At 35.8% G+C, this 65,222-nt stretch overlaps 1 protein-coding gene across 3 annotated transcripts; it reads left to right on the forward strand.

Moving 5' to 3' along the window:
* Positions 1 to 27,591: 27,591 nt before the first annotated feature.
* Positions 27,592 to 56,597, forward strand: LOC149803693 (growth hormone-inducible transmembrane protein-like). 3 transcript variants are annotated; one of them, XM_089953480.1, is made up of 8 exons: positions 27,592 to 27,729; positions 32,667 to 32,890; positions 34,015 to 34,126; positions 34,579 to 34,720; positions 37,774 to 37,972; positions 46,865 to 46,963; positions 51,121 to 51,292; positions 56,102 to 56,597. In XM_089953480.1, the coding sequence occupies exons 2-8, from the start codon at positions 32,683 to 32,685 to the stop codon at positions 56,178 to 56,180; spliced, it is 1,011 nt and encodes a 336-aa protein (XP_089809606.1). In that variant the 5' UTR covers positions 27,592 to 27,729; positions 32,667 to 32,682; the 3' UTR covers positions 56,181 to 56,597. The 3 variants fall into 3 exon arrangements, with proteins under 3 accessions (XP_089809606.1, XP_089809607.1, XP_089809608.1); XM_089953481.1 differs by having other exon boundaries at positions 27,647 to 27,768; XM_089953482.1 differs by having other exon boundaries at positions 27,656 to 27,752.
* The last annotated feature ends 8,625 nt before the right edge of the window (positions 56,598 to 65,222 follow it).

The raw sequence follows: 65,222 nt of genomic DNA on the forward strand, positions 1-65,222 counted from the left end.
AGATTGCGATGTCGGTTTCGGTTACAGTTTCTCATATACAGTATGACTTTTAAACTAAAATTTACCGAACGAGTCTGCTAGATTAAGGATGTCGTGAAACATACTGGCCTTCTTCCAGTGAGTTCATATCCGTGTCTGCACGGATATTAAATTAATTCGTATGCGGTGAATATCGAAATATATTGCAACATTAATGCAGTGAGTGGTAAATAAGTTGATATGTGGCAGATAGGTTGTTATTTTGTATGCTGTCATTAGTTCTCAAGTATCTCAGTCGATTCAATAGCTGCTTAGAGGACGATTTGGTAAACTAGTCATTTAGTCCCGTCCATATATTTTTAGAAGTTAGATGGGTACTTACCAAGGAAAACGGGTCTTTAGGTACATACATTATAGGTTGCAATCTATTTGATTGGTTATAATGATCGTTCGGATCAACCATAAAGTGAATTCGATCCACCATTCTATGTATCTAATCATTTATTTATTTGTTCATTCAGCCAGTCGGTTTGTCCACGTTTCTAGTATGTCATCTCGGTAGACTCACTGGCATGTAGTCAGTTAGAGTTATCCAGCAGACATACTGGCAGATAGTCAGTCAGTCAGTCCATGCACCCAGTCAGTAAATCGGTTGGCAAATCCATGCATCCATTCCGTTAATCACTTACTTAGTCCATGCGTCCAGTTAGTAATTTAGTAAGTTTTTTTAATGGTTAGTTAGGTATCTGAATCAGAATCATATTGTCTGCATAAAATTGCACCGAAAGAGAGGGCCACTAGAAAGTTAGTAAAATTGTCAAATAACTGTCTTGAAGCTCTCCACTGCTTATGTACACACAACACTGTCACTCAGATGATTCCAGCCCACAATTGTTTTTACGAAGAAAGAGTTTCTAAATTGTTCGGTTCTACATTGCTACCTTAATAATATTAGCAATAAATACAACTTTCCTTCTTTATGTTAGACATATCGTTACTTGGATAATGATATTTATTGTGTTAGCTTAAGCTATTAAGATTACAACAGAGAAAATGAGTCATGCATCTCTTTTGTTCAGAGACGTTGCATTCTGGTTGTCTGTGATGCAGTTTTGTACCCAGATGGAAAGAGAGTTGTCAGAAAAGGCGGAGAAATAGTGTAAGAACATGTCTGATAAACTTAATATCCTGAAACAAAACAACGTTGATGGTAATTTTCCTATATGTCCCCATGTTTGCTGTTTTCTTCTTTAATAATACTTATCTCCTTGACGATATTCACTAACAAAAGAAGGTTGGCTGGGATTATGCGCATTGCATTTGTTTTTTTAGTAAGAGATAATCCTTTGACCATATTCACTCACAGAAAGGAGTAAGGCGCTAGATGGTACGCTGTTTATAAGCCTCTTTGCGTTTATTTAATGAAACACCAAGTACTTTATCTTTTAAGTTTTAAAAATAATCCTTTAGTTATCGATCCATCATCCCATCAGCTTCCAAGAAATTATAAAATGAATAAACATTGTTTCAACTAAACATGCGAACAAATAATCAGTTTATCACTCAAACGTTCTCACTCTTACTTCGAAAACAGTAATTCAGTTTGCCGATCTTTCCGTCGACACTTCCTCACTGCATTCACAAGCTCGCCTCACAAAACGTAAAACCACAGCCTACTACAGTGCGATATGTAAATTCACAAGGTCTTTAATAATTGATTTGTTGGTTTAATTCAGATAGAATCTGTTTTGCAAATGGAAGTGGCATTGATAGAAGAGAGGACCCGTCTTGCTTGCGAATCATTATGTTCATATGAGGAAGCTACCGATCTGCTTCTCATGAGTAAAATTTTTAAGTAGTGTACATTTGTAGATTCTTAACCAGAAGCACCAGTTCAAATAAGATTCAGCCAGTCATTTTTGCAATTTAAAATCTCGTATCCGCATATGAGAAAATTTCTAGACCACCCATTCTTTACACAAACAGTAATACCCTCAAAGACAATGAACCGAAGGATACACTACTGCTGTCTTCGATATTGATAACACGAACCATTTACAGAACTTGCTTTTAAAATAATTTCCCAGGTTTAGGGACTATAGTATACACTGGTGCTGTCTTACACACTACTATATAGGTTTTCAAACAACTTAGAAAAGCACACTTAAAAAAGAAAATACCAAAATAAATTTCTTAAATGTATCTCCTTTGTTTAAAAGAAAAAATATTTTCAAAAAGATTTAATGCTTTTAAGGATATTTGAACTAAAACGTTGAGAGGAACCACACAGCGACGAAAAATTGAAGGTGACAAGAGAAGTTTAAAGGAAAATGAACATCATTCGTTCAATTTAGTTGTTTGGTCAGATTCAAGGTAAATGTGCATCGGTAAGTGTACATCAGATTGGTTGAATAGAATGACAGGTTTGGAAAATGATATGGCTACCTTCAGACAACGAAGTTCTGTCCCTCTGTAAACAAATCTAATATATCTGAAACAATTACCTGTGTGTTCAGGATGTCACGAATAATCTTAGTTTTTTCATGTGACCTCCATGAGTATTATATCCTGAAGGATGTTTTCATAATACTTGACATGTTTCGGAGTTTAGGCATGCATGCATTCATAACAACTATCTTAACCCAGGAGTATAACCGGTTTAACTAGAAACGCAAGGTTGCGGATATCGAGTTTTGATTGACTTCTTCATGTTTCCAATGATTGCCGTAGAATAAAAGGTGGAAAATGATGACATCACACAATAGATAACAATCAAAAAACGAATAGTGCTTGGTCAATCCGTAGAAATTAATGTTTTGATGAAAATGATTTATCAGAGTTGTAGAAAAAGTTAATAAATTGATACAAAGGTCCAAACCCAACACTATCCAAATCCTTGTGTATGTTGAAATGAAAAGAATATTATACCGTCGTAAAGAATTCTAAAGCTTCAGATATAACTGGATTTATAACTTCAAAGATACATAGCGTTGTCTACTGTTCATCAATAATCGTAGTTGAAAGCATCCATCAAACTTACTATGAGTTTGAGAAATAAAGTTCTCAACGACGTTGGGAAAGACTTCTCTAAAACTGATCGTAAACGGTGTGTTCATTAAACTGATTTACAGTCGCAGGAACTGCAGATCCTTAAAATAATGTTTAGATACAAACACATTTGTCAAATGTCTCTACCTTGTAAGGAGGATACTTATTACAATGAATTCACGCTAGCCTGCCTCAGAAACAAGACAAGCAAACTAACTTCAAATTCACCGTGCCACTAAATTGTTAAAGTATATCCATAAGTCTCATGTTTGAATATTGCTACATAATAACTGTTAATGACTGATGCGCATTCTGTATACAATCATGTTGATTCAGAAAACTTTACAGTGACATGAATGATAGCATCAAGTTTTATGACACTAATAACTGTCTAAAAGATAAGACACCTTCATGTCCAATAAATACATAAATGAAAGGTTTCTTGACTTTGTAAGGATGAATTTAACTTTGTGCCTTTAAGACGGAAACATTTGAAAATAAAGCTTGTAAAGGAATAAAAATGCATGATCAACAAAATTACTTCAAATTCCAGTTCCTAACGTTGATTAATCAGTACAACAAGAAAAATCACCAGAAAATAAACTAACATGGTTTATGAAAAATAATTAGAAATATAGCATCAAAAAACATAATAGTCTTCTATAGGGATGACTACGTTTTATGGTTGACAATGTAAACACGTGATCTTACGGTCATTTCAGTATCGTGTGTTACAAAGAGCACTCACCTCTAAGCAAAGCTTTCTTTCCTTCTTTACTGAAAGTTATTCTTTAATTTTATCCTAAATAACACGGTGTTTTGCAAATACATTCTTCCTGTAAAACGTTTCCCTTATTAACTCATTGTGGTTTATATTGTCGTAATTTTTTTTGTTAGTTTCTGGTGATAGTTTCGATTTACTTTCATTGTACATATATTTGCACCATTTAAGTATCGCAATCTCTAAATCTTGTGGGAGTGTTTTTTCTTTGACATATCCAACATTCTACATACTCATTTTTCTCTTAAACTTCCAAATATGTTCGTACTCTTTTACGCTCCTGTCTGTGTTTTCGGATTCATTCGTCACTTGTGTGAATATCATAATGTTTTCATTAGGTTCCAAACTGATTTATCATATCCATTTAATAGCATGCTTTTGATCGTTTATTTATTGAATTTTTCAAAATCTGCTTAACCTTTTCATGTCAAATCGTTAAAGCCTGTCTTCTCCATTCAAGCTTTAAGTCTTCCAAGTGGTAAACGACTGGATTACCTAACATTACATGCCTGGTCTTTAAAAAAAAGTTTCGTAAATATTCGAAGGTAACTCTTAATCACCTATTTTGATTATACGACTTCCAGTTTATTTTCTGGTTTCATTTTGGGTAAAATAACTTGATTCACATACAGTGCAGGTTTTAACGTTTTAGCTATTTTCTTTTGTTTTCGTCTACAGTTTTCACGTTCTAAAAACTCAATATTTTCGAAAATAAACTTTAGTGATCTTTAAAGTTTGTATTTTAGTATTGTGCTTATACCTCACTTACATTAATGTCATAATTTTTTATCTGGTTAATAACTGGTAAACATTTTATCTTGTCCTTTCTATTTTACGAGTACATACTTTTACCGTTCTGTCTTTACGTCTTCAATATCTGTTCAAATTTATCTATGTGGTATTGCTTAATCGTATTAAAATAAATTCTTGTTCATAAAACACTTTTTACCCTCTCCCTTCAAATCCTTATTTTTGTAAATGACTGCGTCACCCATGATTACATTCCTAAGTTTGATTCTATCTCTTGTAAGGTTAGAAATGATACAATTTTCATAACTTGTTTTGTTTATCGAAATTCATAATCCTTAACGTATTTTGAATGTAGGGTTTACAGGTCTATTACTTGTCAGGTAACCAAAAATAATTTTCTGAATGCTATCGATCTTCTTACTTGTTTGTATGATTCAAAGGGAGTCATGTGTATTGATCCGTGATGAGTGTTTTCAACTCTGCCTCACCCCATTAACATCGGTAAAATATTAGCTTATTTTCTGATTCCATTTTGAGCGAAACACGTCAGCGTTGTGGTCTTCATAGTTCTGCTAATCTTTTCTACCACACGCATCTTTGTGTCCGTGCAAGCTGAAACGTCTTTCTCTCATCAAGCTGAATGTCATCAGGTTCTCGTTCTAAAGCGATTTCTTTAAAAACGTATTATTATCATCTCTCTTTCTCTTTTTTCTTTCCTTTCTTAGTACAGGAGTATTTTGAACAGACTTCTATCGTTGATAAAATATATCCAAATCTATTTTGATATTTTTCATACGTTTGCATATCACTAAAGTCGAGTCTTTGGTATGAACATATTTTTCTTGCTTCTTTGTATAGTGTTTAAGTAATTTTTTTTTGTTTTCTTTTACCATTCTATAAATATAATGGATTTTATTTTATTTTTATTGCAATAATTTGTTTCCACAACAGAATGATATTTGTCCATGCACTTTTGCTTTCTTGATCGTAATAAAAACGACTTATATACAAAGTCCTCGTTATTATTATTATATGCTGGTCTTTATCAGTCGTCTCTGACAGAGGTGTACTATTGGTACATTTGTTTTAAAACAATTAAAAACGTAAAGAGGTCTGCAAGTTGAAATGATGAGATCTTTGAATATATTATGTAAATATGTATCACTTTTAGAGAAACGAAAGACTTTATTTTCAACCATTCTTGGCCTCACATATGAAATTAAATGCCCTTTTATCACATCCACAACATATGAACATAATCCTCTGTTGCTTTCATCTGAAACATATTTAGTATATTTTACGTTACTTACAACAGTGGAATTAAATACAGGGTAGGTTTTTGCTAATATTTATGTTTGGTCAACCAAAAAATTTTAAATACAATTTTCAAGTTGGTGTCTTCCATATGAACCTCAATGTCAGCACTATGATGCTATTGGGTCCATGGGTTTGTGGGTTATTGTGCTTTAATAAAATACGAGTGGTCCAGAATGGCTCTCTGGTTTAATCTTTAAATGTTCAAGTCTTCTAACTTGCATAGTGTTCATTATAATACGCAGGTTGATAGATAAGTTTCAGGTCTTCACTAATCTACATGTGGTTCTTAAAAACCAGCTGCGGAAATCAAATTTTTATTTGGAGTTAGAGAATGCGTTTCTGCTCTTGTTCGATCAAGAAAGGACTCTTTACAATTAAACTCTTGTGTAAATGGTTGAAAGAAGACCTAAGGTTCACGCTCCATTTGAAACTTTTCGTGATCTCTAATTCCGTTCTTGCGCATGTTTTCAATGTGGCATGTGACTCAGATTACATGACACCACTTTATGCGGAACACATCGTCTATGTCCACTGCTAGCCAATTAAATGTGATGGTAAAGGTCAAGGGTGTTCCAGATGAACACAACCCCAACCATTCACCCTATACCCGCTTGGAAATGCACGCCAGAGCATTCGAGGTTGAGTATGAAACTCAATAGCCCATGACGATGACCATGTTGGGAATCCACAAAAATTACATTAAGTAAAAAACAAGAAATAAAATTATGGTGGGTTGTATCGGAATGGTGATCTTCATGCTTTAGATTCCTTATATTAGGGATAAGTGTTGGTAAAAAAAACAGCTAAAAGCTATATATTTCCTCGGTTATTTCCGTATTTACTTTCTCGCATGTAACGAATGTCGCGATGATAATGATAAAGACGATGATATTTATTATTATTATTATTATTATTATTGATTCTACTCTATGGCTATAATGCATGGTATATAATTAGTTTCCACAGAATAATTTCTTATGTATCTATTTAACTGTACACCTTGTTAAGTACACGTATGGCTGTGAACAAACGTACCAAGCTATATGCTTTTTTGCTGAATGGGTAAAAATTGGCGAATTGTGTGATTTTATCTTGGTACACTATCTGAAGTGTTTCGAGACATTTCAACATCTGTTCGGAGAGATTGGGTATTTGGTAAAGCATTGTCGGTGTCTTAGTCTTTAGTCGGTGTAGAGTAAATATATTTTCCGCGACAATATACCTTTATATCTTGTTAATTTACAGTGAGAGAGAAGCTGATGATGAAAAATTCATCTTAAAAAAGTACGAAACGTCCTTCCTGGAGTTGCTGAACCCATTCAAACGTTTCTGTAGTAGAGTCGAAAACGGACAGAAGGTACAATAACTTTAGTCCGCAGAGATTTTTTATTACTATATTCATTTAGCACAGACTGAAAATGTCATTTATTCCTGTCGTTTGTACAATAGAAATAAATGACTTTGTACAATTCAGTAGGAAACGTTATAAACGAGGAAGCGTTATCCCGACGCATTCGGGTTGATCAATGTTAAAGTATTACTGGTTCATGAAACTTTATTAATCGATACAGAGGTCTGAAATTGTTCTATTTCCTGATTTAGAGTAAAAATACGACGTAGATCTATTGCCCTAAGTAACAAACTAGAAGTATGATAAATAGATTTATCACATAGTTTGGTTTAATTTATTTACAGTACGAGCTGTTTCGTATATACGATATGTCAGCATGTTAGCGTATCTCTGAATTTGATTGGTCCAAGAAAGCCCATCAAATCCTCCCTCAGTCTTCACGTTATTGATTGGATACGACCGTAGTAATTTTCATTGCCCCGACACTTTTAATTTACTATCACTATTAACAATGTATTGCGTCCGTTTTACCAATTGGTAGTCAAACGCTCATTGGAAAGAAAGGGTAACTATCACAGAAACGCACATTAGTGGCTACATCTGTCGAAATATGACCTGCTTATCTCCTACATAGACTTCTCCAAATACCAACCTAGGAAACGAGTAAAATTGCTGGATGTTCATCTAGTTCAACCGAAAATATGCAGAAACCAAAACAATGCGTCACACTGTCCAAAACCTACAAACAACCTATTGTAATACAAACAGTCCCCTTTATATTGATGGTACCACGTGGTATGGGATCTTGCTCTTCACCCCAGGACAAGCACTGTTTGAATGCCCTCCTTTAGGAGTAAATAAACTCACCCGTACCATGCAAAGATGACGACAAATGCTGGTCTCCCAATTACCAGAAAGTTATCTAACCAAGCATTCCTTCAAATCAAACAATGCAAATATCCGGCGGTCACAATAATACAAAAAAAAAATCATTGCATCTGGGAATCACTAGAGCCATGTCACAGGCACATTCTCCACTCTAGCAACTCCTCTAGATTTAGTACAATTTCTGCATCCACTAATCATCCCTTATTCTTTCTATTTAGACTCTTTCCACTCAAAAAAAAATCTGTACGATAAACCAAATCTCTAATGGGAATTGATTTAATATTCAATGTATGAAACACACTGAATAATTTCAAACATTTGCTCGCCTTAAATTCAATATTATGCCATTACTCTATAGAGATTCTCTAATTATTACACGATTCCTGTAACATATGGTTTTTCGTCTGATGGCAGAGCGTCACTTGATATTTTTTCACGTCGCATTGTCATTTTTCATATCGCATTGTCATGGCGTCGTTGGTTTGTAGGTGACGTCATAACGTTAAATTCTTAGCGTCATCAAGTTTAAATTATTTTCGTACACTTCCTAATCAAAATTGAACTGTATATCTTTCCCTCTTTTCTTTAAGTCATGTGATAAAATAAGTATAGACTTGTTTCGATAAATGTTTATTTTTATGAACAAATAAATATATCATATTGGCAAACGTTGAAACACGAATAAAAACAATTTAAAATCTTACAATCTGTGTACATTAATTCACGAAGAAAAAAGCAAGTTCTGAGGCTTGCCGTGTACAAATCTGACCCACGTCACTCGTATTCTATTTTTTCTAAATATCTGTCTAATTTGAAGTGGATATGACAACCCCATATTTCATGTTGCAGTTCTGTTTTCATTTTTTTTCTTCTTCTCATTACTTGGAACTAGTGTCCTTATGTGCAGATAAATGATTTTTGTCCAGCTATCGATAATATGATGGTAATGTTTTATTTTTCTCGTTTCTAGGTCTACAAAAGATCAATGGTCAGACTGGAAAAGATGGTTTTGGAAACGAATAAGTCTTGGTTTAGCAATAGGAAAGTAAAGAAAGCGAGGAAGACGGCAAAGAGGAACTCTGACGGATGCATTAAACTTTTAAAAGAGGAGACAAATCAACCGGTTAACATTTCCTCAGTAAGCAAATATGTATTACCAACATATCCTTGTGTGACCTTTTACAGATAAATGCATTCCCATTCACCTTGAACCTTTTCTTTCTTAGGAAATACCATTAGGCACCAGAATTTATTGTTGCATACTTTTAATGATGAGAGTAAGATACGATTTATTTAACGTGGATCTGATTTAAAACAGGAATTCAGCATAAACTCTAATGAGCTTTATAAAGACATTACATACACCTAATGAAGCGTGACAACAAGCATTATTATCAAGACATCCAAAACAAAATCATATTACATAAATACGAACTGGACAAAACACACAACGGATGACTTGAGACCCGAGGAAACAAAGCATTTTAAAATTCAGTGAATAAAAAGTAAATATGCATCTGGATAATTAAAAAGTACACTTTAGGATTTAAAAAAATAAAATTATTGTCAAAAGTTAAGTTTAAAATAAATTCAGAAGCACCAAATTAAGGCTAACAAATTTGCAACTCACGCCTTACTTAAAAAGAAAGGCGCTAACAGTAGGGCACTTGATTAATACAGATCAATCCAATGGCTTAGTGGTTAGAGCGTCCTCCTCGATGCAGTAGGTCACATGTTCGAACCCAGGCAGAGTCATGCAAAAGACTTAATAAAATGGTACTAACATCTGCCTCGCTTGGCGTTCAACATTAAGAGGTTAGTGTTAAGAATGGTTGGCCTGGTGTCAGGATAATGTGACTGGGTGGGACATGATGCCACATGTCTGCGGCATGATGCCCCAGTGCTAGACATCACTATAAACTGTCACACTGCAGACTTCGTAGCGATATGACTGAAAGATTGTTAAAGTTACCTAAACAATCAAAATCACTCAGACACACGCTTGATTGGTACATAAGACACGGACAGGTAAATAAAAAACGCTAACACAAACATTAGCTATCATCGTGGCGGAAGGGGTTATTATTTTCAGGTATTACATTTACTGTTGTTACCTTTCCAGGATAGAATTAAATATTCAAATGAATTAAAGTTCGATTGCTGTCTAAAGTGATTTGGTAGCTCATTCCATAGAATGGCAGCTGCATTTCTAACGATGTTTTGCCAAATGTTCAAGTTTTAATTCTTTAGAGATCAAAAATATTTGAATATGAAAAAGTATATTTTTGTGTTTAAAACATATTAAATCTTCCAAACATTTTTGAGCATGCTTATGCAGTTTTTTGAAAAGTCTCATGAGTCATATCCCGAAGTCCGTGCACCTTTAGGGTTGCCATTTTTTGCTTTACGTAATTGTTTATAATATGCTTGTGAAATCATCATACATAAATCCCAGAGCACGCTCTTGTATGTTTTCAAGTTTAGTAGTGTTCATGTCGCTGCAGAAATGACAAGCTTAAGGGACAGAAATTGAAATTGGAGAGGATCAGGCCCGGTCCTAGGACAAGGCGAACGAGGCAACCGCCTTGCGCCCCGCGCTTTCAGGCAGTGCATTTGTTTGCTTGGGGCCCCGCGCTCATCGCTTGATGCCTTGGGCCCCGCACATCCTAGGGCCGATCATGGAGATAAATGTATATATGATTATTAGTTTGTTGAGTCTAGTTAGCTTATAACCAATACATTTCAAGACAGTTGGCTTGAGGCTTTCTTACAGATAATTTTTACATGTGAATCGAATTGCAGTTGATTGTTATTATTAATTCCATGCAGTTTCAGAAATTCTTCGCAAATTATGACAGCACTTCATATGTTTAGTATTGGCTTTATACTGAATATATTTTGACCCACAGCAAGTGCTTGAAAGTTTTCAGGGTTCTTGTATTTTGTTAGCAGTGAAACAGTCAAATTTAAATACCAGTAGACGCCAGACAGGTCATAAAATTGCTGGGTCCCTACAAATAACATACAAGTGACAAGGCATAAACTGTCTTCTTTAGCTGGTAATAAGAATGACAAAAAATACTTAGAGTTTTACATCCTGGATTTCCTCAAGATGAACTTTCTTAGTTTTGCAAATCAGAATTACATGAGCCATGTCATGGGTTCTTAAGCCTAATTACACATTTCGAAACTGTACTGTAATTTCGACTATATTCCAAGTGCAATTACATCCTCCTTACTGCACTCAAAATAAAATAAACATTATATTCCATAACGTATTTTTTTTATATTTGCAATTGAAAGACTTCATATTTTTCCCACATTATGATTTCAAACATTCAATGACAGAACAGAAACACAGTGGGAGATGTTGAAATCAGATGTACTTCATTTAGAATTGACACAGATAAATATCCAGTCAATTTCACGAAATTTAGCAGACTCGACAAAAATACCAAAATATATTCATTCCAGACTAAATGAAAAAGTTGTTTCACTGCGCATTCATTCACCACAATTTAAATCTAAATTTCGATTTTAAGAAGATCAAAACGCCATTTTCTTTTGAAAGTGATGTCTAGCGCCCGACTAGGTTCAAATTTATCTGGGCGGAATTATGTACGCATTAAAAATGTTGTTGTCGTGTACTGATGAATCTGCGCTTTTGTATTTCGACCACACATTGTTTGAACTAGTCCAAAGCACACTCACACTGGAGCAAAGGTTAGTCCATTTTTTCTGCCTATACCGCCCTCCTCCTAGTAGAAAAAATAAGCTGGCTGACTCTCTGTTTAAGGAGCAGTTTCCGAATCTCCTGGACTATGCAAATTCGATAGGTGGCAATTGGATTATTCTTGGAGATTTCAACTTTCACTTTGATTGTCCCGGAAACTCAAATACATCAAAACTCATAGATTCCGTTAATGTTTTAACCTCAAACAGTCAGTTAACCAACTCACCCATAAACATGGTCACATTTTCGACTAGATTCTTCATAGACCTGATGATAACATTCTATGGTCCTCCCTGGTATCCCATGACCTTGCATCAGATCACCTCTGCATTATATGCCATATTGAGGTTAGTCCTAACCCTCCACATTTATCTGCTACTAAGAGAAACCTCCGTATGTTAAATAGAACCAAACTAATGCACAACATCCAAACTAACTTAACAACTTGCTTACCTCCTACCGCAGAACAACTCGATAACTGCCTGCATTCATTGCTTGACAAACATGCCCCAGCTACCAAGTGCAGAGTATCAATTCAAAAGTCTTCTCCGTCGTATAGCAGTGTTAGGGACCAGCTTCGCACTGCTAAAAGAGACCGCCGTAAAGCTGAGAGGCTCTGGCTTTCAACCAGACTCACTGTTCTTAAGCAAATCTATGAAGCCGCTATAAAGAAGAATGTCATAAATATAGTCCATGCAGCGAAATCAGCCCACTACACTACTAAGATGATGGAAAGTTCCAGCTGTAAAGAGCTCTTCGAGATTAATAGCAAGCTAATGTCAAGGAACAAATCTACACTACTTCCAACTACCTTCTCTCCAGTCGACCTTCCGGACATGTTTGCAAATTTCTTCCGTGACAAAGTACAAACCATTAGAGATAAGCTTGACACCACAATTTCAATTGACTCGTCGTCACCATACAGTTGGGATACAGAATTTGAGCGGCAACCATTAGCAGCATTTGAACCTGTCTCTATGGATTTCGTAGGTACAATCCTGATGAAGAAAGCACCAAAGTCATGTGAACTTGATCCAGTTCCAACATCACTGCTGCTTGAGTGCTTAGATCCAGTATTGCCTTCACTAACTGATGTCATTAATACCTCTCTCTCTCATCCGGGGAATTCTCATCATTTTTCAAAACTGCCATTGTAAAACCTCTGCTGAAGAAACCAACACTAGATCCTAACGATTTAAAGAACTACCGCCCAGTTTCTTATCTCCCATTCATATCAAAAATCTTAGAAAAGGTTGTTGTTTCCCAGACTGTATCTCATCTAAATTCAAACAGTCTTTTTAGCAATGTACAATCTGCATATCGCCCTTGCCACAGTACTGAAACTACTCTTCTAAAAGTAGTTAATGACATTCTCTCTGCGTTGGATAGCGGAAAGATTATAGTCCTCACCCTCCTTGATTTGTCTGCAACATTTGACACAATAGACCATGATATATTACTTCACCGTCTCCAGCATGTATTTGGCATTCATGATACAACCTTACTGTGGTTTAAGTCCTACTTGGTCAACAGGACACAAATTGTGTCTAAAAATGGAATACACTCCAGTCCAGTTGATCTATGTTGTGGTGTTCCACACGTGTCTGTTCTTGGACCTGTTGTTTTTCATTCTGTACATTCAGTCGTTCTCAAGTGTCATAGATCATCATCCAGTGTGTCACCAACTGTACGCTGATGACACCCAAATATACAAATCTAGCCACCCAACTGAAGTTGACGATACCATCCAAGGTGTGGAGAGATGCATTTCTGATGTGAAATCATGGATAACATGTAACAAGCTGCAGATGAATGATGACAAAACTGAGGCCATTCTGATCACAACACAAAGACTTTCACATTCACATCCTTTACCTCAAACTATAAATATCAGCAACACCAACATTAGATTCACACAATCAGTACGTAACCTAGGTGTTACTCTGGACAGTACTCTCACATTGCACCAACATGTCATGAACATATGCAAGGCTGCATATCTTGAGCTGAAACGCATCAGCTCAATTCACAAATATCTTTCAGTTAATGCCACTAAAACACTTGTGTGTTCATTAGTACTTTCAAGACTGGACTATTGTAACTCAATTCTGTCTGGTTCATCTCAATATCTACTCCAGAAACATCAAAAAGTTCAAAACACAGCTGCTCGGATCATACTTAGAGTACCACGATCAGAGCACACCTCCCCGCTGCTCTGTACCCTACACTGGCTATCCATTTGTTCTCTGTGCTATGTTTCACTGTCGGACTCTAGTCCAACATACCTCTCCGACCTCACCCACGTGTACACATCAGCAAGATACTTACGCTCCTCATCTGACAATCGTATACTCACTATTCCCACTACGAAAACAAAGTCATATGGACAGCGTTCTTTTGCAAACCAGGGCACAGCAACGTGGAATGAATTGCCTACTGAACTTAGACACAAAGACACAGTGATCACATTCAAGAGTGCTCTCAAAACTAACTTATTTCGACTGCAAGAACAAACTTAAAGACCTTAAATTTTTCCTACCTCAAATATTCTCAGCATATTTTTTCATTTTTTAATGTTTTTCTAATTTCATGGTGTTTGTTTTTGTAATCATATCATTATATGTTTTTTATCGTATAGGTGTTGTCTAATGTTATACAGCCCTTAGAGCTTCTAAAGATTAGGCGCTATACAAAGCCCTCATTATTATTATTATTATTATTTAGTTTGGAAATACGGCATAAATTCAGTTACTTTGTTTCTTGTAGTGTATTTTTGTTTATATAATTAAGCCTTAGGTAGAATAAGAAAATGAGCATATAATAAAAAGTTACTGCATTTGTATGGGAAAATATGAACTCGTTTTATCGGATGGATATACTGCACTCCAAAGGTCGTGCAGTATATCCATCCGAAAACCTCGTTCATATTTTCCCATACAAATGCAGTAACCTATAATTACTAGGAGCAAACGTCACGGAATGAAGTGTTAGTGAGTTTCCATGATGCAATGGTTTACATTTGGTGAGTTCAGGTCTGAGTCGCATGAGTGTCCCTGTCGTTCCATAGTCCCAATAAAAATCTAGTGGTGTACATTGCTTGTGTGACTGCAGGTGCGGGGTTTTCCAGGGTTCTTCCTCCACCAGTTATACTGGCCGCCATGTATAGCCTGTCTTGTGCTGAAAATTGGCGTTGAACCCTACAACAACAACTACTTGTCCTGGAAGAAATAGTCAGAAACCAAGATCGCTTAAAATAGAATATGCAGTACTTATTATAAAGGTCAGTTATCTTAAGGTATGATCCGTAATTGTCGTTGATATTATATTATCGAATTATCATTTATCATTGTACATTCTCCAGCAACAAATCCATCAGCTTGAAATCATAATATTTTAGCTAGCAAAAGCTTTAAAGAATTTCGCCGAAACTATATTCTCTAAAAATCTTTTCGCCAGTGGGAAATAGTAAGTATCTCAATTATTTGGCATATATTTATATCGCTGTTATCATGGGTTCACTGTTTTTAAGAAAAATTTTAAAAATTGTTTATAAAGTTAATATGTATGAATTACAGTCTCCATCTATCTATCTATCGATCGATCGATCGATCTGTCTTTCTCTAGGCGACTTGGTGGAACAGCTGACACCTCCCAATTCCATGGGAATGGTGTAAGGACGGAGGGTGTCAAGGATCACGAGAAAGAAAATGGGTGGATTTATTCTGTCCAATTGTATTTTACCTACTTAATAAAGAATTGCTCTAATGTACAGACTGTTGGAGATGAAGACATTATGACTGCTTGTCAAATCACGATTTCACCTTTCCTCCTTCAGTCATCAATCGTTTTTGCTTTTGTGTGGATAATTGAATTAAATTTCATTATGTCTTACTGCATTACTAACGAAATATGAACACATTGGAAACCGATCCCCCCCCCCTTTGTATGTTTATCTCTATCTCTTTATATTTTATCTCTCTCGTTTTTGTCTTTGTGTGGATATTTGAATTAGATTTTATTATTCGTTACTAGCAAAATATGAACATATTTGAAAAACGATTAATCCATCTCTCTCTCTTTTACATATGTCTCTCTCTCTCTCTCTTTATCTCTCTCTCTCTCGCACACACACACACACACATACACACACACACACACACACACACGCACGCGCGCGCGCGCAATTGATCGATTGAACATAAGTGATTATATTCTTCAGTTTGTATGTACATCATTGTTATATGCAGGAAACCGTGAAATAAATAACTGAAATTGAACTTGAAATGTTTCTTTTATCGTTACATTTCGTGACGACATACTGCGTTCTTTAACAAAATGAGCTACCGGGCAATATGTCCATCGTTTTGTCCGTTATTCCTGTGTCATTTTTTCTTCTGTGACTTGAATCTTTCAAGTCAGATTATACTTTTATTACGCTAAAATACTTTGACCCGATGGAACTGGTACTGCGATTGGAAATATATAAATCTTTGGAAAAAATATACTGAAACCTAACATCATTACTGTGAAGATAATGTTACGACTATATGGTATTAAATTAAGTAACAGAAAAGAGTGAAAACCAGCAAGTGTTGTAAAATTCAACAAATAACGTATTTCTTTGAATACAACGTGAAAATTTAAAAAGAACTTACCGTATTGTGAATTAAATCTCAAATAGTCCTAAACGTTTTATCACAAGTCTAAATGTATAAAGTTTCAATAGAATTTAAGTGGTATTCCAAATAACATTGAATGTGTTGATGTTCATGTAGTCTCGAATATGATAATGTTCCAGTGTCATGTAGTTTGGTGATGTACTACCAGTCTTTTGATGTATCACACTAATATAATCCAAATATATCCTTGTCTGAATTCACAACAATTCCAAAGAAATGTTTGTCATCAGGGATAGTATTGACCATTGTAGTTCCAGTAAATAATAACTTGTTCGAATAAATCCAAATCAGAAACTAAACACAACAATAAAAGTGATTTTGCTTCAGATGTTAGCAGGATTGAATAATTTCTCTAGTAAACATGATTATACACATATATTAAAAAAACTGACACTAAAGTAGAACCAGCCTCCATTAATTAGCGCTTCTGGCACGCAGAAGAACTCATCGGGCATATTCGTTTTTCTTATTTCTTTTACTGCAACGAACAGTCAGTGCCCCATATAACTTTTGGACCTAGTGTGTACTTCACTCATAAAATTTGAATTAATTGAGTGAAATTAGATTTTTTAAATGAAACTAATTTTTTATCAGTTGCAAACGATAATCATTTAAAAATGAAAAATACCCCATGTTTTTTGTTTATGTTCCCAAGCAAAATCAATATCTCTGCACTCATATTATCCATGGAGACAAATACTCTCCCCCTCTACCGAGCATCTCTCTGGATTCGATGTACCCTCGCCACAACAAACATCTTTCACTGTGTATTTAGTAAATGAGCCTCGTAAAAATCTGGACTCTGTTTATCCGGAAACCTCTCTCTATCCAGACAGGGGCCCCGAGTGGCCGAGTGGTCTAAAGCACTCTCCGTTACGGATCACTGCCATCTCACCTCTGTCTGCGTGGCTTCGAGTCTCGGATTCGGCTAATGTGGTTATGTGAGAAAGCTTGCCAGTAGCTTCTCGTGGGTCGGTGGTTCTTTCCGGGGTTTTCCGGGTTCTTCCTCCACCATTAATACTGGCCACCATGTATAGCCTGTCGTGTGCTGAAAAATGGCGTTAAACCCTACAACAACAACAACAACTATCCAGACATATTTCAAGAGGAACGGAATTCCAAAATGGTAATTTTCTTGCGAATGCAGACATCTCTATTCCGGATGTGGGAATGAAAATCGGGGACCAAAACTTAAACATGCTATTAAATTTTCCTCGATAATCTGGAAATAATTTGTCCAAAATGAAGAAAATTCAAAGAATCGTACATGAAAATACAGTCAGTCGGATAACAGAGATTCAGCTGCACAAATTTGGACCTCTGCTGAGTTAACAATCTTAGGTAAATTTCTAGTGGCAAGTTATTAATTGATAAACGTAATCATCTGTGTGGAAAAACTTCAAGTTGCGTGACCGTACAATAAGCAGTGATTCAATAAATAATATCTGATTTTTCAACTCGCTGATGGGATGTTAATAATTAAATCAACACACTGGAATCAAATTGTTCACACTTTTGACACAATATACGGTTAATAAATTATGTGTATCATTTGGTCTCTTTGTTGTTTACCAATTGTATTTAACAATCACAGTTTGTTGATGGATGTACAAAAAAAGTTGACTGATTTAAGCTTTGAATAGTAGAGGGCTTCGTTTCAGAATAAAAAACGACGTCAAGTATTGTCTCATTTGCAGTCTTAACAGTTGTAAAATACGACTTATAAAAATGACTGCATTTTATTCGTTTACCCTAACGCATTTAACTTCAAGATATCAGTTTGTATTTATTTTACATTTTATATCACGTGTATTATGGCGACACCATCAAGCAAGCATAGATGAGTAGATATAACGGACAGCATAAAATAGATTTGCCAGTAATTGTTTAATCTTGTATTTATGTACAAGTGTATGTTATAACAAAGTGAAATGAAAACAAGTCAAAAATGTGCGTGATTCAGTTATCTGGAAAATTCGCAAGCTAAAATTTTAAAAGAACAAGTTCAATTTTCCAGTCAACTTGCCCCAGGGAATTTTACAAAATGTTTAAATCCCTGTACTGTATGTTTACGCAAATATATGCAGAGACATCGATCTTTTGAGTGAACAAAATGCCTAATATGTGATACGTATACTGGAAGAATAATTCAATTGTCAGGAATTAGATGATGGTGTTAATGGGTCTATTTAACCCATTTGTGTGCTCACTTTATTGAATAGAGAGTTCTTTCATCATTTCCCAATTTATTGATGGGGCACTCAGATCGAAAGAGGGAGATAAAGATATCTGGCCTCCTTTAGCGGCGGTGTCATTCAGAAAATGTAGTATTACATTGCGAATATGTGCGAAGAAGTACAGGGATCGAACTGGAAAAATGGAAGTCAGAGCCCAAGTCTGCGGCACAAAATTATTCTAATTAAACACACTCGGTAAAGAAGAAAAAATTACACACAAATCATTTAAATTGTTATAACAAATGTTCTATTTAATTAAAGCTAAACAACTTCACACAGTTCTAAAATCTATGTTTTAGCATTAAATGCCGAATAAATTAACAATAATGCAAAAAATGCTTAAGAATAAAATATTACAGACTAATACCAAAGTTAATTTCAGTCAAAGTACTTTATTAAATATGTATTCTAAAAACGAACATATTACTTCATGTAATTTCAAAGGTATTAATTAAATCTTTATTTTAAAAACTAAAATATTACTTTATGTAATTTCAAAGGTATTTTGTTTATAAATAAATTATTTTGTAGCATGAAGTTAGTATCAATCATTTCGACAATAAACCAAACTTAATATTATAAATTAACACGAATTCTAAATAAATTAAAAACATCCGAGAACATTATATCTCTAAATTCATTTTATATAATAATACATGTACTAATAACAACACGTTACAAGTTCTTTAGACGTACGTTAGAAATAATCTCTTAATATGTTACTTCTCAATGCGTTAGAGTTATACAATTAAGAAAAATCTCCAAACAAAACTAATTACATTCCTCTTACCTAGAAATAAAGTCAGTCAAAGCCTAGGTCTACAGCACAGCATTTTCTTTTTACCAAGCCGTGTGAGCGGGCGGTCAAATAGTTGTCCCTATTCTGGGATACGTTTGCTTTGCCCATAATAGGGCATGACTTTATAACACTCAGCGTCATTTATATGTCTTTTGAACTCGCACGGCCCCCGCGATTCGAAAAACCACGAAGCCTGTAATATGTTTTCACTGATATTTGGCTTCATCCAAAACTGCTTAGTGTGGAACTTAGACCCTGGCTTACTTTTAGTCAGTGTCTAAAGATGCCAGTGTGAAATCATCTCTACTGTAGATTTGTTTTACAAGATACAGTGAATGATAGCCTCTACTGAAGATTCGTTTAACAAGATACAGCTGTTGTTATGCGATGCTGCTGGCTAAAAATCCTCTGCTGAAGATTCGTTTAACAAGATACAGCTGTTGTTATGCGATGATGCTGGCTTAAAATCCTCTGCTGAAGATTCGTTTAACAAGATACAGCTGTTGTTATGCGATGATGCTGGCTTAAAATCCTCTGCTGAAAATTTGTTTTACAAGATACAGCTGTTGGTATGCGATGATGCTGGTTTAAAATCCTCTGCTGAAGATTCGTTTAACAAGATACAGCTGTTGTTTTACAATGATGCTTGCGTAAAAGCCTATGCTGAAAATTTGTTTTACAAGATAAACTGTTGTTTTACGATGATACGTGCGTGAAAGTCTCTGCTGAAGATTTGTTTTACAGGTAACAGCTGTTGTTTTACGATGATACGTGCGTGAAATCCTCTGCTGAAGATTTGTTTTACAAGATACAGCTGTTGTTTTACAATGATGCTTGCGTGAAAGCCTATGCTGAAGATTTGTTTTACAAGATACAACTGTTGTTTTACAATGATGCTTGCGTAAAATCCTCTGCTGAAGATTTGTTTTACAAGATACAGCTGTTGTTTTACAATGACGCTTGCGTGAAAGCCTATGCTGAAGATTTGTTTTACAAGACACAGCTGTTGTTTTACTATGATACGTGCGTGAAAGCCTATGCTGAAGATTTGTTTTTCAAGATAAGCTGTTGTTTTACGATGATACGTGCGTGAAAGCCTATGCTGAAGATTTGTTTTACAAGATACAGCTGTTGTTTTACAATGATGCTTGCGTAAAATCCTCTGCTGAAGATTTGTTTTACAAGATACAGTTGTTGTTTTACGATGATGCTTGCGTGAAAGCCTATGCTAAAGATTTGTTTTACAAGATTCAGCTGTATTTTTACAATGATGCTTGCGTGAAAGCCTCTGCTGAAGATTTGTTTTACAAGATACAGCTGTTGTTTTACAATGATGCTTGCGTGAAAGCCTCTGCTTAAGATTTGTTTAACAAGATACAGCTGTTAACACATAGACTTTGTTAAGGCGCCCTAGTAGAATCACAATGCAAAACTTCTAATAATTATTTTCTTCCTAACAATTATTTTCTTTATTCGAATCACATATTCTAACAATGACCTTCTTTGTTAAAAATATATGAATTTAAATTACAATTCCGAAAATCACTTTCTAAAACTTCCTCAAAAAACTCCCAACACTTTAACAACCTCAAGAAATTACATCGTAATAATACACTCCAGGATATGTGAGGTTCGAAAAATGTAAAATACACGGAGATAGAAAAAGCAATTTAAAAAATGCAATATGAATAATGTGTTCGATAGAAATATAAACCAAAATCGATAGAAATATAAACCAAAATCGATAGAAATATAAACCAAAATCGATAGAAATATAAACCAAAATCGATAGAAATATAAACCAAAATCGATAGAAATATAAACCAAAATCGATAGAAATATAAACCAAAATAGAAATACATATATACAAGCTTTCTTGACGATGATAACAAAATACTATCAGCATGCAGTTCTTATATTCATTAATTTTCTTGTTGCATGTTATTTTTACTATTTTTTAAAATTAGTTTTCTTTTTATAACATCAGCGGAACATATTTAAGGGCGGACCGCTCCAGTGGCCTTGTGGTTAGAGCGTCCGTCTCTGATGCGTGAGGTAGTGGGTTCTATCCCCGGCCGAGTCATACCAAAGACTTACAACAATGGTACTAACAGCTGCCTCGCATGGCGCTCAGCATTAAGAGGTTAGTGTTAGGACTGGTCGGCCTGGTGTCAGGATAATGTGACTGGGTTGGACATCATGCTACATGTCTGCGGCATGATGCCCCATTGCTAGATATCACTATAAACTGTCACACTGCCTGACTGAACAATTGTTAAAGCTACGTTACAAATCCAAAGCACACACATATTTAAGGGCGACTACGGTTATTGTTTTGATTCAACGCATAGTGGGGAAAAAGAACTCTCATTCATTTGGATACTAGTAGTAAGCCGATATTGTGTATCTTCTAATGCACACATACTATCAATAAACAAATAATTGCACAATAAGGGGGAAAAAAAAGTTTTTCAAAGAAAGTGGCGTTAGATATTAATCAAGGGAAGAAAAGTATGAATTTTAGTTTTGTGTTAGTGCTACCTTAATAACCATGATGTCAGTCAATTTGCAATCAAACTTGAAATGCGAATGTTTGAGATAGAAATCGCGTTTAAACTAACACAAGAGCAGTACAGTGAAAATGTCATTATACTCGGAAAACTTGATCGGTGAAGTTTAGTGGAACCGTAACATGGACAAGTATTACAGAAGCTACCTTTGACGTGGAAATGAATGTATCGCCTTTGTCGTTTCAAACAAATTTGACTCAGAAGTTTGCTGTATGTTGGCCGATAGTTCCTCGTGTTTTATGAGAGTTCAAACAAATTTGACTCAGAAGTTTGCTGTATGTTGGCCTATAGTTCCTCGTGTTTTATGAGAGTTCAAACAAATTTGACTCAGAAGTTTGCTGTATGTTGACCGATAGTTCCTCGTGTTTTATGAGAGTTCAAACAAATTTGACTAAGAAGTTTGCTGTATGTTCGCCGATAGTTCCTCATGTTTTATGAGAGCTATATCGAGACTTAGAACACTCCCTGTCGAGCATTGCTCCGACACGTGACTATTTAATCATTTAAGTATACATAATTAACAAATAACACGACAACATAAAGTAATGTTGCCAAACCAGAGAAGGAAACACCTCTTCTTACTGGTTTGAAGACTTAATAGCCTCTTCTATATATCGTCGGGTCATAAGGTACATATATATAAAATTAATATAAAGTCGTGAGAAAAAAATCTCATCGACTTTATCGAACGTGGGGCTGATAAATAACATAAGCATCAATCAGTTCGACACGGTCAGGCGGACATTACACATCTTCTTACGATGGGTAAATACGGTAACACTTTGTTATGTTTGTTAGAATCAATGCATGCATACTGTGGTTTCATATTTCAACACGAACTGTTCTCATGTACAGCGCAGTCTAAGGAATGCAAATCAAAGTATGTTTGTAACAAGATAAACCGGGTTGGGTTTAGATCACAATGAAGACAGTGTGTGTGTGTGTGTGAGAGAGAGAGAGAGAGAGAGAGATTATAATGACGAATGTATCTTGGTACTGATAACACTGGTCAACAGTGAAATCATTACTGACTTGAAAAGGCCCTAATCTGTAGTATTTTGGTGTGCCGAACACGAATATAACCGTGAAAAATTTGTATTGGCTCTCGTTTTGAAGATATTCATATACCTCATTTTCTATGTTTCACTGTGTAAATTTCTCCAGTAGGACTGCAGCAACATCCGGAATAATGATGTAACATTGCATAATACCATCATGCTCACATCATCCACAGTTGATTGCATCATTTTCTGATGCAATGCAATACTAATGCCATGCGGCTGCTGAAGTAAGTTGACGTCAGCAGTGTACTATACATGTGTAGGCCTATTATACTAATGCCAGGCGGCTGCTGAAGCTGACGTAAGCAGTGTACTATATAAAGCCCAATCAGATAGGTTCAGCATTTAAAATATTTTAGACGTTGTGCGAGACAGTTCAAGCTACTGTTACATAAAACTTATTATTTTATCCATTTACGTACAATAAAGAACAGTAATGCCTCGAAAGTGTGTTAATACCGCGGACAATTTTTGCTATATTTGTGGGGAAGTGACATTTGCCAACCAGAAGAAAAGTATCAATTCCCAAGTGAAGAAGGCATATCATCTTTACTTCGGATGCAAGGTTGGTGACCAAGACAAGCCTTGGGCTCCGCATATATGCTGTGCTACATGTACAACACAGCTTTCACAGTGGTTGAATTGCAAAAGGTCATCAATGCCGTTTGCAGTCCCAATGGTGTGGAGAGAGCCAAGCAACCACCTAAATGACTGTTACTTCTGCTTGGTTCCTCCTCTTTCCGGCGGAATAACGAAGCGAAAGAAGTCGAGAATAGTCTACCCAAACATTCCGTCTGCATTGAGACCAGTTCCACATGGTGAGGGACTTCCTATTCCAGAACCTCCAGCAGAATATTCTCTTGATTCATCTGACGAAGACAAAGGTGAGTCGACCTGTTCTTCTCCTGGTCCATCAGCATGCAGTGATCCAGATTTTCACTGTGGTGCATCATCAACCCCACACAGAATAACACAGGAAGAACTAAATGACCTGATTCGTGATTTGGACTTATCAAAGAACAAGGCAGAATTGCTAGGATCAAGACTCCAACAATGGAATCTTCTAGAAGAAGATGTCACAATTACTGCATATCGAAAGCGCCACCAGCAATTGGAGCCTTTCTTCAGAAAGGAAAGTAATCTGATATTCTGTTCCGATATTGAGGGCCTCATGAATGCTTTAAAAATCACTCATGACCCACAAGAATGGAGACTATTTGTGGACTCTTCGAAACTGAGTCTCAAGGCTGTGCTTTTGCACAATGGAAACATTCTTCCATCTATTCCAGTAGCGTATGCTGTCCACATGAAAGAGACATACGATAACTTAAGGCAGCTACTGAATTCCATTGAGTATAACAAGTACAGCTGGCACCTCTGTGGTGATTTGAAGGTAGTTGCCCTTTTAATGGGACTGCAGCAAGGATATACAAAATACATGTGTTTCTTATGCGAGTGGGATAGCCGAGCAAGGGAAATGCACTACATGAGGAAGGAATGGACTCACAGGCAGAATGTAGCCATTGGAGAGAAGAATATCCAACACCCAGCTCTGGTTGAGGCTCAGAAAATCTTGCTACCACCCCTTCACATCAAACTAGGTTTGATGAAGAACTTCGTGAAAGCCATTGACCGGACTTTGCCAGCATTCCGATACCTGCATGAAAAATTCCCTCGACTCAGCGAAGCAAAGATTAAAGAGGGAGTTTTTGTGGGTCCTCAGATTCGAGAGCTTTTCAAAGATGACCGGTTCAACAACTTGCTGGAAGGTGACGCGAAACAAGCATGGAATGCTTTTCGCCTAGTTTCTACAAACTTCCTCGGAAATGTTAGGGCAGAAAACTATAAGGAACTAGTAGAAGACATGTTGATGAAGTATAAGAAACTTGGCTGCAATATGTCTCTAAAGATTCACTTCCTTCATTCCCATTTGGATTTCTTTCCTAGCAACTGTGGTATTGTTAGTGATGAACACGGCGAACGTTTTCATCAAGATATCGCAACAAATGGAACAAAGATACCAGGGAAAATGGTCCACTACAATGCTGGCTGACTACTGCTGGACACTCCTCAGAGATGCTCCCGAACAGCTGTACAAGAGACAGGCGAAGAAATCTAAGATGTAGTCAATGACTTGATTTTTTATAGGTAGGCTATTACAGTTGACCTTTTACTATTGGAATGCATTTCGTTATGTAAACATTAATTTCTTGCAGATTACAAAAAAACTAGAGCCAATTTTGCAATTTGACTGTCATATTCGTGTTCAGCACATAAAAATTGATAAGAATTGACTAATTTTATTTCAGTAACATGACTTTTGTAAAAATTTGTTGTCCAGTGTAATATGTATCGCAAATTTTATTCTCAGTGAGGCCGTCCATTTAGTACGTACGCATGGGGGGGGGGGGGGGGGGGGGCGGGGTTAATCCAAATCGGCGTTTGAATTTTAGCGGACACTAGACAAACTTTTTAAAGTTACGCGGCGTCGGTGGACTATCTGTTTTATTAAACACGTTAATATTATTAATCCTTGATCGTTTCTGCATGGATCAAAAATAGGTCGTTGTATAAAAAAAATTTGGGGGTGGGGGCGTCAAGCGTACGTATGCGGGGGGTTGGGTTAAAAAAGTACGCATGTGTACAAGGAGGGGGAGGGGTAAAGATTCGCCAGATTTTGACGCGACCCATTTAAGAATCAACGCTGTTATTTCAAGCTACATTTCGTGTAGCGTAATAAATTTGGTACCGATGTTTAACTCGGACATTCGACTTTGTATGTGTATCCAAAGTTGGGCTTATTATCATACCTTTAAGGAATGCCAGACCATTTTCCCCACTCTACTGCTCGACATGGCCGTGATCGCGCTCGCTTAATATGCAAGAACAACCCGCTGAATGGAATACTACCTTCTCATTGACTAACTGAAAATAAGTTATAAATAAATGTAGGACGTGATTTTCTTTTAACCAGGGAGAGGATAGTATTCCATTCAGCGGGATCTCACTTGCATATTAAGCGAGCGCGATCACGGTCATGTCGAGCAGTAGCGTGGGAAAATGGTCTGGCATTCCTTAAATGTAAAATCATAAGCCAAATTTTGGATATGCATACAAAGTCGAATGCCTGAGCTAAACATCGGTACCAAATTTATTACGCTACGTGAAATGTAGCTTGAAATAACAGCGTTTATTCTTAAATGGGTCGCTCGAGAAAGGAGAGAATGTCCTCCCTTGTAGTTATTATATAATACATGTATGACAGGTCAATTGTAAGCAACGATACAAGCCACTGTGATTTCTTTAGAAGATTTATCCGTGCCTTGTCCATTATTTGTTATTAATACACATTAATTTTATACTTCTTTACAATCTAAGAACCTGTCAATTCATCGTCGAATCATGTGACTGGTAGATCTCTGGCAAGTTTATCAAATAAGGAAAAAAAACAACAACTGATTTCCATGAGCTGCCTCATGGTAAAGCTCAACAAGTTTGTCCCTGAAAACATCACCGCATTGTTCTCGTGCTATATTTTCCACGTCAATGTTGTCAGATGCGTTAAACAGTATAAAACAACCCGTATTTCCACTTAAAATTCTTAATCAACTTCGAGCTTATCTCAGAGGCGAAAAGTTTATAATGTTAGACCTGATACAGGAACTGCAAGTCAAAGACAATTTGCTTGTAAATATGATACCGAACAAAGTTGCGAAATACGAAAATCTATACTCAGTAAATTTTTCGTAAAATCGCTCGCAAAAATAAGGATAGTAAAATTTTGTGTGACTCTTAGGTATAGTAAAATTTTGTGAAATATAAATAGCAAAGCTGCAAAATGCATTGCGCCATGGGCGCCCGAATATAGCGGCAAAGGGGGAGTGCCCCCCCCCCCCCCCATTTCGCCTCTAAATATTTTGGCCTACATCCGTTAAAACTTAATAGCTGACCACTACATCATGTTTACCCCTCCCGACCCCATTAATTCAGCGGGCGCAACTGCATTACGCTCCCATGTGGACAGACTTCAGTGAATGTTTGAAAAGAAAGCTAGTTATTGGTTATACTAATAGTCTACCTTATCTATTGAGCATTTCAAGATGGAACAGTGCCTCTAACATGTTTGTACACTTTAAAGTATTCAGTTTGGAACAAGTTGCGAGAAAGTGTTTCCTCAGCGATGACAAGGATATCTAATAGCAAGAATTGTACATTGAAATCTCTTTTATGTTTAAAATCCATTTATTTTATATTTATATTTTAATTTATATGTATGGGCTCGGCCCTATGCAGTCTGTAATAATGAATTCTTAGCTTTTTGTAGTTTTTATGAGGTAATATCAACTATGAGCCTGATGGTATATCACAATTATTATTTATTTTTTGTTGTTGTTCTAGAATGGGATGGAAAAGGTCACGAATATTACTACTGCGAGAACATTCGAGAAAAGACGAAGTATTCCAAATGGAATTAGACTTCCGGTAGACTTGGTTGTTCGAAGACGCATTAACACAACTGTTGATAGCGGAGAAGAGGTTAAAAAATAACTTTTAATTTTGTAAGAACAGTATTGGGTAAGAGTTGAAGCAGTAATTTAATGTAAAAGTAGTTGTAAATATCTCAGTGAATTAAATACAAGTCCAGAAATCTAAGGAAACTAGATGTTATTTATGTTGCCGATATATGGGGTTATGTAATGTTTCATTTAAAGATATTACTCTCCAGTATAAATAACAATGTAAATTGAAGTAGGCCTAAGTGCAGTTTTGAAAACAGCAACTACAACAAAAACCCAAAGTCATTTCAGAAGATTCAGGTTTCACGTCTATATACAGTAATAATTAAACTTGAAGCAGTGTTGCATCATGTTTTTTTCTCTTCATGTTTCCAAAAGCTTATAATAAGCTCAAGTTCGTTTCATATAGTAATATAGTTTATTTTTTAAGAATATTTCCAGTATGCTGTATATAATATTAATTATTTACAAGATGTAATAAATAATAATGTAGACTTATTACAGCACCTGTAGTATTCTCACACCCTCCCTTTGTAATTCGTACCGATCTTACAGACAGAAGCCATCAAGGATATAAAAATTGCTCAGAACTTAGTCATTTAATTCATTGATTTACAAGTTCTAACCTGATTGTTACCATGGGGTCCAAAACACTGTCAGGTTGGTGTTTCAGATCAAAAAAGAGTTTCAGAAGCAACACAATTACCTTATTTGCTTGGACTTCTTTTTTCAAGCAGCAGTTATGATGTAATTCACCGTCTGTGAAAATCTCAATAATTCAGTAAATTTTGGACTTGCATCTCTTTGTTTTTGGAAATGTTAAAACTAGACGTTGCAAATATTGGATGCAGATGACAGATTTTATAGAAATAGACTATTCTATAAATCAGAAGTGGAGAGTGAGCAGTCTGTTTGCTTGTGCTCATCAGGAGCTTTTGTTTGCATTGGAATGACAATCATTTCACACTGTGAGGGGCCGCATGGTGACTCGGGTTAGAAATTAAAAATCAGTGGAAGAAATTACTGTATTGCACATTTTTAAAAATATCCTTTATGCTTTTCATTTATAAATTCTGTTGTAAGGTACAAACATGTGGGAGTTTATGTGAATCCCATAATCTTTAGAAGCTCTAAGTGTTTTGCAATATTAGATAAACTATTAAGTTCTCAAGTCTGTTCATGTAGTTGAAATAGGTGAGTTTAAAGAGCACATGAATTAAATCGTTGTTGTGTCTAAGATCTATGGGAAATTTGTTCCATGTAGCTGGGTCTTGGTACATAAAAGACTGTCCGTATGACTTCATTTTATCAGTGCGAACAAGAGAAGAGGAGTGTAAGTTTCTAGATGGAGTGTACACATGCATGAGGTCAGAATGGTATATTGGACTGGAGTCGGTCAGCAAAATTTAGCATAGTGAACAGATTTTTTTCGATTCTGGATTGAATGAGTAGCCAGTGGGAGATGTGCTCAGTTCTTCATACTCAAAGGTGTTAAGCTGTGTTTTGAACTTTTTAAAGTTTCTGTAGTTGATTATGAGATGAACCAGAAGTGAGTTACAATAGCCAAGTCTTGAAAGTACTACGGGTTACACACAAATATTTTAGTGGCATCAGCTGAAAGAAAGTTGTGAATGGAGCTGTTGTGTTTCAGCTCTAGGAATGTAGCATTGCATATGTTCATTACATGTTGGATGCCTACTGTCTGAATTTAATGACGGTATTGTAGATATTTATTGTTTGAGGCAAAGGATGTGAATGGGAAAGTTTTAGTGCAGTTATCAGTATGTCTTCCCTTTTAATAGTTTTATCATCATTCATCTTCAGCTTGTTACATGACATCCATGACTTGACATGGTACATGCACCTCTCTGTGCTTTGGATGGTAGCCACATAATCAGATGGGCAGCAAGATTTTAATGTCATCATTATACAAATTACAATTGGTGAGACATGTTATGTCAGTCTATGACAATTGAGAGCAGCTGAGGGTGTAGAATGAAGAAAATGGGTTTAAGAACTGGGCCTTGTGGAATACCACAACATTGATGAACTGGGCTGGATTATTTAACATTTACGGACACAGTATGTGTCCTGTTGACTAAGTAGGACTTGAGCCATAGTAAGACTGTGTCATGATATCAGATACATGCTGGAGATGGTGAAGTAATATGTCATTGTCTACTATTATCAGATGCCACAGACAAGTCAAGGTGGGTGGGGATTGTTTATCTTTCCACTACCAAAAGCAGAGAAGTCATTAACTACTCTCAGAAGGACAGTTGCATTTCTTTGGTGATTGCGATATGCAGCCTGCATGTTGCTAAAAAGACTATTTGAATTCAGATAAGATATAAATTGGGATAGAAAAACTTTTTCAAAGATTTTTTAAATGAATGAGGGGTTGGAAACAGTGCAGTAGTTCTTTAAATATCTTTGGTCAAGTGTTGATTTCATCAACATGGGCTTTACAATTGCAGTTTGAAAGATGATGACAATTATGTGGATGAGAGAGAAGTACTGATATCATCGGTTAGTGAAGGCAATATTGAATCTAAGCCCTCAAGTAATGGTGTTGTCGGAATCAGATCGAGTTCACATCACTCTTCGTCACAAATGTATGTACCAAATCCATAGGGACAGATTTTCAAATGCTGTAAAAGGTTGCCATGTATATTCTGTATCACAAATGCTTGGTGACAATGAGTTGGTTAAAATTGTGTTGTCAAGCTTATCTCTAATAAACTGAACTTTGTCACAGAAATTTGCAAATGTGTCTAGTAGGTTGACCATAGAGGTTGGTGGAAGTGATGTACATTTATATCTTGACATTAAGAGCTCTTTGCTGCTGGAACTTTCAGTGATCTTACTACTGTAGTAATTTGATTTTGCTGCAGGAATTATGTGACATTCTTTTTAGTGGCTTCATGGATCTGCTTATAAATAGTGAGGCTTGTGGAAAGCCAGATCCTGTCAGCCTCATGGCATTTGTTAAAGCGTCCGCCTCGGAGTCATACCAAAGATTTATAAAAAAATTACTAACAGCTGCCTCATTAGGCACTCAGTATTAAGAGGTTAGTATTAGGACTGGTCAGCCTGGTGTCAGGATAATGTGACTGGGTGGGACATCATGCTACATGTCTGGCATGATATCCCGTTGCTAGACATCACTGTAAACTGCCACACAGCAGACATTGTAGTGATATAACTGAATTTTTTTAAAAGCTAAGTAAAAAATCCAAATGACACGCATGCTCATGGCATTCTCGTTTAGCTATATGAAGCTGGTCCCGAACACTGCTGTACCATGGAGAACACTGTTGAATTGCTGCTCAACACATGGCTGTTGAGCCATCTTTGTCAGGCAGTAAAAGCAAGCACTTGTCAAGTTGTATTGCTGTAGGACATAATGAAGTTGTTAGGTTTGCTTGAATGTCATGCATTATTTGGGTTATATTTATCATATGGAGGTTTCTCTTAGTAGCAGAGAAAAAGGGTTGGGGACTGATGTGATGAAATGGCATAAAACACAGAGGTGATCTGATTCAAGTTATGGAACACCACTGAAGACTATAGAATATTATCATCAGGTCGATGACGAACTCAGTCTAAAATATAACCATATTGGGAGGGGGTAGGGTTGGCTGCTCACTATTTGAAGCTGAAAATGTGAATAGAATGTAAACGTTTTTGTGTATGGGATTCCAGGACAGTCAGAGTGAAAGTTAAATTCTCCAATAATAATCAGGTTGCCACCTAAATAATTTTTGTTCTCCATGAGGTTAGGAAACTAATGTACTCCAAAAAAGAAATTTGGTCAGCTTGTTCTTTTGACTTGGAGGAGGGCAGTAGAGGCAGAAAAGTATGGACTGATCTTTGTTCTATTTTGAGTAAGGTCTGAACCAGTTCAAACATTGTGTATTTGACATTGAAAGTTGTAGTGTTGTTAACATGGTGAATTATGGAGTTCTTTGCAATGATAGCAAATCCACTCCCAACAGTGTTCCCAGTACACCCATATATATATACCGGAGACCCACAAAAGTTTTAATTTGACCCTTAAGCCTTAAGGTTGGTTTTTTTTTTTAAATACTCAATCTGACCCAGAGTTCTTACAACAAGATTTTGACTCTCAGTCTTATACCCCTGGTGGTACCACTGTTAATGTCATATGAGCAACGGGTTTTTGCAAGATAGTTGGTCCTGACTGAGAATCATGCCATTTATCCATCTTGAATTTTTATTACTGTGTTTCAAGAATTTATTGTTACATTGACACAGCATTTTCACTGACAGCCTTCTCATATCTAGTTGGACCTAAATGACACTGCTGCCTTGAAGATATTCAGTATGGCTAGCACAATGAACAGAATACAAATCTTTTTGCTCAGTTTCCTGAATTAATGGTCATATTGACATGTAATTTTCACCAAACATCATTTGATGGTGTTTAGTTTGTCCCAAATGAAAATTGTGCTAATCTTACATCCAGTATGGCAGCCTCAGTGGTTAGTTTAAAAATCTTTCCTTCCAAGAATAACAAAGATGGTTTTAGCACTACATAGTTTAAAGGAAGTTGTCTTGAATTTGTGTAGATTATTTTTGGACAGTTGAGTGTCAGTCCATTCAAGAGACACTTGTAAAGACTGTTTAGACAGTTGTCCATTGTCTGTCCAAGAAACAAAGGTTACTCTAGAATTGCTAATGTTCAGCTTCTAGCTCACTTGGCCAAGGTATTTTCCTCCTGCTCTGGTGCATAACATTAATTATCAGTATTATGTTATGCTTCTGTTTAGCAGTATTTCTATTCAGGCATGCCCATCATAAGCAATTTTTTCTTCTTCTTGCCAGGTGTTAAAAAAATCCTTAGTAATCCCTCCCCACACCTTTTGTAATATATTTATTTACTGTATTGGATGTTTATAGTTACGATGACTTTGTTGTTATTTTTCTCCATAGGGATTGAGGAATCAAAATGTCCACCATGCTTGCAGTGCGACTAAGCCAGTTACCTGCACTAGTGTCATCCATAGGTAAATCTGGCCTTTGCCATGGCTCAAAGCTTAAACTGTTTATACGAGTACAGGCTTATGCCAATGAAGCCCGCTCAGCTCGTTTCCTTAGAAGAAAAACTGAGACGAGGACCCTAAAGGAAACTCTTACAGCCCCAGGAGGGGAAACTGGTAAGGATAACCTGTCTCTGACTTGTACAGTACTGAGGGGTTGAGGGTTTTGTTATTAACTTGATTACTTAAGAAGTAGAAAGCTATGTCATGGTCATATGGAAAAAAGAAACTGATGAAATTTTAATTTGTTAAAAAGATCATTTTTAATTTGCTTATCCAGTCTGCACAGATTTGGATCCAATTTAGTCAATAGTTTTTATGACAAAAGATTACTGGAAAGATTAAACTGCTGAAAAACACTAAATTCACAACCAATCTTGAGAATTTACATATGTACTATCTTGTTTGCATGTTTGCAAATTTACTGATGTACTGCTGTGTTGTTTGCATATTTGTAAAGTTTATTTGGATCCTCTTTTTGAATCAGTGAGGACACTGGCAACTTTTCCCTTATATGCCTTTACCAAGCAAAAATATAGCCAGGTATTCACCAGTAAGTGTTGATCATTGTGTCTAGAGAAAAAGCCACCAGGCTGAGAATCTTAGGAAGAATATATGATTGCTGAGCAGTTTGTTGGGCAGGTTTGGACAAGACTTGATAAATTACTTTTTTAAGAATAGCTTCAGTTTTGCATAGATTTGCTTATTACATCAAACAAGTTCATACAAATTTGATTTGGTTAAGCAACATGTGTGTTTTGGTAACTATCATCCTGTTGTCATTACATGTTGTTGAGTTATGTTCTCTTATAATAAAATTGCCAATGCCTTTAGTGTCATCAAGTATGGGACATTATTTTAAATCTTGAGTTTGCCTTTTCAGCAAAGAAAACATCTTACTGTACCTTTACTCTGTTTTGACTTTGCAGAGGATCAGGTTACTGCCTTTTGCTTTTCAGTTTCTTAAGAAATGAAAAATAAAGTTGACATGCAGTTTCTCTTATGTTAGTGCAGTTTGTTTTGTGTTATGCAAACATTTACGTGAATTGATTTTAGATTTACGGTTGATTAATGTCTCTGTGAGATTCACTCAAATTCACCTTTGTATTTGTTATATTGATCTGCACATAGCCAGTTGGCTAATATGTAAAAATTACCTGTTTCTGATTCTAGTCATTTCCATGGGTTGTAGATTAGTAGCAGTTGGCTAATATGTAAAAATTACTCGTTTCTGATTCCAGCCATTTCCATGGGGCGTGGGTTAGTAGCAGGAGCATCAGTGTTAGGACTTGGAGCTCTGTGTTACTATGGGCTTGGAATGTCCAAGGAAGTTGGTGCTCTTGAAAAATCTGTGTAAGTACTCGTAATTAGCCAGTCTTATCTTTTGTATTTTTAATTAGTCTGTTTACATTGTTCAGATATTGTTGTGAGAATTTTTGGGTCATTACTCATCAGCGCACATATAGCTTTTCACATAACCACTCCCAAGAATTCAGCAAAAGGCCTTCCAGTTTGTGGTACACTTCTATATCAGAGTAAAACTTTTAACAGAAGTATGTTCTGACTTGTTTTTTATAGCATGATGATCTGGATAGTTCGCCAGGTGGTCATGCAGTTATTCATTAAATTTTGCAGTTTATCAAATGTAATCATAAGATTTAATGCATGGATAGTTTATTTTGAAAATTGCCAAGATTTTTTCATATCTTGCAAAAAAAATGCAAATATTCCTGCACACAAATACATGGACATGAACATAGCCAGAAACACTACATCAGATTTGTTTCCATTTTGTTTTATTAAAGGCTTTGGTCGCCAGAAGTAAGACGACGTATGCGAGACACATATATGTATTTTGCTGCCAGTATTGGTGTGACAGCTGCAGCAGCTGTGGCAGCCAGTAGAAGCCCCCGTTTAATGTCTCTAATGACCAGAAGGCCATTGCTGGTAAGAACCTTATTTTTCTTGTGTACTTATTCATGGGCATCTAAATAGCCTTTATGCTCTACCTATTAACTTAAGGTCCTACATTTTTTGTCATTTTCCTGAAGCCAATATCGGCATCCATAGCAATCCTTTAAAACCTTGAATTCCATGGCATCCCTAAAAAAAGCCATAAAATAGGCTTAAATTTTCATATAATCCTTGAATTCTATCAGGAACCCTTGAAAATGAAAACTCGTGCAATGAAAATGATCTTGCAATGTCAAATGAGACTTCTGTAATATTTGGTAACTGTTGTTTTTGCCTTGATGCAGTTTTTCACCCATACACATGCCTGGATGCAAAGATAGTGAGTAATACAAAATTTCATGCACCATGGGTTAAAAATTGAGAATTAAAAGAATTGCAGTAGAAAAAGTAGACATTTGTCTGTTGCAAATTACGTCTTAAGGCATTTAATGTGATGTCTATGGGTGAAGATGCTTTGAAATCTTATGCAAAAGGTGCAAAACATCCAAGTCGGGCATGCAACTGGAAGTAGTGGATGTTGCATAATTTTTTTAGGTGGGAGGGGGCACCCATATTCTAGAGTCAACATTGATTCTCAAAAGCCTATTAACATAATAAACTCTGTGAACTTGACAACTCCTAAACAGTCTTCCTGTCAGTTGATGACATTGTTTCTGTCAAAAGAAGATGCTTTATGGGCTGAAGTTATTTGGTCTCTGCACACGGTTTCAGAGCACATGTTATTTGTCTAACACTGGAATAAGCAAAGTTGTTTGCCAGCATGTTCTGATGGCAACATCGCTAAAAATGTTTATGTGGAGATAAGAAAACTTTGTATCTTGCCAGTTATGGGCTGTCCCCATACAATTTTAGTATTTTAAAGAACAAATTGGATGAAAGTATGAACAAGTGCTTACAAAACAAGCAAGTGTATTTCCATGTCAGGCTTTGGGATGGTCAGGAAGTTGTAATAAGGTACTTCATGCTTGGCTAACCATGAAAAATCCTAGAAAAGGCTTGAATTTTGTGAAATGATTCTGCAGGCTGAAAGAAATGTATGCAGTTGCCAACTCACTGCAGAGAAAGGTATGTTGATAGGAAGACATTCGGTTCCATTTTTCATTTTAGACTTTCTGGTGACACACTTTTACATAACCTTATATGTTTAGAGTGCTGAGATGTCCTTTGGAAACAGCTTTCTACAAATAAACATGGAAATGGTCTGGGGAAACCATCAGGAAGAATCTATCAGTTAATAAATTTGTATAACCAATGGGAAAAATTGTCATCTCTTAGGATGGTGTGGCAGTTCCTCGATGAGTCTCTAGTCAACTGCAAAACAAACAGATTGTAGCTCTACTTGTTACAAATCAGCAGTACTTAAAGATTAGCATGTTACCCATCATCCTTTCAGTATCACAAGTTTGCTGTTGCAACTTCTAAACTACTTGGAGGATCACCATGAAAGTTAACACACACTCATCAAGCTGTAGTTGGTTACATATGAAAATGGTGGCACTCAAAACATCAAATATGGAAGCCGTCTTAAAACATCTTGTTGTCACTACACTGTCTGATTGGATGGTCATATTGGCATTGGGCTTCCACGTTATGAGCTGTAGTTAGTCATAAATGATTATTTTGCTGAATTTGCATTCAGTGTGGCCGCTTTGGCTGCCATCTGGAAAATGTTATCATTACTCTTCCAGAACAGAAAGTTGTATTGACGCGGGGTTTTCACCAAACGTCTTATGCAATCTTGTTGGCCCCCAAGAAATTGGTGCCAACCTGACATCCATTATGGTCATCATTTTGAAAATATTGTTATCACTACTTCTAAACAGAAAGTCATCAATGTGGTGTTTTCACCAGAAGAGTTTGTGGATGTATTTTATTCTTAAATGCTCATGATGAAAAAAGAGGAATAAATGATGACAATGCAAGGTTAGTTTCTTTCATTTATATAACATCAAATAAGTGTTTTGTTTATTTTATTGCAACATGCAGTGGAGGGTGCAAATTCAACACAAATTTATTTTGTTTCTTAAGTCTTGGGACATATGACCTAGGTTATAAAAAGTTTTACCATAAATTCTGGGACAAGACCAGTTTTTTATTTTATTATGTACCAATATATATACGTGTGTTGTTCTGATTATCGATTTTAATCGATCATCAGATGGTTGAGCAAACCAGTAAGATAATCAACTGTGAAACTCCATAATTGATTGTGTTTAAAGGGAGACTACGTCTTTTGAGTTGCATGCAAAACACAATGTTAGTAAAACTCTTGTGTAAATGGTAAGCTAAATAGGGCTTCCAATCCACTAAAGTTGATATGAATTATTTATTCCCATCACAATTTACAAATATAAAACCATACCATATCCTGTAGGTGGAAACTTTCATAAGTAGGAACATATAGTCATGATTGCATGTTTAAGCTGTTAAATTGTTGAGTTAATAAAAAAAAATTAAACATATTTCGATGATTTGTTTCAGTTTAAATGTAAAATCCTTTGTAGTATTTATAAATAATGACAAACAAGAAAACCATGTCCTTCTATACTTTAAATTATAGACACATCACATATGAATGAAAGAATTTTGGCAGATTGCAGCGGTATTTCACTTACATAAGACTGATCAGACATAAAAAGTTGCTTTTATTTAACAGAGTTGAAGAACAAAAATAACACAGTAGAACCAAAATGTGATATTTTTAAAGTATACATTTCATTAAAAGAAATTACTCCTGTAAGTTTTTAACATTTTGAACTCTTAAGCAAAGATATAAGTTTATAACAAGCAAAAATTGAAGTTTGCTCCTAGCAACCGATTATAATAGATTATCAGTTGGTTAAGTGCAACAGATTATTGATTATGAAATTCTGACTGATTCCATCACTAATATATACGATAAATATGGTAGTTTGAAAAAGTAGCCTGCATTTGAATTTTGTTAGGATACAAGAATTACAATTTTAATTAAGCCGTCTATTATGGATAAAATTATTGAAAGCTAAGAAACAAATTTCTTCTTGCAGTTCCTTTTTGGATCCTATGTTGCAATGATTGGCAGTGGTTCAGTGTGCCACTCAATTCCCTACAAATCAGGGTTTGGGGCCAAGCAGTTGGCCTGGCTGGCTCATGCAGGGATTTTAGGGGCAGTAGTGGCCCCAATCACTTTCTTAGGAGGACCCATTCTGGTGAGGGCAGCTTGGTACACAGTTGGAGTTATTGGAGGTAAGAGTCAATTTTGTACATGTATTTGATTTTCTTGAGGCCGTCCATTTGTTTAAGAGTAAGATTATATCAGGTGTCTTGGTAAAATATGATGAAAAAATAATCATAAAAATTGTGTTTACAGTAAAATTATGTAATGAAGCAGCAACATTCATCTTGCAAAATAAAAATGACAACAAAAGATATAAGAGAAATAGAATATTACTGTTAAAATTTGTCATACAGAACCTAACCATTCATTCTGGACACTTTGGGTATTCAGGGGTGTTAAAATTATGTCATGATTGGGACTGGTTAATTTTTCTGTTGGATAAGTGCCAGACAGTTTACTCTTAGACAATGCAATTAAAAAATTAAGCCCCTGGTTGGTTATCATTTGGTTTGTTTTGCAGAAACCACAATCATAAAAATCTCAGTGTATAGTCATCAGTGTTCTAAATGTTGTTTCCACTTTGCAACATGTCAGGATTATTATTCCTCTATCTGCACAGTATGTGTGAGACCACTTCAGTGGCCTAAGTGGTTAGAGCTTCTGCCTCAGCGGTCACGAGCAGTATTTTTACCCCTACTTGGGTGTGTCAGACAATTAAGGGTCACTGTGTGATGGTCTCCTCCAGCAAATCATTGGTAGTAGTGTACCTCTGGTGACAAGGAGACACGCATGCTCCTTCACTTTGTGTCAAGGTTTTGAACCATCACTCTTGGTCAATCTCATCCCCGACAGGAAAAGCATAATACATCGAAACAGTCAATCTGCTAAGCATCCATGATTTTAATTCAGCCATTACAACAATTTCATGCTTCTCCTTCTGAGCAGATGCAGAATACCTTGGTCACCATGCCATACATTTTAGTTCTTTCATTGGTCCTGTACTTAAACTGCTGTACGAGTCCCAGTTATATGGAGATAAAGTTGTCTCTTGCTTTAATCATTTTGAGAAGAAGAAAAGAAATTTCTTGCAAAGCTATTACCAATTTTATGACTTTGATTAAATTTAGAAGGCATTCTGGTCTTGTATTAAAAAGACAAAACAAATAACAAACTTACCACATGCACTGGATCTCCATGAAATCATTTTGGTGATGGAAAATTTATACTGGAAACATGGCAGACCATAGCACAGCAATTTAGAAAAACTGGCCAAATGCTATTTGAGTTCAGTGGAAGTCTTTTCAAGGCAGATGACACAAAAATTAAAGACACAGTGGTATAAACCAGATAGTATTTATGTTTGTTTTGTTACATAGTGAAACCAAGTCACATAATCTAGTACACGTATATCTGCATAAAAGGGTAGAAAGCTGTATACTTCATACAATTTGCATTGCGGATAAATCAGATAATGAAGTAGTATGTTAATGCCTATTTTAATATCAGTACAGTAGTCCCCCTCTTGAACGGCCCCCCTGACCAGCGGCCACCCGCTCCTTACGGCCAGAATCCGTTGGCACCGATGAGTTTGTGTTCAAAAGTACCCCTCGCCAAAGGCCACCCGGCTAATGCGACCAGTGGCCAGCATATTAGTGCAAAATTATAAAATTTACCCCTCACAAGCGGCCACATTTTATACGAATATGTATCCAGAACCAGTATTTTATTCATAACGTGTGTTAAGTAATCCGATTTCTGTTTCCCGATGTCAGGTTTTCGTTACTGAAAGAAGTGTTGAATAAAGTACATTTGCCACCAAGGTTAATATTATATCATTTACGCCTCACAAGAAGCCAAATTTATTCCATAAAAACCGAGAAAGACTCAAATTTTAATCCATACAAAAGGGTACGTACATGTAATCCAATTAGTCTTACTGCTGTGTTATCATAAGATGTCCGGTTTAGTCACTCAGATAATTGTTAAGATTACAATTATCGAACAGTAGTAACAGCTGAGAATTGGCAGTATCGATGTACAATACCCAAGACAGCAGGAGAATGGTTTAATAGCCTTTATGGCTTCCCTTAGTAAGATGTTGAGCTTGTTCACTTTGGTAATCAGTGGCTATTATTACTGACAATAATTGTCAAAATTACGAATCCTAGCGGCCGTGAGGCCAAATCTGCATGATGTTAATGGTACATATCGAAGCCGTTTTGTCTTCTCTCACTTAGTTTCAAGAAATGTATAAAAACAATAGGGTACCAGACTGCGACTAATGAATCACATGACAAGATCACTTCCTTTAAAAACACACGGCAATTTGTTTAGATGCGTACAAAATTGTTTCATCAGTATTGTAGTTGGCAACATGAATAACTTGCTGCAAAAAGATCAACATGTCATCGAGGAAAATAAAAATTCTCAGTTTAGAGAACGTGAAAGTATTTCAACTGACGGGGGGTGGGGTCGTCGAGGATCCTTGCACAAAACTAACGTTGGGAAGACTAAGATAAACAATATCGCGAAAGATAATGAAATAATTCTGCAGAAGTGGAAATTTGAAATGGACGGAGAAAGGAAGATTGTTTGAGCCAGGAGACGTTTGTATCCTGATTTGAAAGACAAGAAAAAGCAAAAAGTTTGTCAGTTGAATTGGGATATGACGACTTTACCGCAAGTAACAGATGGTTGCACAGATTTCAAGTGCGACACAATATCAAGTGTTCTGTCATTAGCGGCGAATCAGCAGATGTTAATAATGAAGTTGTCGAAGATTGGAACAAAAGACTAAATGATATATGCAGGGGATATGACAGCAAGGATATTTGTAATGTGACGAGACTGGTTTGTTTTTTAGACTGTTACCAACAAAGTGACAGATGGTGTGAACTGTAACATAATTATAAAGACAGTTTTAAAACTATATCAATGGTTATTCGTAGCATTCTTTTGAAAATGATGACAAAGTTTGTTTTACATTTATTTCACATCATGCATGTGATTTTTTAATTAAAATATTAAATATTTAAAATTAAATGTACTTCTGACTTTTTTCATATGTATTTACTATTCGCATTTATCATCCCCCTCTAGAAAGGCCACCCGCATTATAAGGCCACTTCCCTGCTGCATTAGGGGTGGCCTTATAAGAGGGGGACTACTGTAATGCCATACCAGTCACTATTACTAAACCTTAACTTTCCACAATGGAAATGCCTCGTCCATTCCCAATACATAAACTCTTGGTTCTAGAGATTTTTTAGCATGTGCATTGACTCAGTTTGACCTACATAATTAGCCAAGCGCAAAAGTGTGTCCTCATTCTTTTATTGACGATATTGAGTCAACACATGGGAAAACACAATGAAGAGAAAAAAAATTCTACAGGTCATGGATTTGTTACATTTTAGGGCTTGAGATTCATAATTCTTTTTACTGAAACTATCTTCTCACATATTTACTGTTTGATAAGACAAATTATCATTCCTTTTTTTAGTGCATTTTACATGATTAGCCCCCTATCTTCCCTACTTCATAATGGTGTGTGACCTTGTGTACAATATTAAGTCGTCAAATTTTTCCAGTTATGGTTTGCTCAAAAGTGTGTACAGTTTCACTGGGTTCTGATATTATTATCATCAATTCAGCAGTGTGGTAACAACACAAAACATCCAAATACTTTGTTTTAATAGAGATTCCAGGTGCTTTTAAATGTTTAAGTAATGTTTCAAAACATTACTATAATTGAAACAATTATATTGTTGTGCCATAATCTGTTAATGGAAGAAAATGAATTAACTCTGACATTTGTTTTTACAGTACAAAGAAGGAGTAATGAGTATCAATGAGGCTGATGTAATCTTTGTTGCTATTATATTTCATTTGTTGCATTAAAGTTTCTTGTTTCATAACTTTTATTTACAGCTGTTTCAAATGATTGATAAGTGTGGGTACAATAAAGGCCAATGGGACACTCACATAGTTGGTACATCATGCACAAAATATACATGAATGTATGTCCTTTTTGTGGTCAGACTAACATTTAAAATTTTGCAGAAAGAGGAAGGAAGCATGTTCTTCTGAATCAGTTGGATCTTGACTTATGCAAAACACTGCATCTCCCCATATAAAAGTCTTGGCAAAACACTGTCTCCCCATATAAAAGTCTTGGCAAAACACTGCATCTCCCCATATAAAAGAGACAGACAGCATCTTCCAAGAGATCTACAGTTACTACCTGTGAGGAAGCAACAAATATTTCTCAGAGGAATGTGTCCAGGTGAAAAGGAAGGAGCAGCATCCCTCTTTGAGATAGCACATCTTCCAAAAAGATGTCCAGGTGCCCCCCCACCCCCAGTATAAATGGGTGGTGGAGCACCATTCCACGATGAAAAACAGTAATACCCTTAGCAGGGTAATATGGAGAGTTTTGCACTTCCCCATTGTCAGACGGGCAAGGTCACTGTAGTACCCAAGGTCTGGCTGTGAGCAGATCACACAACCCAAAGAGAGTTAGAGGTCAGTCTTACTTTTCTAGTTCTGAGGAAAGTTCCCACAGCTCTAGATTGCCATAGACTGTAATTGATCCATCACTGACTGGTCCCTTATCATCGAACTCCAGGCACTGATCAGCTGTCACTGGGTTTCATTCACTGGACGTATTCCACAGCTCACCTGGTATTTACAGGGCATATGTTTCCAGGTACAGATTGTCAAATATCAAAACCTACTGGATTAACAGTGTCAAGGATATGTTTGAACACCACTGTTCTGCTACATTACCTATTTTTCCAACCACTGGGTCAGAGCCAGTTTTTATGCATGCTCCAGGGATATAAAACCTGACCAATGTCCCTTCCTTCACCAAGTTCCTTTTTAACCCTTTTGGTGTGTGGAACTTCCCCCTTCAGGGGAGAGATCAGCCTATTCTGCTATGTGTGTTATCTATATGGCTTCCTGCAAGTAAGAGTGATGAGGTCCAGAGACCACCACATTATATCGGAAAGATTGTTAAGGAAGGAGAGGGTTATTTCCCCTTCTCCAAAGAGGCCTAGTGGAGATGAGAAGTTTTGCTCTTCCAACAAAACAGCCATTAACGACAGCTGTCACTTCCTATGCTGGGTCACAGAGGATATCCATTTGCCCACTTTCTGACATTCCACAAAGATTTATCATTTCTGTTCCAATTCTTCTGTATACAACTGAAATTTGGAGTAGGATGATGATGGTGCTTTATTAATTATATTTGATTCCCAAGAATCACAGGAAGATAGGGTATACCCTCCTCCAAGGTTCCTCCAAACCCTTCTCACCAAATATCACAAGTGGTCAAGGAGAAGGAGACATGGTCATTCAACATGGCCGTTAATGAAAATTACTGCCTTCCCCACTGATATGCACACTAAGCCAATGCATTCAAGAGACACTAAGATTCTTTCTTGCTTAGAGATATTGTCAGGAGTAATGCCCACACCTGACTTGGTGTTACATCCGCACTCACTGATGGTCAGAAAAGATGTACTATGGCAGAGCAGAGGTCAAGAATAAAAAAAAAGGAGTGCTAAACTGAGATCATTTATATCAACCTTGAGCTATAATGTTCATTGCCCCTTTTGGCTAGTAAACCCTTCTAACATCACAGCTACACAAGTGGTCATTTCAGCTGGTTCCTCGCCTCTTGGTTAAGTCCTTGGAGGTTTTAGAATCATAGAATCAAGGCCAGATCATGAGTGACCATAGCTTCACATGCTGATCTGTTTTCAGAAGCTTCCTTCGTGACCATTCCACTGGCCTAAGTGGTTAGAGGATCTGCCTCATGTGGGAGTTTGTGGGTTTGAACCCCAGCCAAGTCACAACTGAGACTTGTAAAAATGGTACTAACAACTGCCTTGCTAGGCACTCATTAATAGGTTAGTGTTTAGGACTCGTAGGCCTGGTTTCAGGATAATGTAACTGGGTGGGACATGATGCTTCATGTCTGTACCATGATGCCCCAGTGCTAGACATCACTTTAACTTCCACGCTGCTGACATCGTAGCAGTATGACTGAAACAGTTTGAAGCTACATTAAAAATCCAAATCACACACACACACATTTTATTCATTTTAGTGAAAGAAGAATCATTATCACCCATTGTCTTGAAACTGCTATCAGCGGCTGTAGCTAAGACAATATCAGTGGTGTCATCAGCAGATCTTCATTTCTAATGAGATGTGGCTTTGGATTCTTTAAAGATTTTTTTTCTTGAACTCGGCAAACATTATAGGGCTGTTTCCCAGAAATCTTAGACCTTATTCATCAGTCTTCTTCCAACTGCTGCATCTCAGGATTTTAGGGACCAACAACATAGGTATATTGAATCAGTTACTGGCCCATCAAAACCAAATGGTAATCCAACACAACATGATCAGGCCATGGTTCAGGCACAATTCCAGTGAAACAGTACACAACCACAACAAAGTTGACAGTCCCCCTATAAGTTTATTCCACAAATTAAATGGAGAAATTGGATAGGGAAGGGCAAGGCAGAGGAATCTATTTTGCCTCCCCCTTTCCCAAAGAGGCAAAGGGAGGGGGGAGGGAGGTCATCCATTCAGTGCATACCACTTCCTTTAATACATTTAGGTACTTGACTGGCCCACTTTTCATTGGCCTGGTCAAACATCACAGAAGATTGGACCCTACAGTGAAGGAGGTTTTATGTTTATGCTTAACAGAATTTCCTCCCTTCAGGGACATCATCTTCTTCCATCAATCAAACATATTAAAAGTCACGCTTCTTCAAAAGGATGCAGTAAGAGAGGGTTCAAAGCATCCAGTTGCAGCGTTCTACTCCAAGATATTTTGGTACCCAAAAAGGGCAAAACAAACCGGCTTGTTATATATCTTCCTCCATCCCCCCAAAAAACTTTTTCTGGAGGAAACTTTCAAGATGGAAACTGCAGCTTCAGTGTATAACCAATCAAACCAGCTAATGGGGCAATTTCGATCAGTCATTAGAATCAGAGCTTCCATAACTCAATTTCTCCACTGCACAAAAAATATTTCCAGTTCTCAATCAGACAAGACATAATTTGATTCAGAGCCTCGCCATGTAGTCAAGCCTCAGCATCCTGGGTCTTCAACAGAATCATGAGAATATTAGCTGAGTACTTAGAATACTTGGGTATTCTGCTGATCCAATACTTAGATGACTGGATACTACAAGATGTCATACAGTCACTGTTATGTCACATGGTCAGCTGCTGGCCTGTAGTGACTCAGGACTTATTCCCTTATTCCAAAGTTATAGAAATCCAATTCAGAATTTTGTGTACATACAAATGATTTTCCTTACCTCATTGGTCAAGGTTCATGTTCCCCAAGAGAGGATACACAAAGTCCTGGAACTTTTAAGGATATTACAGATCAAAACTTCATTGTCAGCCAGTCTTTCTCTCTTTTGGGAACCTGAAATTTCACTGCAGACCTGGTATCCCTAGTGAGACTTTATTGGCGTCCGCTTCACTTTTTCCTGTTGATGTTTGGAAGTTCCACAAAGTTGTACTGTCAGATCAGATTTTTATATGGTCAGTCTTTCAGTACAGCCTGAAGTGGTGGTCAAATCAAAACACAAAATTTAGTTCTCCAAAGGGTAATAAATTGGTTCAGATCCTCACTTAGGGGATCTTGTTGTGTACTTGGAGCATCAGAGTCCAGCGTCTTGCTCACTGCCACTAAGATGGAACATTCATGTGTTTTGTGGGCACTTACTAAAACACCATATAAACCATTATGGCTTCCTTTGAAAATATTTTGTTAAGACCAATGTATGCCTTAGCAACTGAGAAGAGATGTTTACACTTCTTTGGGAATGATGATTTGATTTCTTGTTACATCAGCCAAGTTTCCTGGCATGAAAAACAATTTCCATCACCAATATAAATATTGTCACAGTTGTGTCTATACTGGGAATAATCTGGATAGACTTCTTTGCCCAGAAAGGGAAAAGGAAGGGTAAGAAAAGGCTTTTTCTCCCCTTAAGGGGCTCAACTTGTATTCCAGCATTTACCATCTCTAGATGACTCTTGCTTACTATCAAGAGAGTTTTTGTCTCTCACAGAGACTTCTCATTCAAGGGTTGATGCTCATGTTCTAAGAAATCTCCAGAACAGGAGGTTGTTGTATCTGGCATGCATGAGGTATTTCCATTGTGGAAAGGTAAGTAAAGCTTAATAATAATAACATGTGAGTATTACATAAATAAAACTAGTTTTACTTGCTGAAAAAACATTTGTTTATACTTTTGGGGTTGTTGTTCTTACTGCTGTTCACCTTGAGAAAAAAGGATCAATAGATCTCTCAAGTGCTTTGTCAGTTTCTTGGAATTGCTGCACAGTGTTTTGTTATGTTTGATCATTATTTATATATATATATATATATATATATATATATATATATATATATATATATATATATATATATATATATATATATATATATGTATATATATATGGGAGCGATAGAGAGGTTGAAATTTCCTAGTAAGGTAAGTTTTTCTTACAAATTTGAACATTTGGTATTGATCAAATGTTACAAGTTGGCATTTGTGTATGTGATTTGTGCCCAGTTCTGACAGCTGCTGTTATTTTTTTTTAATGAGTATTCTAAAGAAATGCAGAAAATCATTTTCAACATTTAAAGACTTATTTCATCATATTTGGTCTTTTATCGAGAAAAATAAAATGAGATATATCATGAGTAACATAAATGCTGACCATGGTGACATAATTGCTCAGTCCTGTTGATATTCAGAACTGTTTTGTGTCTTTATTGTTTAGAAGAAATGTTGAGAAGAATGTCAATACAACTAGTCTACAGTCCATCATGTTTGCATACCTCACCGCAAAATGTTCTTTTTTGTTTGTTGAGAAAATGTTTCTAGTCCTGAAGGCTCTTAAATTCACATCAGTTAAAACTTTTAAAGAATAAATTGGCAGTGGAATCCATTGATTCAGATTTTTTGTTGTTGCAGGTTTGTCTACCATTGCAATGTGTGCACCCAGTGAGAAGTTTCTGAACATGGCTGGACCTCTAGCCTGTGGTCTGGGGGTTGTGTTGGTGTCCAGTATAGGTAAGATATGAAAGAATGTTTCTATTAGAAGTTGAAATACAATATAACGGAAAGGATTAAAATGTGTCAGTATAATACCTGGCCTCACTCAAGTGACTTGTTCAGTCTTGTGTAAAATGTTACCTTGCCAGACATGGAAATACTCAAAAGCATATAAAACTGAAAATAATTCAAGACAGAAAGGAAACTTATCAGAATGTACCCAAACTGAAAATACCTAAGTCACAATGTACTTAAGTCAAAATATACCCAAATTAAAAAATATGCACCAATTAGAGCAAGACTCAACATATTGAAGTTCTGCCATTTACGGTTTTAGTTTTATTTGTTAAAAGTTCTTATCAATAAATTGTAATTAGGTATAAATGGTTTTAGATTGCTTTTGTTTGAACATTGTAAAAAAGATACTTTGAATAATGTAACAACATCGTGACCTTTTGAAATTTCCTTTGATATTGAGAACTCTTTAAATATTTTAATTTGAAATAACCCAGTATTGTATTCTATAGTAAAAGCCATACAGGTCATGTTTGCATTCAGTGCTGATTATTTCAGTAATATTTTTTAGAATTTTATTCTGCATATCTTTAAGTTGCAATACATAACTTTATTTCGATCCTCATACATCAATATTTGTTTGGAGGGTCATTATTTATACGCACTGCCCCGTGATGTCACAATGAAAGGTATGCGTGTTATTTATTGTGCCAATTAGACTTAGATGTGCTCTTTTCTTGACCTAGTTTAGTACCTGGCCACCATTGTAAAGGTCGATAGTGATCAATATTTTTTGTCTGGAAGTTTCTTCATGACAGTCAAGGTGCAGATCATTCAATAATCAAGATTTGATAGACTTCAGTTAAACAAAATTAGAATTAAATTTAAAAACAACAATTTATATTTAATTTAATATGACTTTTACCATAAGAGGTGTAATTTGCAAATCAAATTCGTCTGTAAGGGATGAAAATAAAGAAGCTAAATTGGTGTAACAAGATAACTGGGTGGGATTTCAGATTTACAACAGAACACTTTTGATGGTGATACAGATACAGTGTTTAATGATGAATGACTTGAATGAGAAAAGAATTATGATTAATACATGCATATAATATCCAAATATTGGATCAGTTAACATAATCCACACAAACTGAATAATGAAAATACAAATAAATGACCTGACACAGTACAAGGACAAGGGGTGAATGATTCACGTGAGTTTACAATGAAAGAATGATGTGTTTTACTCAGATAGTAAAACTGTGGTACTTTACTCCTATAGTAAAAATGTTTTCACTCAAATAGTGAAAAGGATGAAAACAAAGGGACAGATGTACAAGCTATCTTTACAGCCCCCAAAATACACTGGACAAACCCCAAAGATTAGCCCACGGCTAAAAGATTACATGTGTGGAATTATACACTCCGTCACCAGCACACTTGGCTACAAATTACACTCGTCAGTCAAGCATTCAGTATTCCAGGTTGGTCAATCAAGTAATCAGCACCCACCAATCTTGGTTAAAATCAGATCTCTGCTGTCCTACTTGAAGATCTGACGAGGAAGATGGAAGGACTGTAAAAAATTGGGCAGAACTAATCAGTTCTGTTATCACCTGCTGCATCAAACAATGCATTTGTAACTTTAGTTACAGTCAATATTAGATGGAGAAGTAGCAGCTTCCTCTAGTTCTCAAAAGTAACTAAAGTAGGTAATGTTCGACATTTCTTTGTTGGGGGAGGGAGCTGATGGCATCTCCCACAAGGCTGGCCACAGAGTTTGTATTATGATAAGTACTCAATATATCAGTATCCTTGATTTTCCATGTCACTTCATGTTCTTTCAAGTTTTGCTTAGTAATGTCAACCATGCAGTGTCTTGACCAATTAGCACACATGCTGCATGTAGCTGATGATATAAACTTGGTACAGACAATTCATGGATCATGCACTTTATCGTCATAATAATAATTGCTAGGGGTGTTAAATAGACATTGCATGAACATGAACTACAAGGGTTTTTCTATTATAATGTAGCTGTGGGGACTGTAGTTAGAAAATGCAAAAGACAAAATCCACATAGGTGAAGAAAATTCACGTATGGTTGAAATTTAAATAAAATATAACACCTGTAGAATAAGATGTAATATGTTCAAAAATTATGTACTTATCAATGGATGGAATGAATATGACACAAATATTCACTTTTCGGGCCGTGAAGTGAAGGATGTCTTTCATCCATGTAGTGTCTGACCATGGACTATATTCCTAATGTTAATTTGTGATGTGTATGTTAAGGGAAACCTAACTTGCTTTTTGTAAAATATCACTTAACAGACCTTGATCAAATTTAACAGGATTTATTGTAATTGGAATACCTCTAAGATTTATACAAATGATGCTGTACTACAATCAGATATGACTGCCATTACAAATATATTTAAACAACTAAATATTAAAACAACCTGTGAACAGAATTTGATAACTTTGGCATAAATCATTATGGTATTTGACAAACTGTGCTGGTGTGTGATAGGTAGGGATGAAGAGACAAAAATTAGAAAAACCTCGACACAGCCATTTTCATCACTTGTGCAATCAAAAGCATTGGAGAAATTTCAACAGAAGGCATTCTACTGACCCAGATTTCGTGGCCAATTGCTGTTGCATTTCACTGTTAGGCATATGCCATCAAGGTGATTAATATCAGGCTAGCTTGAGACACTTTATTGTAATTGTTGATTTTTCTTCATATATTGAATCTATGTTTCTTGTTCTGGGTTTGAAACTTAAGAAAGTTTGTCTAGACAAGATCAATGACCTACTGTCCATCGTCTGACATCCATCATCAGTCCATCTGTTAGTACAAACATTCCTCCTTAATAGACTGCATGGAGTACTGCATTTCACACACATTCATCCCATGGTTAGCATGGGGTTTTCACAAAATGAATTTGATGGTCCTAAATGAAAATGGTGATGATCGTACATGTAAATATGGCCACCATAATATCCATCTTAAAAACCTTACATGTAATATGGCCACTATAATAGCCATCTTAAAATCTTACATGTAATATAGCCAGCTTAAAAACCTTACATGTAATATAGCCACCATAATGGCCAGCTTAAAAACCTTACATGTAATATAGCCACCATAATGGCCAGCTTAAAAACCTTACATGTAACATAACCACCATAATAGCCATCTTAAAAACCTTACATGTAATATAGCCACCATAATGACCATCTTAAAAACCTTACATGTAATATAGCCACCATAATGGCCATCTTAAAAACCTTACATGTAATATGGCCATCTTAAAAACCTTACATGTAACATGACCACCATAATAGCCATCTTAAAAACCTTACATGTAATATGGCCACCATAATAGCCATCTTAAAAACCTTACATGTAACATGGCCATCATAATAGCGATCTTAAATCCCTTACATGTAATATGGCCACCATAATAGCCATCTTGAAAACCTTACATATAATATAACCACCATAATGGCCAGCTTAAAAACCTTACATGTGACATGGCCACCATAATAGCCATCTTAAAAGCCTTACATGTAGTATGGCCACCATAATAGCCATCTTAAAAACCTTACTATTACTGCTTCGGAAGGAAAAGTTATGTTCATAATAGGGTTTTACCAGAAGACTTCTTAAGATGTTTGGTTGGTCCTGGATACTGGTGGTGCTGATCTGACATCCAATAATAACACCATGGCTGCCATCTTGAATATCTTATTTTTGCTATTCCTCCAGATTAGATGACTACACTGATGTGTTTTTTTAGATGACTACATTGACATGTGATTTTATTTAGATGACTCCATTGATATGTGATTATTTTCACCAAAAGAGTTCTTATGCTGTCTTCTTGGTCCTAAATGAAGACAATGCCAATTTTGTATTCAGTATGGCCACCACAGAAGGCCGATTTGAAAAGCCTGTTATTGCTCAAGAATATCAGAGATGGTTACAATAATTGGCAGTTCAGAAATTAAAAAGGATCTTAGCTGAGATTCCTGGATATCCTTTCTCACCAGAAGAGCATCATTGTCCTTGCAGAACTCATTTTTTATATGTAAAAATATTCATTTTAAATTGAAAGTTTTTTTTACTGTTTGTTTAAATTCAGGTACCTTTTTCCTGCCTGCTACATCAGCCTTGGGAGCTAGTCTGTATAGCATCAGTGTATATGGAGGTCTGGTCTTGTTTAGCATGTTCCTTCTCTATGACACCCAGAAAATAATCAAGAAGGCAGAGACACACCCAACCTATGCTGTCACTCCCTATGACCCGATCAATGCGTAAGTATTTAAAGTACATGTTTTTTTATAATTTATAGTCATACCTCAAAGATCTTGTGAAGCAAAGACAGTAAATTAATTAGCAGTGATGTCATGATCATAAAAAGGTGTAAACTGTAACTTGTTTGAATGGATATAAAATTTAGCTACCAACACTAGGTCATTGTAACCCAGTTTTCATTTTTGGGTGACTTTTGTATTGTTTACTATCTGTTTGTTACACCCTGAATAATTGCAATTCTATTTCACGTACGTTAATGAAAATTGGTATGTAATTGCACTTCAGAGAAAATAAAATATTAGATCAGTGCTACCCAGCTTTTACACAAGGGATCTTTCTAAGATCAGCTGTTTATTTGTTACAATCTTAATACCTTTGACCCATTTTAACTTTCACTCGTGAATATTGGTATGTAGATGCATGTCAGCGAAAGTAAATCAACAATACAAAAAGTCATGGAGGCTCAAATTTCATGCTTATTTTGTATTTTCATCCATTCATTTGTTACACTGTATATATCTTGAACCCTATTTTATCTTCACTTGCGAAAATTGGAACGTAATTAAATTGTACCAACAGTTGGTCTTGTAACCCACGTTTCATGCTTGGGTGGCTTTTTCACTTATCTGTTCATTATACCTGTCTTGGACGTTATTTCACACCCATTCATAAAAAAACTAGTTTGTGGATCCAACACTAGAAAATTTGACAGTATGGAACACTCTGTCAAGAAGATCCAATTTTGGTGCCTGAGTTAATTTTTTATTTTCAGCAATTTGTTAAACCCTCATTATCTTGAACCTAATCTGATTTACATTCATGTAAGCTTATGCTTGACAGACTTCTTTAGTTTTAGCTATCCATTCATCATACCTCACTATCTTGGAGCCAATTTCGCATACACTTATGAAATAGTGTATAGATACATCTCAAGGGAATTAACTTGGCCATGACAAAACTTGGTCACAGACCTAATTTTTAGTTTCAAGTGACTTATTTTTTCTTCATAACATTCAGTATATTGCTGTCTGGTCTAAATGTGCTGTATGGTCAAGGGGATTCTTGTTTATGAGTTATCATCTTTAATGAAATACATATCTGCTCATCCTAGTCTGACATTCATATTTGTCCTTTTCCTTATAGTGCCTAGGTTATTTTGGTCTTTAGAAAGACTTTCTTGTCCAGTCATCAGTTACTTCATAGGTACTTATTATGTGAGAAACATGAATGAATATGGTTTTCCTGTTTTTCCACTTTTATACATATTATCAGATGTTGGAATGGGGTGGGGGTTTAACTTTGTAACAAATTATTTACAATATCATGCATAAAATATTGAAGCTATGTGATTTTCCCAAGGTTATATTGAGGCAGCAAAACAGGGCCAGGGCAGGTATAAAACCAGTAAATCTTGTATTAGGAGTCTGATGCTATTCCAGCTGAGCTGCCATGGATGTCTGAAACGAATTTACAGCAAGTTAGACTTAATTAAAAATCAAACTTACAAGCTTCATTTGTTCAATAAACACACAGGATTTTAACTCAGATTTTACTGGTATGAAATTTGTTTTAAGATAAAATGAAAGGTCCATTGTCACTGTTCCTAGAAACAAGAGTTATTTGATTACATTTTTACTAACCAAACGCTACAAGCTTGGAGCTGAATGTAAACTCTGATGTATTTACAACAGATAAAAAATTCATTAGGTAGCAAATTTGTCTCCCATTTAACAAAACACTAAGGTATTGGTGCTACTGTGCTTCAAAAAAAAAAACTAAGCGTTGCCTCATGCTGATAAACCATAACTATTCATGGAGATGACATATTTGGATTGGAAATAAATGGATATTTTCACAAGGATACAATTTTGTGAGTTCACACTGTTTACTAATGTTCAGCAATGCTATATTTTTTGCTTGATTTAATTTGTGTGTTTGGTTACCCATGAAACAATGAAATTAAATTTCTGTGAATATTGCTGACTTTACAATACATGTTACAAGACTAGGAACAAATGCATAATGATCTTTAAAGTTTACTTGGTAACTGTTTCTTCGTCAAATACATTACCCAGTTATATTATTGTTTGGATTACTCTCTGCTCCCTCCCTGAAAGATCAATCTCTATATCATGTAGATAAAGGGAAGTAACTCTATGGCTTAACTCGCAATGTTCCTGCTTGATTGCCACTTGTATCCTGGGTGATACCAGTTTAATCTTTCACTTCAGCTGTGAATAGTGCCTCCAAGAATCTAATGAATCTTGTATTTAATTTTGATTATCCATCATTTATTTTCAGTGATACAGTAAGTCAAAACATAGCACATTGTTTTTACAACATTTGCATGTGATCCACAGCAAATTTATTTATATTTTTGCAATTTGTTACCAGTCATTTTCATCACTGTGATATCAGTTGGTACCACTAAATTTTCAACAGTGTAATTACTTGGTAAAATTTTGGCTATTACACACTTCTTTTTGTAGTTTTGTTAACACTTGTCTATTTCAACATTTTGAATATTTGTTGTGTGCATTTGCATGTTTTTTTTTCTCTTTGGATCACAGAGCTATCAGTCAAGTGCATGAAGTGTAGAAACTTCAGAGTCATGGAGGATAACCATGAGACATGCCTGGCGTGCACTAAGTGCTCATCTGTATACATCTAGCATTTGCACAATATGGCCAGATGATTGTCTGGTCCATCTTAAAAAAGGCATTTGAGGGACCATTAATAAAAGTCTTCCTCAAAATTGTCTAAGCATGAAATTCTTCATATTCATCTGGCTTTGAAATCTTCAGTCAGCTTTACTGGGGATATCAAGCATGTACACAGACTTACACGCACAAACACACACACAAAACCACACCCGTGGTAACAGTGACTTCACCAGTCCACACTAAAACACAAATGATATGCATTTTACAACAAGCTGTCATTGAGAATATCAACAAGCTGAATAGATGAAAACAGATTGACAGCCTACTGGTTATAAGTTCATATCCCTGGCTGTGCATGGAATTGGAAATGTTGAAAGCAAGCATGTTGAATTACCTCTTGACTTCACTGTACAGACTGACCTAGAGGTCCTATTTCATCCTCTGTAAGCTGTTTAGCAGCTGACCAACCAGTCCAGCCACATGGACAATCAGTGTATGGCTTTGAAAGTCATGAATTTTCAGACTGTTGAGCAGCATCATACACCCAGCAATCTGGACAGGTCATATAAATGATACATAAAGTATATGGTGAACTTGCTTTGTGTTTGGAGCTGTCCAGCCTGGTCCAAATGATTGCATTGGACCAGCATGCACCAGCTGGACAATATTCTATGCTATGCATGACTTGGTCAGCTCTGATAGAATATATGAGAGACCCTTGTTGGTACATGTTAACAATACAGCATCATCATTGCCATGGTGAATGTTATATTGCTTGATACAAATATATCCCCCAGTTGACGAAGGGGATCCTGAACATTCAGATCCAGCCATGTACATGACAGAATAAAGTTTTAAGGAGGCAATTGAAATACTTTTTAGAATTTTGCTTTTGTCAGAATGACCTCTTCCAGCAATTAAACCTACTTAAAAAGTAAGGCCATTGTGGACATCGATGATGATGACAAAGGGACAAGCTTCAGAATTTTGCCACCAGAGATTGCAGAAAGTATCAGGCATGTCTCAGATAAAATTCTCAGATAAAAGTTGTGACCATGGTAACTCAGGAGCCTTCTTTTCACATTCTGATATTTTATTTACATGTACCTAGCCTAGATAATGTTGTTACTGCCTTCAGCATGTCTGATGTACTCTCTTTTAAAGTGGACAGATAAAGTGTTTATCACCATTTCAAAGTTGGTCATCGTCCTCACTGCTAGATTTGTCAATCTTTCACCTGTTAAGACTGCTGAAAGTGTCCATCTTTTGAAATTCAGTAAGCGATTTCACCAAAGTATTCAATAGGGCAGTTCATCCCATAATGGATTCAGTAACAATCCTGTATAACCTTGTTTTGATAATAAGAGACGTAACCATGTGGTTTTCTCTCAAATCACATGATGTGGTGTCCCTGTGCTCCCTTATTTTTGGTTGTTCCCCTATGTTCTAAGGAAGAATTGAGGAGGTGAGAGAGTAGGCAGCACATAAGTTTGCCTGTTCATCTCTCTGTGCAAGCCCCAATCTCTGCACAACCCAACCAGGGAGTATACCAGATAAGGGACAGTCAACACTAGAAAGATTACAGATGTGATTCTCCAAAATGATGGCAACCTGTCGTGGCCAAGTGATTTATAGGCAACCTTTTGCCTCCAGCTTCCACAGGCAGGCCAGGAGGGAGAGAAAGCAAGGTTTATACTACAAGCCATGTGCTTGTTGTCAGTGACTTGCCATAATGCCCCACCCACCATCATTGGGGGGGGGGCTTAGAATCTTGTTGATCCAGACCCATTCTTTTTCATCATCACATTAATGACCTAGAGATTCATAAAGGCAGACCTTTTGCAGAAGGAGTTGAAGCTTTTGTTCATAAAGTGGGTGGTGGAGACTTACCTGGTTTCTGTTTCAGACACTTCCTGGTAACAAAAACCAGCTGGAGATTGAGACCTGTTTTGACATGTAGCAAGTAGACACTGTAAGTGAACACTCTTCACATCAATGCTGAAAATTCGATTCAGATGTACCCGAGAGTAATCCTAATATTAATGTGATAAGGAAAGTTATTATTAGAAAAACATAATTTATTAACATATTTTTACTTTATATTTGTTTCATTTTATATAAAATATTCTGAATTTGTCTTTGCAGATCAACTGGAATATTTTTGGACACACTCAACATTTTCATTCGCATAGCTTATATTCTCGCTGGAAATCGTCGCAAGTGAACCAGAAAACAACTATTGCCATTGCCATAAATACATCTGGAAGAGAGATCAGACTTAGACGTGGTTTTGTTCTTTCAAAATGTGCACAGATTTTATAATACAGAATGAGTTCTTTTGCCCCCCTCCACAGACAGAAGATACTTGTTCAGTGTTAGAAAGAATATACATATTTGTATATATATATACTTTTTAGTGTGCCTGTTGATAAACTTGACACTGGGTCTTTAAAGCTTCCTTGTATTCTTTCATTAAATTTAAACAGAACCATAAATCTAAAATTACCTTCAATTATTTTAAAACAATTGTATCCGAGAGAAGATGCATGGAATATTTGCATTTTTTCATGAATTATCTTTACTTTTATTTGCGTTTTTTTCATTGTTTGGGCTGTACTTGTTAAATAAAATTTAAACAATATTTGTTTTCTCTTTCCCACAAAGTAGTACAAAACGATTTATATGCATGTCTTCATTCTAATGATCTGTTCTTCTAGCATCTTATTTTAAAATGGTTCTACCCAAAACTGGCTAGTAAATATAGCCCAGACCTGAAGGAAAAAAAGCAAACAGAGAAAGGTCCCACTTGGCAGGATGCTCTGAACAAGGAAATATACCAGTATAACAGATTATGAGAAACGACATCACATAGTTCACCAGAAAATGATTGGATGAATGTGTTATCTGTGAAAGTTTAAAATAAATGCTACAACTGACTGTTTTCAACACCAGATCAGTTGTTATATATGAATTCTTTTCCTTTCCAGTAGTCAGTCATGTTGCAATTTAAGAAATAACTGCTGGGGAAACTGAAAGTAGAGCAGCAGTTGGTGGTTCAATGTTGAATGAATAACTACATCTTCATTAAGTTGTCTTTATTTACTTGACCTTACCAACCTGAAAATGCAAGAATATAGACGAGATGGGAGGAGAATTTTGCTGATAGATATACACTAAAATTGATAGATTATTGTCCATTATGGAGAGATTTTTATTTCTACTTGTCATGAACCATAAAAAGCTTATGGAATGACCTAATATTCATTCATTTTCTTTCCTTTATTTGGTAATGTTACTTCTAAACTATTTGGAGGATTGCCATGAAACTTTACACACACATTCATCCCAGGGCCTAGTTGGCTTTAAATGAAAATGGTGCTGCTTAGACATCCAATATGGCCACCACAGCTTTCTCTTGAACACTTTTGTATTACTAATTGTGAAGGGATGGTGACTAAAACATTAAGCTTACATTAACTAGACTTTTTATGATATCTAGTTGGTCCTAAAATGAACATGGTGCAAATCTGATAGCATGACCACCATGGCAGCCATCTTTAAATCTTGCTATCCCTACTTCTGTATTACAGGTCACATGTATCATTGTTTAGAATTCGATAATATACACACTTTCATGACAATTATTCTCATTATTTGGATCCTAATAAATCCATATTCCTTTGGAAAGTCATATATACACCCCAAGAAACATTCGGCAAAATTAAATTTTAAAGTTCATAGACAAATTTTTGATGAAGTAAACCTCAAAATGTGATCTGGTACAAACCGGATTGAATGTCACATGCTGTGATGTCACAATGAAAGCTGTATGTGTTGAAAAAAATGGTACTACCCTGTTATTTCTTTTGAAACACCACCGACATCCTCATTTTCTTTACCCTGCTTAGTACCTGGCCATCATTGTAAAAGTCTATAGTAATCAATAATTTTCATTTGGAGTTTTTCTGATGACATTTAAGGTGCAGAACGTCCAAAGATCAATATTGAATAAATTTTGGTTAAACTACGTTAGTATTAAATTTTGTAACAACAATGAATATTTAATTGAATTTGAGTAAATGCGCCTAAAAACCCACTTTAACATACACTTTAAACAGGAAGCTGTTATCAAAATGTGGTTTGACCATGACATCTTGTGATGTCTAGCTGGTCCTAAATGAAAATTTTGCATCTGATTTCCAGTAAGTCTGGAACAATGGCCGTCTTGAAAATCTACACCTGGATGGATGGTCATATCAACATCAGGTTTTCATCAGAAGACTTGTGGTATCTAGCCTGGAAGTATTATATGTGAAGTTAAAGGCAGTGGATGAATGTGAGAAAATAAACTTGGGCAACTTTTTTCAGACAACTTCTTTTGTGAAAATGGGTTTAGTTTTGTGTGAATATTTGTGTGAATATTTGCAAAATTGATTTATTCTTGTGCAATTCAGACCGCATTTAACTAGCAAGAATGGTACAAAGAAGCAAATAGATCAAACCCTTCAGAGAATTGTAGGAATTTTAAAAGTCTTACAGAATGAGAAAAATACATGTACCTTGCTGAAAACAACAAGATATGATGGTTGTTAACTCAGTTTAATATAGTTACATGCAAACATAAAATATTGATAGGGCATGTAGATTTGTTAATTCATGTGACGGTGGGAAAACTGAAGATGAATTTTACTTTTTATTTATATGCAAGAAATACTCAGAATTAAGATTTAAGTTTCTTCCCTATTTCAATTACAAATACTCATTTTATGAAATATTTAGCAATTAACTTTCTAATAAATTGGACAATGTAATCAGAAAGACGGTGCAGTTTGTATATTTTGCCTTAAAAGTAAGGAAAAATGCTCAGCAAATTCAGTAATGATATATATTTTGTCATATGTATGTGATTATATGACTTGCCACTATACTGTATATTTAATAAATATTTGCGTGTTTTAGTCCCCGTTCTATATTTTTTCACTGTATAATTGTGGACTTAGACCAGTGTCCTTCTACAAAAAATACCCCAATAAATTTTTTAGTTCTGCTTCGGGTTTTGGAAACACTGTTGAAAGCAGTCCAGGTGCACTGCAAAGTTGTTTGTTGCATACCTCTAAAAAATGTGGAGAATGTTCGCTTACATTACATGTCCTTTACCCACTTAGACTGGCATTTACTTTGAATCACAATTAGTAAAACTATGTGCTGTGTAAAGCAGACATTTGATAGTAATGATTGCTTCTGTATGCTAAAGAAATGTAATTGAAATAGCATAAAAGTATACTAACTTTGCTAGTCCTTGAAATATGAAAATATATTTCACACTGTAGCCATTACCACTTTCTCAAAGTTAAAATAATTTTTAAATATTTTTTAAAAGAGAAAGCTAAGTTGTATACTCAAGCCCAGAGCATTCTTCTTATTTGATTTCAAATATGGTTACTATGGCAGCCATCTTGAAATTTTATTATTGCTACCCCTTCTTCCCCCATGATGTAATGGTCATATCAACTTAAGATTTTCACCTAAAGACTGCTTGCAATATTTAGTTTGATCCCATATGACAATAGTGCTCTGCAGACATTCAATATGACTGCCACAATGAACATGTTGAAAACGTAAATCTACAGAGAAAAATACTATTTTATAGTCATGTTCATGTACCATTTTATAGCTGAATGCTACCACTTTTGAAAATATAAAAAACAATTTTAAATATTTTTAAGGAAAATTTGTTCTATCCACAGAGACTAGTAACCAGTCTTCACGGGATCAGGACTGTTCCATCAGTACAACAACTGGTGCAGTGAATCATGCTGAGTGATTACTAATCCGATTAAGAATTTTTTCACAATGGCTGACCAGTGCACACAAGCTAAAAATTGATTATCATTGCAATTTGGTGAGTTTAATGCCAAAGGTGGGATATTTATCGGGTATTACAGGTTATAGGGATGGGTGGGTGGCATCATAGCTTGTGAATTTTTTAATTTGGCTGTACTTTGGCAGAAGGTGAGAGAAAAAAGGGGAAACTGACAAAAAATGAATTTAGCAGAAGCATTTGCATAAGCATTTTGATAGCCTTGTTTATTTTGTTTTTCAATTAGTTTTTTTAAGAGGAATATTTAACGGAGCACCTATGTCTTTTGTTTTAACAATTGTGTCTAAACTATGCTTTCTTGCAAAGCTTAAAAGAGATTGGCTGACAAATATTGGAAGTTTAATAATACTTGGAAGTAAGAGTTTAAATTGATGTAGGTGATATCATGAGTCCCTTCAAGAGATTCTTGTACTTGCAAGCTACAGAAATATTTCTTTGACTCCAGTCTGGAAATATTCCTTGTGGTCATAATGTTCTTGCTATATAAATAATTTCGACCTTTTATTGTAAATCAAAAGAAAATAGATATAAAGGAGTTTAAAGTTAGAAATAGACCAATTCTGGTCAAGCTCAGGACATTTTCTTTATTCAGAAATAAACCAATTTTGGTCAAGCTCAGGACATTTTCTTTATTCAGAAATAGATCAATTGAGGTCTAACATGGGACATTTTCTTTATTCAGAAATAGATCAACTGAGGTCCAACATGGGACATTTTCTTTATTCAGAAATAGATCAATTGAGGTCCAACATGGGACATTTTCTTTATTCAGAAATAGATCAATTGAGGTCCAACATGGGACATTTTCTTTATTCAGAAATAATCTATTGAGGTCCAACATGGGACATTTTCTTTATTCAGAAATAATCTATTGAGGTCCAACATGGGACATTTTCTTTATTCAGAAATAATCTATTGAGGTCCAACATGGGACATTTTCTTTATTCAGAAACAGACCAGTTTTGATCTAGTTCATACATATTCTTTAATCAGAAACGGACCAATTTAGGTCCAGCTCAGAAAATATTCTTTGTTAAGAAATGGAAGTTTCCAGTCCAAAAGGCATTTGTATCTAGGTATTTGGAACGTATTTGTATTCACTGACAGTCCCAGTACATCCACATCTTGCTTTACTTGCATCATGAAAATATGAATAAACAAATAATTAAGGCACATGGGAATTTCTTGGGCAGCAGTCTATTTCAAGACCAAAGAAATTAATTATAGCAAATAGTACAAATTTAGCTATAATTATTTTGACAAAGTTAAAAGATTGCAAAGCATTTTCAAAAAGGTACCATTCAACAGAGTTGAATGTTTTAACAAAGTTGATTAGTAATAGTTGACAAATGTTCATCAGGTTGATGCGCATCATATAATAGTCTTGTATTTTTGGCAGTGAATATACCCTTCTTAAATACCTTTTAAGTAACAATAATTATCAATGGAACAACTTTTTAAAAAAAATCCTAGCTGCAATAGCTGCCAAAGTAATATATATATATATATATATATATATATATATATATATATATATATATATATATATATATATATATACACACACACACACACACACACAAATAATACCCACTTAACCTACTGCTAATAGATTTTTAACTGAAAAACCTAGTTAACTATTAACAAGACTGACCTCCTCAAATGCGGGACACCGAGTGGTCTAAAGGACTTTCTGTTACGGATCACTGCCATCTCACCTCTGTGTCTGTATGGGTTTGAGACTCAGATTCAGCCAATGTGGGTATGTGAGAAAGCTTGCCAGTAGCTTCTCGTGGGTCGGTGTTTCTTTCCGGGGTTTTCCCGGGTTCTTCCTCCACCATTAATACTGGCCTCCATGTATAGCCTATCATGTGTTGAAAAATGGCATTAAACTCTACAACAACAACGACCTCAAATGCAATTTTTAGGAAACCTCTTGTTTACTACTTAGAAGCATAACAGAAGTCAGGTAGGCAAAACTCCACAACCTTCAATCAAACACAAAAATTAAGAAAACAATACAATACATGATACCTCCCTCACGGAGATTGAGATTTATAAAATAAAGCTTCCCTTTACATATTAGTAAAATACAAATGTGATACTATACAAAATAAAATTAGAAGATGTCTTCTAAATATCACAGAATATACACAAAATAAAGCAATATAGTACTTTTATACATATGAGAGGGCATCTGCAATCATGTTATCTTTTCCACTGATGTGTCTAATGTCAGTATTGTATTTTTTCAGCATCAATCTCCATCTCAACAATTGCTGATTTTTGTTTTAAATTTTTGTTAATGAAAGTAAGTGGGTTGTGATTACTGAATACAATAATTGGAGAAGGAACCGAACTAATATACATTTCAAAATGTTAACAAGCCAATATCATACCCAAACATCTCGTTTCAGTTGTGGAATGAATGATCCACACCATTTTTATCTTCTAGAATCTATACTCCACCAACCCCTTTATTAGTAATGTCTTTGTCAAAAGATTCCTCACACTTGCCAGACCAACGAAACTTGGATATTTTACTCAACAAATTTACTCACTGACCATTACCCCTTCTACCCACACCTAGAAATCGGTGACATCAGAACTGCATTACATAAATACAAACATTATATTAATGATTTCTGACTAGCCATTACCCACATATATTGACCAGTACCTATAAGTATGGAATGCTCCGGTGGCCTAGAGGTTAAAGTGCCTGCCTCGTATGCGGGAGGTCGTGGGTTTGAAAGGCATAAAAATGGTACTAACAGCTGCCTCGCTTGGCGCTCAGCGTTAAGAGGTTATTGTTGGGACTGGTCGGCCTGGTGTCAGAATAATGTGACTGGGTGGGACATCATGCAGCATGATGCCCCAGTGCTAGACATCACTATAAACAGCCACACGGCAGACATTGTAGCGATATGATTGAAACAAATTGTTAAAGCTACGTTAAAAATCCAAATTACACACATACACACTTAATGACTAGTACCCACATAAACTAACACCCATGCTTACTAGCCAATACACAGTTACTGACCAGCATCCATACTAACAGCGTTAGTGATCCATTTCCACATCTACTAATCATTATCCACACTTGCTGACAGGCACACACATCTATCAACAATCACCCATTGTTACCTAGTGTTGTTAATCAGCTTCCAAATCTATTGTCCACCACATACACATACATACAATCACCAACATATACTGACAAACACACAGTATTACATCTACAAACACGTATGCTTACTATGCAATACACAGTGTTACCGACCAGCTGACAACGTATGGTTATCATAAACATACCAATATAATTTAACTTACATTGGGTTAATAGCTTTATCATTCGCCAAACATTCTGAAAAATTTAACTCTACTTAGGTAGTAGATTTAACTCGAGTCATCTTTTCTCTTTGACAATAGTTTTATTTGCTCTATGGCAAGGTCTGTCTGTCTGTCTCTCTCTTTATTTATATATCGTAGTCAATTTGTGCCATGTTGTCGCCGTGTCATAGATGAAGAATCAATGCCTTTGCCATGAGCATGACGCCGTGGCATAGATGAAGAATCAATGCCTTCGCCATGAGCATGATGCAAACTTACAGAGGTGTTTCGGCGGCTAGGAGTTCTTTTCCTATTTGAATCAACTCGTTTTTTTCCCTCTTGCTTTCATGACGGCTTGATTGAAAGTAAGTGTTTTTGAATACTCTAAGAAAGGAAAGAATCGACTGGTGTTTGTATACAGATGAAAACGAGGAGGGTGACGCGTAAAGGACTGGAATTCATTCTTGAGTACAATCTTGAAACAACAATTCGCACAAAATCTCGTCTAATCTGTGATATGCTTTAGATCGCAAAGACACGAACTTGAGATTTATCAGGACGTTTAAAGAACATCACATTTGAGTAATGAAAATAAATACTGACAAAACGATGATGTCCTTTTCGTGTAAACCAAAGTTTAATTTCTTATTTGTCTCCTCCTAAAATGTTATACAAGATGCCAATATGTTTTACTAGAGTCAGACACAATCCAGACTTTTATTGCACGCACACACACTGGTCTACTGACAGACTGGAAGTGAACAACTAAACTCGTCAAAAATTGAACATGTAACTAAATAATAAATGAAAAACAAAACAAATTTAAGTGAAAAGGAAAAGCAAAAGTAAATCTACACACCCATTTAGCCAACTCCAGGAGCGGACAAACATACAAAACACTCTCTCTTTTTCTCATCGATGCCATGGTAAATGTCAATCATCATCCTTGCGCTTGAATTTGTTCTGCCATACACAAAACCATTTAATTACCAATATTCACTGTCAGTCTCTTGATGTTTGGACCATTTGGTTAAATTTACAAATTCCATATTCATCCTGGTCATTTTCTCCACTAGCCTGGTTCTTTCTTCTTGTCACGTGCTTGAAATCCAGGCGTTTCCTAAATATTTTATTTTGCAATTCCGACTCGAGAATTTTACAATTGCTAGTCGTGTCCGTACAATAACTAGTCGTGTCTGTACAATAACTGGTCGTGTTTGTACAATAACTAGTTGTGTCTTTAAAATAATTATTCCTGTCTGTACAATAACTGGTCGCGTCTGTTGAATAACTAGTCATGTCAGTACCGGTCGGCATAATCAAGACTATCATTCACAGTTTAACACGAATTTTCAAACGTTACTTGGTGGAGTATAACAAGTGGTCTATTTGCGAAACTTGGTCAGGATGTTTACCGTTTTTGTGGGGGTGGGAGTGGGGTGTAACCACCGCAGAGGCAAACTGAACACAGTGCCCTGTTTTCATAAAAGGATAACCTAGCGTTAAAATCGTGGCTTCAATGCAAACATTCAGCCATGGGCATGTATGTTAAGGAACTTGGTCAGGCTATTCCTGACATAATTTGGAATCACACAATTGGTAAATACGTATATGTTACCTCCTTTTCTTACATTAACGAGTCCGTAACTCGAAAGATATCCTAATTTAATGTTTTGCCTTTACCTTTATGGACTTTGGTAAAATGATCCACACATCATTCTGTACCACCAATGGAGACGTTAGGTCTCAATAGCGTTCTTTTCTTGCACAAATTTTTATTTTTTTTATTTTATTGTTTAATGTTTAACACAGGTATTAAAGTATTAATTTGTGGGGGTGGTTGATTGGTTAGTTTATAACGACACTTGCACCTTGCTAATATATTATATTATTATACGTTCAGCCTGTTCATATGTTCATGGAACTTGCTCAGGGTCTCTCTCAATTAAACGAGAATATCCTTGGGGAAAGTTCCTACATGTATTAGAAAATATTAATGGTATATAATGTCTTACGCGAAATTGTACTTTCAAGGGCGGATATGCTGTA

The sequence above is a fragment of the Sinohyriopsis cumingii genome, chromosome 3 (genome assembly GCF_028554795.1).
Source record: "Sinohyriopsis cumingii isolate HCF-2022 chromosome 3, ASM2855479v2, whole genome shotgun sequence".
Taxonomy (NCBI): domain Eukaryota; kingdom Metazoa; phylum Mollusca; class Bivalvia; order Unionida; family Unionidae; genus Sinohyriopsis; species Sinohyriopsis cumingii.

Coding starts and splice junctions, on each gene's coding strand:
- LOC149803693 (XM_089953480.1), top strand. CDS start 32,683: ATGTCCACCATGCTTGCAGTGCGACTAAGCCAGTTACCTGCACTAGTG. Junction 34,127..34,578: donor GGTGCTCTTGAAAAATCTGT/GTAAGTACTCGT, acceptor GTTTTATTAAAG/GCTTTGGTCGCCAGAAGTAA. Junction 34,721..37,773: donor TGACCAGAAGGCCATTGCTG/GTAAGAACCTTA, acceptor TTCTTCTTGCAG/TTCCTTTTTGGATCCTATGT.